General features: G+C 28.4%; 2 protein-coding genes and 1 long non-coding RNA gene across 8 annotated transcripts in view; 2 read left to right on the top strand and 1 right to left on the bottom strand.

The window, feature by feature from the left end:
- Positions 1 to 3,389: 3,389 nt before the first annotated feature.
- Positions 3,390 to 30,965, bottom strand: LOC100162155 (sialin). Of its 6 annotated transcripts, none has more exons than XM_001947103.5 (10): positions 30,576 to 30,965; positions 9,200 to 9,301; positions 8,867 to 9,072; positions 8,378 to 8,614; positions 7,166 to 7,250; positions 5,707 to 5,927; positions 5,476 to 5,625; positions 5,258 to 5,390; positions 4,931 to 5,172; positions 3,390 to 4,840 (listed from the first exon to the last, which is right to left on the bottom strand). In XM_001947103.5, the coding sequence occupies exons 2-10, from the start codon at positions 9,267 to 9,269 to the stop codon at positions 4,631 to 4,633; spliced, it is 1,554 nt and encodes a 517-aa protein (XP_001947138.1). In that variant the 5' UTR covers positions 9,270 to 9,301; positions 30,576 to 30,965; the 3' UTR covers positions 3,390 to 4,630. The 6 variants fall into 6 exon arrangements, with proteins under 6 accessions (XP_001947138.1, XP_016660866.1, XP_008184220.1 ...); XM_016805377.2 differs by lacking the exon at positions 30,576 to 30,965 and adding an exon at positions 13,812 to 14,256; XM_008185998.3 differs by lacking the exon at positions 30,576 to 30,965 and adding an exon at positions 13,567 to 13,975.
- Positions 30,966 to 43,369: 12,404 nt separating this feature from the next.
- LOC107884035 lies at positions 43,370 to 45,094 on the top strand. Its single transcript, XR_001679666.2, has 3 exons — positions 43,370 to 44,307; positions 44,384 to 44,619; positions 44,785 to 45,094. It is a non-coding gene; the product is annotated as an uncharacterized LOC107884035 (long non-coding RNA).
- A 4,716-nt stretch (positions 45,095 to 49,810) lies between these two features.
- LOC100164217 (putative inorganic phosphate cotransporter) overlaps positions 49,811 to 57,484 on the top strand; it is a 10,601-nt gene continuing 2,927 nt past the window's right edge. Inside the window, exons 1-8 of the mRNA XM_001946676.5 lie at positions 49,811 to 49,948; positions 50,033 to 50,241; positions 50,453 to 50,686; positions 50,746 to 50,830; positions 52,907 to 53,133; positions 55,445 to 55,591; positions 55,650 to 55,782; positions 55,858 to 56,013. Of these exons, the coding sequence (XP_001946711.1) occupies positions 49,942 to 49,948; positions 50,033 to 50,241; positions 50,453 to 50,686; positions 50,746 to 50,830; positions 52,907 to 53,133; positions 55,445 to 55,591; positions 55,650 to 55,782; positions 55,858 to 56,013 (1,198 nt within the window). The 5' untranslated portion in view covers positions 49,811 to 49,941. The remainder of the gene's footprint in view (positions 49,949 to 50,032; positions 50,242 to 50,452; positions 50,687 to 50,745; positions 50,831 to 52,906; positions 53,134 to 55,444; positions 55,592 to 55,649; positions 55,783 to 55,857; positions 56,014 to 57,484) is intronic.

Raw genomic sequence — 57,484 nt, 5'->3', positions numbered from 1 at the left:
TCTAGTTTGGTTTTAAACATAATGCTTTGTTTGATGTTGATCGAAATGTTCAGTTTGAGTTCAACGTCACACAGTATTGATCGGTGTAACATATGATTGAAAATTTGGTTGAGTCCATATTTTTGAGTTCGACCCACCTCTACACTGAATTTTCCCCTTCTATATTAGCTCATATTTTCTCAATATCCTTCTCCATACAAACCGTTTTAAAAATCCCTCATTTTTCTAACTATTGATACAACCCCCAAACTACTTAATTTTTTTACCATTAACTTATTTATAAACTAAGCTATTAATATCACCTGTAACAATTTATAACTGCCCACTTTTAAAAATTATAATCAATAACTTGTAAAATATAAATATTAAAATTTAAAATATAAAAATCTATTTCGCATTTTAACGCTAAAATTTCTCAGATAATCCAATCTTTTGCTTCAAATTATGTCGGATTTGGGATTTTACTAATTATGGTTTTGCAATAAAAAGTTCAATCACTTAATGTTGAGCCATTTCAAAAATCTTAACTCCACATAAATAAAGTGTTATACAACGATAAAATGAGATAAAATATAAAATCTTCTATTTCTGTAGTTTTGTTGTAGTCTCATCAAAATGTGGTATTAACAATCTATTCTGTAGTATTAAGTTGCTATATTACTTCAATAAAAAAAAAATAATAGCTGCACAAATTCAATATTAAGGCAATTTAATTTTGTTATATTATGTTCAAACTTGATATAAAAAAAAACTGTGCTTTTTAGCGCTTACTAAAATTAAACATTTCAATGTTACATATTTTTCAACTAAAACTCAATATTTATACTATACATTTTGCTTGCATGATAATGATTTACTAGCAGAGAAACACAAAGACTTTTAAACAATATTTGTATCTAATAATTAAATACAATGAATTATGTAATAGTCAATTAATGTAGGCATAATAACTATTAAGGTTTATAATATGACTATAATAATAAAATTAAAAATATTTTTATAAAGTGTTCAAACGTTTATAATATTTTATTTTATTGGCATAAGATTAATTAAAACCATTTTAATTTTACACCTGAACTCAAATAGTTACTAGGTAATATGATATATTGTTTAAATATGTCAAATAGAATAGTGCTTAATGTCAGGCAAGTAGGTAGGTGGTAACTAGGAAGTGACTACCTAGGTACCAACAAAAAAATTTTATTTTTGTATTATACTTACCAAGTTACCAATCACCAACCAAATATACAGCTATATCAAATACTAAATAAATAATACTATAATAGTAGGGACCTAGTACCTACACATTTGGAATAAGTGCTATATTGTTAAGGAAGAAAAGTAAAAAATTTTATTTTATCTACAGCAATCAACTACCAACACCTAACATTGTACTACTACCACGTCTCTTAATTGTACACTATTATAATATTAAAGTATAAACTGTTGTGTATTTAGGTAATACTTCCTTTTTGATTAAAAATCCAACAGAAAATCTATACAAAGATACATTTTTTTAATGGATAATTAATTACTCTGTGGTGTAATCAACTAGCAACCAGACAATAAAAAGTGTTATATTATGCACCACCGATCATAACTACACACAATATACCTAAAAACATAAAGCAGAGAACATTATTTTCTAATAACACAGTACCCAGTACTGCAATAATGCATGTAATTGCTTCATTGTATATTATTATTAGTTTTTTAATTTGAGAATAAACAATCCAAAAATAACCATAATGAATAGGAGATTTTTACATGGCTTGAAAGACTTGAATAAGAAAATATAGGTACTCACTGAGTCTAAGTAACTAAGTAACACTTGAATAAATAGAGGTAATTTAAATTTTTTGTTTTATTATTGAGGTCTCTTCACCATCTACTAATAAAAGTATTTCGGTTGGGTTTTCAGTTAAGGTATTGGTCGAAAAATTAGAGGATTATGATGGAATGGAAAAAATGAGAGGAATCTTTTATTGAGATTGGTAGCGGTTTTGGTGAACAGTTAAAAATGTTTGCATCGCCCCAGAAATTACATAGGTAGGTAATAGATGTTTGAAACAAGTATGACTTTTTTTATATCTTTTACTGTATGTAGGTAGGTACATTCAAAAAATATATATTTTTTTATCGAGGGCAGTTTACTAAAATAAATTGAATACCTAATATATCTACTTACATTAATAATTTACAGCGATAAGTGATAGCAGCCTCTATTTTTATATGCAGTACCTATCTAAAAAACTGAAAGTGCTCGTGTACTATATACAACATTTATAACATGTTTTTGTATCAATGGTCATTACATAATTAGTAATTACATACCTAAAAAACAAAAGCAATTGATTCATAGTTCAAATCCAGAAACCTAGTTTTAGGATTTAACTAATTCACAATTCACTATAGGTATTCGAGCATACCTTTATCGGTACATAATTAATTATTATTTCATCACGACATCAATCAACATTAATTTATTCTTTTATGAATACTCTATATTGCTATACGTATTTACATTTTGTGCATTCAGAATGCATAATATTATGTAGAGGTATTATATACATACTATAAATAAAAAGTTACTTATAAGTACATTATATTTACAAGTCATTAACTACTATATTTGAATGCTTTCAAAATGTAGATTTATGAATGTATTTGTTCAAAAAGTAAATTAAAGAGTTAAGAAGTCACAGTTAGTAAGGTATTGTGTAAAATAGCTTCTGAAATATAAATAGACTAAGAATCTACAAGAATAGAATTTGTTTGAACCAAAACTAATTAATTTCATATATTAGGGTAAAATAAATATGCTATTAATATGATAACATTAAAATTGTATTAAATTATCAAACTTAGATATAAAAATAAGTAAATACCACAGAGGCTATAAGCATATAACCAATTATTTGGAATAGGTACCTAAAAGGCGCAGTTTATAGAATTTTAAATGTTTTATATTTTTTTCGAACATTTGAACACAATATCAATATTGATACATTTTTTTTTTACAAAAGTAAATCAAGATTGAATTTTAGAACATAACACAACCTGCTCTATTTTACTTTTAGATACATTAATATATATAAAGTAATTTTATAAATTGTTATACCATACTTCAAATATTACATGCAATATTATACGAGTGTTGTTTAGTAGTAATTATATGCTTAACACAATTACAACTAAAATTATTATTCATGTTTATTAATTTTTGATAAATCTATTAAAAAATATATATTCCACTTAATGTAATAAATAAATAAAATCAAGATGTCTTCCAAAAAAATGATTTTGTGTACATATTTACAGTTTAAGTAAGTACATTATTACTGTATTTTGTTTTTAGAACTATAAACACATTATTAAACTAGTCAAAATTAAATAAATAATATAAAACTTTATTATATTTTTTAAGCAGCATTTAGTGTTATATAAATAAAAAATACCCAGATGAATTTCAGTTCAATTTTCACCAATAACAAAATCGATCTGAGATTTTTTTTATCAAAAATGGTTTTTTTTTTTTATTGCTAACTTTTAAAAATGATAAGTTTGATGTATATTATAAATCTCATTTTTTTTTTTTAATAATTTACCTAATTATTATTATTACATTTTATTAAAACTCGTCTATAAATATTTTATAAAAATAAAAAATCTGAAACAAGCATAATATAACTCTAATCTAGGCTATATATTATAATCTACTACATTTGCCCAGTTTAAAAACTCATTAAATACAATGTCTAGACACATATATAAATTCTAAAAAATAAATACATTATATTTAGATAGTGGAGGTAGATTTGTTTTAATACAAATGTTTAAAGGTTAATTGAAAAATTGAAAAAAGAATTAGTCAATTGCATAATTATGTTTAGAACTGTTCATTACATACATGTTCATCTAGTATTATACTAGTAAAGAGAAATATTTTTTTTTTTAAATGGAAATATGCAATAAAATAATGTAACTTAAAATTGGAAAATACCATTGAATTAAATAAACTTTCTAAAATGAATATGGTAAGGCACATTGTTGATCTATAATTCTAGTAATAAATAACATTTTAACTAAAAATATGAGCACAAGATATATAGAAATAACCAGGTAGTAAATTTTAAAATGGCTTTTTATACTTGATGGAAAAAATTATACTAATAAATAGGTGTAACAACTTATTACTGTCCAATCACTTGTTCATTTTTTGTTTTTCCTTTTTTTTTTTTTGAAAACGTTGACACATTTTCACTACAACTTAATTCTAATAAATAAAACACCTATATAAATATACATAGTAATTGATTGATATATCTACTCTACTTAATTCGTATTAGAGGACACAAGGTCACACACTTAAAAATTCTATGATTACAAACATTAAAATTTGTTTTAAATTATAATAAAATATAATATTAAGTTTAGAACACTGTCTTATTTGGAATGATGAGATTTATTGAAGATCCGATTTTATAATCGGCGCTAATTATCTCTTTTGTTGTATAATATTATATTATATATCACAATTAACGTTCGTAAAAATAATTTGATTTAGCCCCTATATGCGGGGGACCTAAGTACGCCATTGTTATTTTCTTGAATATTTTCATTTCAACTTCTATCCATCTCCTCTTTCTGGATCAGTTTTATTATTGACAATAAGCTGATTATTTTCAGGTGAAACACGAACAGAACCTGAATTGTTTTTGCGATTTGGATTGTTCCAGACTTGTTCTTTTGCCGTTCCACCAAACTGATACATTACATAAGTTCCACACGCTACACAAGCAGTCACAGCAAATATTCTACGCCATCTCTCCAAAGTCGGCTAAATGGATAATGGTTAATAAATAATAATATTCATCAAAATATACAAAAAAAATATTAAGAGAAATAAAACTATATTAATATTTCTTACATTGTCTTGGAGCATAATGGCTGCAGCAAGGGGAGACAAAAAACTTGCAGACATATGTATAGTTTGTGCAAATGCTAATATATGTCCGGCAAAGTTTGGCGCAATATCAACTACATTTGCCATTGCTCCAGCATATGAAGCAGTTATTAGTGTAACTGCTACGAACCAAATTACCAAAATCAATGTGATCTGACAACCCAAATAACCTATGGTTAATACTAATAGGCCAGGAATGACTTGAGCTAAAAAAAAAATATTAAAATATGTTCATATTATTATTTAACTATATACAGTTAGTTGTTAGAGAAATTAACACCAATTACTCACATATAGCTGTAAACATTTTACGGACATTAGTCAAGCTCATAAGATTACGAGCTATAATGAAGTCAGCTGCATAACAGAATACAACAGAAGAAAGGTAACTGCACAAAAATGGAGCTCCATTCATAAATCCATTCTATAAGTTTAAATATTGTTTTTAATAATAGATGTTATCTTAATTTTAATATCCAGTGTGTAAAATAAATATGAAACAAACAAACCTTTTGTATACTGAATCCTAATATTGTCTTCATGTAAGATGGACCGTATATTATGAATGTATAATGGACCCATATCCGACCAAATGTTGTTATACCAATAGACCATGCTGGAATGGAAGTCATAATAGAACACCATGGGACTTTTAAATCCTATTAAAAAAAATTATGATTTTAGAATAAATTATATATATATGAAAAAACAAGTTTTGTAATAATATTCTTAATAGGTACTTTTGTGTTTATGATATTTTCTCCGATGTTGGCATTGATATAATTCAGTTCACGTCTAGTTATTCTTGGATGTTTGTGAGGTAGATCAAAAGCTAGTAACCACCATAGCAAGCACCATGCGACACCCAATGAACCGTTCATGTAAAACACCACTCGCCATCCATAGTTGCCAATAATGAAGCCGCATACCATGTACGTCAGTCCAATCCCGAAACTAAACCCTGTCACCCAGGCAACAGCTCAATTACCACCTAACCTAGACGCCAGTTACACATATATCACAAATAGACAGATAGATAAATATACTTGTTTACCCGTTGCGACCTCCCATCTGCACATCACCACCAAACTCATACCTTCATCTTTTTTTTTTTTACTATTTTACTTAAAAACTAACTATACATATATTTAGGTACTTAATTAATATTGAATATTGAATTAGAATTTAGAACTTTGTCTTAGTATTTAAACGATTAAATAATTTTAAATAAAGTGAAAAAAAAATCTAAGTTCACATTGGAAATACAATTTAACCTTATAATTTGTTTGTAATTCTTAATGGTACATAGTAATATAAATTATTATTTATGCATTTGAAATAATTTATACAAAAAAAAAAACAAAAAAAAAATGAAATTTTACTTTACTTAATTTTGAATTAATTCTAAATTGAATTGTATTGTTTATAACAAGTACTAAGTGCATAATAAAATTTTAATTTCTTAGTAATTTGATACTTTCCTAAATTATGTTTATAAGTCATTAAATTAGTTTAAAATGTAAAATAAAATTGAGAAAGAAACAGCTACATCACTGCCTGTGTAGTAACTGGAATTATTGTAGATAGCCTTCACTATAAATAAAAATGTTAAACATATGCCTCCCAAAGTTATTACCTACTTACAATATATAGTATTAAATATTTGTTGTATTAGTACAAATTTTAACTAATATTGTGGTTGGTATATAGTATATACATATCAAATTGATAAAAAATACTTAGATAATAATTAACAGAATACCTACCTACCTATTCTTTATAATAAATATATATGTAATATGTATATATTATATACATATATATTCATATTGAATATACATACATATAAATATATATAATTTATATATTTTTGCACATTATTTTTATAGGAGATATAAAATGTTGAAATAAAATTTGAAGGTATGTAATGCCAATAATGGACAAGGAACATCTCGAAATTCAATACTCAAATTGGCCCATTGCCAGAGAAGTCTTAAACATTCCTATGGTTCGAAAGTTTCTCGATGTATATGGTTTTCTTTTAATTACAAGGGTCACAAATTAAATCCCCCAGTTTAATACATTTCAAAGTGACCTTTAATTTTTTTTCAAACTGGCATATTCTTATACATGTATGGCATGTTCCCCAACCCCGTTACACTATTTAAAGCACTTTTGTGATTCGGATCAAATTCATACCTTGGAATGATGACATGAACCTGGTTCTCTCATTGGATGGTATCCATATACCAACAAGTGCATACATTGCGGGCCAAGTAAGTCCCTGGAAAATTAGAAAACAAATTTAATCAACATTGTGTCAAGACATAACCTCAAGATTAGTGAGTACAGTGTACCACACATAAGTGTACATTGTACAAATTTAAACATTGTGACCTACTACATTAACAATAAAATATTTACATTTCTCTAATCTATTTAATATTTGAATAGCTATTCAGTAGGTGTGTGATGTTTATTATGTTGCATTAGTTTATCATATTATTATAAATTTAAAAGTTGAAAGCAATTAATTACAGCATTCTAATAAACAATGCAAATTTAGTAAATATGCTATATTAAATATTAATTATGTAAACAGTCGCAAAACTAAATAATATCAATTTTAATTATAGGGATCAAAACTTAATAATACATTTTGAATTCTTGTGGTCAATTATGCTATCAATTTTGGAGAAAAAAAAAATTCTAAATTTATAACTGGGTATAGTTTCCCACTATCTAGATACTGTCTTAAACAAATTTCTGATTTAGTTCATAGTATTCACATAATAATCAGGGAATATTTTCATGGGTAATTTATTATCAATACCAGTTTTCTTTTTAACAATTTTTCAAAATTATACTTTCCATATTATGTCAAATTTTTGAAACATGAAATGTTTTTCATGACTTTAATTTTCAATTTAAAGTTTATTGTTGGAGATATAGGAAAAAGTTTCCTAACTAATCAGTCATTTTAGTTTTATTGAATATTGATAAAACTTGTTTTATTTTTTCTTTAATATAATACTATTTTTGGGAATATTTATTGTACCTTTATCTATAATATTATAAAGAAGAAAAATTGCTTGTCTTAAAAATATTTAATGGAAATTAAGGTGGGATAAATTGACGGGCATTAACTATGGGAAATAGTTTATTTCATGAAAGTGAAAAACAATTACTAAATAAGTACTAATAATAATATGAATAGTACTTATGTTGGTTCAATTTTAGGGTATTTTAGGTTCGCTTCACTACTGCTACAAAGTACACACCTATAGGTAAATTAGATACTACATTTATTATATACATTCTTTTTAAAATATAAAGGTAACATCAAATAAAAGTATACAAACACCCATTACCTAAGTTTAATATGTTTTTTTTTTTGTTTTTTATACTTACTGATGCCATTCCTTGAAGTGATCGCAATGCTATGACTGCTGAGAAATGCAATGAAGCTGCCTGAGGTATGAGTAATGAAGCAATTGCTGTTGCTAATTGTGAGAATCCAAAAACCGTTTTTGTTCCAAAACGTTGTGTTAAGACACCGCCGACTACTTGAGATAATATATAACACCAATAAAATGAACCAAGGATTGCAGATTGCACTGTTGAATCCCAATCAAATTCGCCCTCTTCCTGAAAACAAATATTCATTTAAATAAGAATAAAATAATATTGTTACCTCTTTATAATTGTTTTTAATTATGCTTTTATCAGTTTCATAAAAATATAAATACTTTCTACTAAATAGTAAAATCAATAATCATGCCTTTATAAATTATAAAATAATTTGAAAATAGCTTCATTTGTAATTAAGTAATTTAATAATTCAAATTATTATGGTTTGCAAAAGGTAGTTACTCAAGTTAGATAGTTATTATACTTTACCATGGGTTTTTGATCTTCAAATGATTGTGTGCCATTTGTAACCGATGTGTAACAATAAAGTTCGGTTAAATTCGATGAGTTTTCAGACCGTAATCTCATTTTGGCCATTGCTACCATGGCAATATTGATATCAGTGCGCATCATGAAACTGACCAAGAATCCACTGAATGACATTAAATATAATACCGCACGAGCTGGTATCATGTCTATAATAATACAGATTGAAGAAAAAAATTATAAAAAAATAAAACTAATATGTTTGTGGTAATAGTGATGAATGTACATTTGTATTTTGTATCTACTCAAAGTGTTAGTCACCATTTTAACAATTACCTTGAATGCTTCTAAAGCATAGTTTATGTTTTTTCTCCATTCCTAATATTTGATTATCTGGGACGTCCATGATAGTTGCTTATGCTCAACTGCGCAGGTTATCTAAAAACAAAGCAATATCATAAACATTATTCAGCCCTTACTGTTTTGTTTTAATAGAATAAGAATTACATGACATAGGTATACATCAAAAAAGTACCTACACGGCTACACATTTTTCTCTTTTTGTCGCACAAAATGTTATCTGAACCCAAGATTACCTACTTAGTACTAAAGATGGCAATATTCATCCCTATAAGTTCAACACTGGTGTATTTACGGGGGGGAGTCCATGGGGTCCGGACCCTCCAGCCCCCCAATTGGCCCCATAAATACATATCTAAACATCTAATATATAAAAATAAATATTAATATATTCTGTGCAAATATAGTTTGTAAATGTGTTTGGAAAATTAGCTGGACCCTCCCATGAGAAATTCCTAAATACGCCACTGATATAGGTACAATATTATGTCGCGCCATAATGTAGAATATCATGTAACATGTTAAACAATTAATATAATATGGGGATGAACCATTATTTTAAAATGCAATTAACAGTAATAAGTAACATAGGTTATTTTTGTTTCATTCTATACTTCGATACCTAATTTTTTATTTTAGGATTTATTCTATTATGGGTTTGACTAATCAATATCGTGATGGAATTATCGTCGATATAAAACAACTAGTAAGATACCTACCTAAGTATAGATATAAAATATATAACGATTTTGACAATTACTAGTATTTTGTACAAAACTGCACTCGAAAACGAGAAAATACCGAAAAATAATTTTTAAAAACATCGATGCTGCGTTATTTCTAACCGTCGCGGACGACACAGTCTACATTATTGTAGATAGGTCTGGACTCAGGGGCGGCTCCAGAGACATGGTTAGGGGAAGGGGGGGGGGAAGTCACAATTTTCAGAAAATGTTGATCATTTTTTTCTGTAATTTTGTTTTAACAGTATAAAATTGTTTAGAAATACTGCAGCTTGGGTCGGCCCTAGGGGTTCCCCTCCGGAGCCGACCCAGTGATAGACTGAATTCTGGACATCATAATGTTATCTAAAGCAAAATGTAACGCAAACATCCCACCAAAACTATTTTAATTTTTTTTTTCACCACGCGCAAGTTGAAAAAACTGCGGTTCGATCACGTAATCAAATGTGATTTATTATATTTTGATATACTTATCAGTTATCGGTTATTTTATAATAGCCAATAGGTACCGACCGGCTACTTACCTATACCTATACTGAATAATATGTCTGATGCATAATCTAGCTGACGAACTAAAGAAATTATTTGTGTAACTTAGGTACCTATTTAACACTATTTTATAATGAGTATCGAATAAAATATAATATAGGTAGGTACTTAAGATACATACCTAGTGTATTCATCTAAATTTTCCGAATTTTTGACGATAGGTACAAGAATAATAATTGTATTGTCGTGGTTAAATAATATTTTGATTATGATCAGGCAACATAATGTGTGCGAAAATATATTAAGCACGCGCACATTTACCGACGATTTTTAGAATAAAACCAGCCATGTATAAAATATTCATACCAGTATACCACTGTATATAGTAGGTATATCACATTTGTATACCGAATTAATCTCAAGATGTTTAGTAAAACTTATACATTATGCTTTACGCTTTATATTCTAAGTTTCTACTTCAACCTTCTATAAAAATGAAAACTATAAGTATTAATATCGACTTTTGGAATTTTTTAGCACAATGACATATTTTTGAAGTACGTACCTATAGCTCTAGTCTAAGTGTGCAATTTAATAAGTTCCACATTGATATATTATTTTTTATTGATTTTCTACAGTTTTCCAGTTAGTAGTTTTTGAAAAAAATGTTATCATTATTCATTTTTAAATATACTTTTATTTATGCACATAAGACATGAAACCACACAATTTAAATATTTTTTGATAATCTTGAAAACTGTAAGAGATTAAATGCGAGTAGTGCCTACGTAAAGTTTAAATACATATAATTAAGGGTAACTTTTTTTACCATTTTGTGAGATAATACATTGTTTACTACCTAGGTCGAGACGTACGTAGGATCGCACATATCAATGTAGAATAAAGTACGACAGAATAACAAATAAATTAAATAACATTTGCGAGTATGTATTAAGAAATTTTTAAAATAAAAACATATATTAAAAGGTTATTTGTCTTCTAATTAGAACAAACAATTGAACATAATTTTAACAAAAAATGTAAACAATGTACCTATATGTCTAATGTTGAAAACTAAACGATGAACTTAATGAACGTATACACAATTGGTGCACGCATTACACGTCATATTACATAGGTAGGTTTACTAAGTAATAGAGCCATATCTATTATGTTTTATCAGCTATGGCTATATGTCATTGTTTTGCGTAAATGTTAAAATAAAAATAATCGATACCAGTATTATTATTCACAATTTTTTCTTGATTACCTACTTACATTTACAGTTTAAAAACAGAATTATATTTTTTTATTATTCTTGTAAAATTGTTACCTATATTAAACTTTTGGTATAACATATAAAATGTCAAAGCATCTTAATAAAATATCGTCCATTACGCAGTTTGAAATGTTTGAATAACATTATTGGCAAACGTTCAATTTGATTTACAATTTTACATATAGGTATTAAACAATGAATAATAAAATTATAATTCAGCTTATATGAACGCGTGTCTATATAACTATTGACACCTGTTGTATTATTGTATACAAAGCATTTAACATTGTACACTGCATGCATTGCTACTTGCTAGGTAATACTAATATTATTGGTTAATGAAAAAAATTTACAAAAAACGAACACACCAGATATTTCTTAAAATAATGTTTGGACAATGAACTTATCGGCTATCATCCGAACAAAACAAAAAAATTATACCTACATGATGTGTTCGAAATGGACATAAGTGATTTTTTATATTGCTAACCCTATTTTTTTACGAAATATTAAAAAAAAAACATTAACAGTAGGTGGGTACTTCATTTTACACTAGGTATTTCGTTAATGTTTATTAAAAATAATGTCATTCATTTAATACCTTATCTACAGTTTAGGTCTTTATCAATATATATATTTTATACTTTATAAATACACATTAGTAAATAATATATATAGGATGTATAAGTACTAGGTATAATAGCCGTATAGGTTTTACATAATTTATATTTTATAATGTGTAGATGGATAAATTATAGATAAGTAAGTTTAGAAAAGGTATTACTGAAATTTAAATAAGAGTAATAAAACCTTGTGTATACCTATAACCGATACCTACCTTATTATATTCATATAATACGAACTAATTTTATTATTAATAACTTACGGTTAGGTTAGGTTAGGACTCGTAATGTCATAAACTCATAACCATTGATTATATCTAATAATATAATATGTGTAACAAAATATATTTATTCTATATAGGTAGTAATATAGTACATTATACCCACACGTATTATACAGTTATATGTGTATGTTTACTTGGAGTGTAGTTATATACTTATATATTAATAAATATTATATAGATAGATATTTTATAGATACATACAATTATATATCTACAAAAAATCATCTAATTATTTCTGTTTTATTTAGTGTTGGTAAAATTAATAGAACAAACAAATTTTTAAAGAAAAATGATATATTATCAAATGAAATGTACCTACTAAAATACTGAAATTAATAATGAGTATAATTTAATGACATATAATTGCACTGAAAATGATAAATAATTAGGTGTTAAATGATAATTTTTATTGAAATAAAAAAACTAAAAAATAGTAGTTATATCGATACGGACACATGGGTAGGTACTAACTACTAACTGAAAATCTGTTAGAATATTATAAACGAAGCTAAATAAATAAACAAAACATACATTGATACATAGATGTAGCCGATATAGGTGCCCAAGATCCCCGTCTATTTCGAGAAATGACGACGATCCGTCGACCTAGGCGTATCAGTACGATCAGTACACCATGACGTATAATATAGTATGGCATAGGTATCGTTTAGTACGGGAATACCTGCAGAATAAATGCGCAATATTTACATGTAGAGTAATATAGGACCCATGTGTCTGAAATCTGATTCAAAAATAACAACAATAATTGATTATATTGATAATATACCATAATAGTATGTACGTACCTAAAATTATATAATATCATTATTATATCTATAGTACGTATATAAAATTTAGTAATTACCTATATCTAATGTACCTATTAATAAAATATCCAAATTTACATGGGTAAGCGTATACCTACCGTCAACGGGTGTGTAAAGTACCTAAAAAAAAGACGCGCAGACCGGTCGAAAGAACGCGCGGGAAACTCTTCGAATATCAATGGGAAATTAAAAAAAAAAGTGTTAGATAGTAATATTATATTATAATAGTATTACCTACGCGTACCTATAAGTAAATTAAATTTAAACTGTTGTCTACAATACACACATCACTCAATAAAAAAAATTACAAAAATGAAAAAAAATTGTACGAGTGTAAAATTACGTTTTGTAGGACGGACACGATACGCGTGTGTCAGACACGGCGGGACTGGCACTAGTGGCACAGACGGCGAACGTCGCGCACGGACGGACGGCAGCGTGACGGATGACGGACGGGGCGCGACCAACACGCGGCTGGCTGGCTGGCTCGGCACTCGGCGGAATCCCGAATCCCGATTCTGAACTTCAAAATAATAACAATAATATACAATTCCATATCCATTGGAGGAACATGACGTTGCGGCGGCGTATTTTTGTAGTAGGGCACAAATGCACAATACGGCCGTAGCGCAGTCGGCTGCGGTGATGGGTGGAGGCGGCTGCGGCGGGGAGAAAACCAGTATGCGGACGAGTCTCAAAAAAAAAGTAAAACCGACACACTTGGGTTCACTTTAATGCGCTTATGCGCACGACAACGAGGTCCATAATGAAATAATCATTGTATATAATATCATTATCATCATTATTATTATTACTAAACATTTTAAATAGGAGGTACCTATGATATAGGTACCTCTCACGGCTACAACGACGTCATGCACATACCTACGCTGGTAATAATTCAATTAAATCGTCGAGTAGAGAGGTACCTTTGTATATTTACATTATACAGAGTGATTCACAGTGCAGTTCCATTGTTCTAACCGATAACTTTTTTCCCTAACCAAACCTCAATATTATATAGACATCATGAATAATGCATTTTTGAAATACGAAATATATTTTTTTTTAATTTGTCGTTTTTGCGCGTTACTATTGAAAACTACGTGAAAGTCAATAATTAGCAGAGAATATATTATATTAACTATTTTATGTAAATATATTCTACAAATCAGTCGTGTAAGCTTTAAAGTTTGGGCAGAGCCGCAGAGGTGTATTGTGGGCAGTGTCGTTAAAATTTCTTTTATATAAGAATCCGTTCAATTCCTCGTTCCTTTAGTATAAATAGGAATTCATTCAGTTCCTCGTTCATTTAATGTCAAAAAGAACTCGTCCAATTCCTAGTTCCTATGAAAAAAGAACTCATTCTTTTCCTCGTTCCTCGTGGTTCATGAGTTATTAGTTATTATTACTAATCAGAACACAGTCATATGTGAATAAAAAATTGGTAGCTTTGTCTATAATTTTTTTTAATAGATTAATAACATGATAAGTAAACAAAAATACAAAATTTTTCTTCCCAAATGTTTTTTACACTTTTCCGAGAAGAATAAAAGAATTATAATATTTACGTTCCTATTCCTAAAAATAAGGAATTGAATCACATTCCTATTCCTTTAAAAAATAATGGAATTTACTCCTTCATTCGTTCCTCTAAAAAGGAATCAATTCCAGGAATCGTTCCTTTAGGAACGCGTTCCTTAACAACACTGATTGTGGGCTGCAGATATGGTACAAGTATCAACTGCTCGAAGGATACTTTGTATAATATTATGCACCTACTTTTCTCGGTTCTGGGTAAATATATATCTATTGTATAAATTGTATACAATATATTATGCGTGACCGCATAAACGAATCAATATGACCTTTTTCCAAATGGTTTTTTGGTGTTTGACCGTTATATCGATCTGCAGAATTGATTTATTTCAGTAATGACGGGCCACCGGCATGGCGGCATCTTTAAATTCTATATAGAGGGAAATTATGTTCAGTGACAACGGTCGTGTGTTTCTTTTTATTATTATTATTATTTGGTACATTTTTACAATAAAAAGCTACTCCTTGTTCGTATCAAGCTTGTATAGCACGTGCCACGTAAATAGGTGTATTTCAAATGGAAAACTAGGTACAAAAAACAATAAGAGTGCAACAATTAAAGTAAATTAATAGTAGGTAGGTACTAATGAAATGGAACATAACTACCAAATATTATAACCGAGCTGTTCCATAACTACAGTTTTTAATTTCAAATTTGTCATCTATATAGTGACGATATACAAATTAATTCCACAGGCATTCATTTTTTTTCAATAATGCAGTTATTCAAAACTTGATGTTTGGAATTTTTAAATATACTTGAAGATCGGATTTTCAATTTCTTGGGATTTTTTGTACTACTCAAATACTTTTCAAATGAAAACCCTCTTTTCTACTAAAAATTATTTGGAAAATATAGTGTTATTGAATATTTTAACGTATCAAAATTCGAACGAGTAGTTTGATATTTGAATTATTTAACTTTGTGTAAGTACTAAGAAAAATAGGTTCACGATATTGGGTTTGCAAAATACGGGGCTATGGTGAGTTGAGAATATTAGTAGTTACTAATTAATATTAATCTATCAACATTTATATAATTTGCAAAATTTGTCAAAATATAGTAAACACTAGAGTCAATATTACATAATTTTATATTTTTAGTAAAACCATTTTTAAGGACTACAAACCTTAGCATAAACATTTTAATAAGTGATGACTGAAAAAACTAATAGTTGAAATTTTGAATTCTGAAAATCAAATAAATAAATAATATAAAACTTATCTAGATAATAAAATAAAAAAGTAAATATTAGGTATATAATATATAATCAAACATTTACAAAAAAAATATTCACAAAATAATTTACAGGAAAAAATGGGGGGTTCTCATTTAAAAATTATGGTCTTATATTTAAAAATTAAAAAAATCAGAATTTAAATAAACTCATTATTAAAAAAAAAAAAAATGGGAGAGAGCATAATATACTTAGTACACCATATTTTAAAGATTAATTAATAGGAAAATCCAACTTACAAATATATTACCTATTTATACATAATACATTTAAATCTGTGTGTATAACTGAGGGTTTTTGGACATAAGAAGGAAAGTACGTGTTCCGATGTAAACGTCCAGCTAGTTACCGTTGTACACTTGTAGTTTGTACCATAATAATTAATGACCTGCAGTGGAGAACCAAATGTATTGTGTTCCGTATATTATTTTAAATGTAAGTAAAAAACTATTTTAGTAATCTACAAGTTGAATATTGTGTTTAACTCGGTATGATACGAATAGGCGCAAATAGCGTTTTGGATTTGGGGGGGGGGCTAAACCCTTACTTTGATAATATTGAATAAGCTTAAAACAATATTTAGACAAATAGTTTTTATTGGCTTATCATTATCACGCGGTCATATGAGTTTATGACTATATTTCTTTTCTTGAATCTAGGTACCTACCTAATTATTGTACCTTACATTAAAATAATATAATAAATTACATAGTTGTGCAAATCGAAATTGAATAAGTTTATAGAATAAAGAATTATTACGTATATATTCTTACGAGGTCTACCACCCGCTTATAATGTCTCGTAAAATGTTATTCTTAACCTTGTATATAAGAAGTCAGGACACCTTCTAGAATAGGGAATTGGGTAGATTAAATCTTACTATTACTATTACCATATATTTAAAGAAATGTAAAAATAAAGATCTAAAAAACCTAAACTTATGAATTACGATATATAAACCATAAAAATATTATGTTAGTGTAAGAAATATATGTAGGTACACAATATATAAGGTAAAAACCGTAAAACTGGTCGTCTTAAAACTACAGAGACATATAATGCGTATAAAAAGATTGGCAAAGTACCATAATATTATGACGATATTAATTTATAATATTTAATAACAGGTTAATAACCGTTCAATTATAACGTATTTAATAACTATTTTAATATATTATACCTATATTATACAATATACATAATTTATAAGTATGTTCATCATAATAATTTTCAAAACTTAATAAATTAATAAAAATAATTGCATGGCGTCAGAGCAAGTATTATATAATATTAAGGGATTTATATATAACTGTATAAGTATTATATTTAAATTTCAAACTCTAATTTAAAAATTATACTTTACTTTAACAATACAAACATTTTTTTTATTATTATTAAAATATTCCTCGTCATCTGGGCCATTGGCTAACAATTTTTTACTTAAATACCTATTAAAATTTTTTTATTTTAATAAATTACTTTCCTACTATAACATTGTAAAATGTTACTATATGATGATAGAAATTCGATATTCATACATAATACACAATTTAATATACTAGTATTATGCTTTTATTGAAGATAGTCTGAAAATGTTATTAAATTGTTAAAAACAATAGGTATATAAATTTACTTAATTATAAGTAACCACATACCTACCTGCCAGTAGGTAGTATCTGCAGTATTGTTAATAAAACAATATTCTTACTACCTTCCTACATTCGAACGGATAACATTTTATACTATAAATTTATAGCCCATAGGTAAGTATTTAACATATTTATTTTATTTTGCAGTTTTCACTAATTAAATGAAAAGTTCTTATATAATGAATTTGGAGACCTGACTGTGAACATATTTTGCTAATGGTGAATTAAATATGAAACATTATACTTGCGTAATATATGTTCTTTTACACTTACGCCCGGATAATACTTAGTATTTGAAAACAAAAACATTTTGAAATGTTGTCTAACGTTTCTGTACATCGAAACAAATTAACAATATCAAAATATATAAAAAAAATTATAAATTGTGTTTTATTTATTTTATATCATGTGACTATGTGAGTACCTATGAGATCAAAATGTAAAATCAGGCATTTTTCACATAATGGGTGGTCACTATTTTGGTAGATCTGCTTGGGTGGTGATACTGGGTAGAGGTTTGTTATTCAGTTATAGTATTGGGTATTGGGTGTATTTCGGATAGAAAGGTATCGATTCTACCGAAATGACCTTTTTTACATGTAAGAATCACGGTTATCGAGCGAAACTTTTTTAGTAGTTGATTCCGCCAGTTCATATTATAAATTATAATATTATTAATTATTATGCACTTTAACTATCATATTTAGTAGTTGATTCATAACAAAATAATTAATAACGCTGGCACGTTGAACGAACACTTTAACTGTAACATGTAGATTGTAGGTATGTATATATTTATTCCAGCGGAGATCGTGTACCGCGTGTCCGCTTCGGATTCATGTCGTATTATCGTAATTTACATAAATGCCTGTGTACAGTGTGTTCGTTTTATTGAAAAAAGATGTATTACACATTTAAGCGCAGGTACCTACATTGGTAGTATCGGGAATAAAAGTACGAATAATAATCTTTAATTTTCCAATACGTTCTCATATTTAAATACTACTATTATAGATTTATACAAGACATTCAATAATATACCTGTATACTGTAGGCCTGTGCACATTTTATGCCATGCCGTGTAAAAATGAATTAATTTTAAAAGGTAAAAGTCAATTAGTTTTATAATTAAAAGTATTTATAAGGGTATGTAAAATAAGCCTCTTAGTTAGGCTCTTAATAAGTTATGAGTCAATACAAGGAATATGTTAATACAAAATGTACCGCAAAAATGTATGTTGATTGTGACATGGAGATAGTTGTAAAAGTCTTTCACTAAAAGATGTAAGTATAGTGTGGCCAGTGGCGTAATTTTGTACACAATACAACATGTATGTAATAATAATTAATATGAATATATTATGTACCTATATACTGAATATGTCTATTAAAATCTTTATATCCCCTCGTGAAAAATCTTCGATACGCTACTGAAGGTGGTCATAATAACTAACCAGAATCTTTAATACTATGCCATACATGGTGGATTTTATTCTAATGTTTGAAGATCATTAAAAAAATATGTACAATAGGTATTTGGGCTATATTATTTTGCTATACCTAATTATTATATTATATTGTATTATAACAAATTTTACATTGTGTTTAGTATTTAACTATTATTTAATTATATTTTATTACTTTTTAAAATATTTATTGAATAATAATCGTACAATATACAAGAGATAACTTCACTTCAATTTCAAATTTTAAATTAAAATATCAGCATAAGGAAGTGCGATCATTGGATGGTTTCTAGAGTCTTCCCTCACCCTATTCATGTTCTAAATATATTGTAGCAAATATTTTTATTATGCCCTTGTGTATAGATTGTATTCCTGATTGTATATATTCTCTAATAAAAATAAAAATATAAGAATTTAAAAAGTATTTAGGTATACCCACTACATGTGTATAATATATTTTATAATATTGTTTTGATCTACTGATTTATTAGTATCTCTCTCTATATATATATTTATATTGTGTAGGTAGTATATAAATTGTTTGTATTTATTTATTTATTTTTCTCCCTATATGATCGTAGGATGATAGATGTGGGCAGTATAAAGTACTTATTGAATTGATTTGATTCAATTTATTTTTAATTTATTATAATAATTGTCCGTAACTGAATATATAAAATCAATTATTACATTTTGAGTAAATATGAAAATTTTAATTCATAAATTATAACTATTCAAGTATGATGTAGGCACACTCTGATGTGTGCAGAGCAAAATTTAGCCTAAGTAATTATAAAATTAAATAAAATTAAACTAAATAAGTACATACAATTATTATAATAAAAACATATTTTGTATTTCGTTCGTTTAACTTTTATACATTTTTAACGAGCTACGTTAAATTATAACTTATAATAAAAAGTGAAAATCTAATACCGATAATTATGATCATAATAATATCATTAAAATATATTAGCGTTTATTAAATAAATAATATCCAGGTACTCTTAGGTACTCTTAGGTACTCTACTCTTACAAATGTTTATGTCATATTATATAAAAGTCACAATGTTTTAATGGTTTAAATTGTATTAAATAAAATAAATTTAGGTTTAGCTTTTAGCTTCTAAACCTAGAGTACCTATTAGCCATACAGTATATACTATCTATGCAACTCAAAGGTAGGTGGTCCCAGATGGTCAATACATTGAATATTGAATAGGTAGGTGTGGCAGTTAACGTGTTTAAAAGTACCAAATTGTTTAAATTTTACACAAGTTGTGCAATTGGCAAAAAAAACCGAGGTTATGATGTACATTATAGGTAGTTCTCAAAATAAATATTTGTCTTTTGTACATTTCGATATAAGTAAAATAATTTATTTTAGACATAAATAATAATATTTTTAATTTCAATGTATTTATGTACATACAAGGTGATTATTCAACATAATAAAACTATTAAATATTTTTTTATATTTTTAAAACGTAGTGTATATTTACACTCTATAAATTATAAAAAATCATTTAATTTAGCAAGTGACTTAGAGAAGACCTTGCTGTAGTTTTCTCAAAAATAGTTGATACCTTATATTTTATACAGTTTTTTCGATTTTCTAGAAAAATATTGCATTTTTTATATCTATACACCAGCTATCTATTTTATAATTTAATATTTCTATACAGGTATTATAATACATTTTGTATAGTTATTACTTATTAGCTATTTTTATAATATTATATTATTAAGTAGTAGGTAGGAAGGTAGCTATATATTATGCAAAAGTGACCTAATACGTCAAACGGATATTTACGTGTTCAAAGCTATTGTTCAAAATCAATACTTTTTTTCTCCAATTTTTCAAATAATAAATTATTAGTAATTATCAGGAATTTTAGTGTTTAAACAGCTGTACCTAGTAAAATCTTCTATACTGCAGGTGCACTATTCGCGCTTAACGTGCATTGTATTTAAATTACAAATTTCTTATTTATCTAAAAATGGTTATTGCTGATTATAATATAGGTAAGTATTTACTTTTTTTTTTATCAATGTTCACACCACCAGCATATTTTTATATTTTTAAAAATAGGTACGTCAGCAAAAATTCCTGACCGTGACATCCTTGATCCTAGAATACATTAAATAAAATATTAACGACTTCCAAGTTGCATTATATTATATACCCCGTGTAGACAAATTCTAAAGAAATCATTCAAATGACAAAAACGCGATTGTGTGCGTGTTATGCATATGCGTACTATGCTTCTCTGTTTCACATTTTTAACACATAATGGGTTTAAACTTATAAAGACATACTATATTGGCTATTGTATTATACATATACATATATGTAATAATGTCAAGTCATTAAACATAGTGATTAAAATCGATTAAGGATTATATTGCACAATGGTTAACCACTGTTAACGAACTGGACGATTTGATACTTGTTTAGTTACAGACTGTTATGTATTTTTTTTTTAATACCCAACGATCCATATATCCTTTAAAGTGTAAATAGTATAAATAATGTAACTATATAACAAACGGTTTTATTTTTCAACGGCCAAGAAATCATTATCTTCAAGTCACAACTATAAGAACATTTAATTTCGTCACAACAAAAACTATCAACACCATTTCGTTGAAAAATAATATTCTAAAATACATAAAATATGCAGGAAAGAAATTGTATGTTTATAAATAAAAATGATGGCACCTACACAAATTAAATTGTACATTTTAACACTGAGGATGTTCCTGTTTCAGTGACATACTTTATTTGGTGGTTGACACGCTTCATGTTCATGAACACATGTCAAATCATTATATTATATTTGAATACTGGGTATATTGGTATATAATTATACTTTATGAATATATACAAATAAGAATAATATAGTAGCAATGAATCACACTGTTTATCTAACTGTATAAATCATAAATAGTTGCATTGTTGATACATTTTTGCAAAAGTTATGTAAATACAAAATGTTTACTAGTAATAATGATATCATTTTGTTTATTAAATTGCATTGCACTAAGACATTTTTATTTCTTGTTTCTTACTTGTGTCTAATTCAATTACTGTAAGATCAATATTCAAGGTCCACCCTTTACTCGAAATCTCAAAAAATACTATATGGACAATTATTCTTTTCAAATTTCAATACAAATATAAAATGTACATAGTATATAGTACTATAGTATAATACGACAATGCTATAGGGCACTAGAGTTATGAGCTCTCCCCTTCCCAATTTGTTTAAACTCTGAGCGGAGTGAGGAAGCTAGTGGTTTTACAATGGTGTTTATTTTTTTTTTATCTTATGTAAAAAAGTTTTACCAGAAGCCAGAAGGAGTACTTCAATTCCAACATAATACCTTATCTTTTAGAAAATTCAATCAAGATGGTACCTACTTTAGAGAGGTCATTTTTCGATTTTCTCAATAGTTATTTTAATGCCACGGGAAAAACTACCGAAAAATTACGGAAAACCGCTAAAAGGTGATTTTAATTTCTAACGCTTTGTTTATCACCATAGCAACGAATAAAAAACGATAATATTAATTCAACTTACTAACTATAATAATTAATAATAACACTATACAAAATGCAGACTGACAAACCATCTCCACTCAGAATATTTATCTTATACAATTATATTACATCATTGAATTCAAGTTTAATACAATCTATTATACATTGACCCATTTCTAACCTACTGTACAGCAGAGCGACATCCACTTACCGGCTTTTTTTAATTTTAATTTTTGTTTCTGTCATCTGCACAATTTGGGACAGTAAACTGATTAGATTTTTTTCAACAGTATCTTGTTCGATGGAAGAGTGAATCTAGTTGGTGCATTCACGAGGTCAAAATTTGAAATTATCAATAGTTTCCAAAGCGCAGGGAAAAACAAAACAAAAATTAAGGAAAAACGGTAAATTTTATGCAAAATAGGTTTTCCACAAAATCGATTTTGGTTTTTGGTGTAACTCTAAAAAAAATAACCATATATACTTCATATATACATGAAGTCTTCACTAAATGTTTATATTAGCATTTTATATACACGATAAAATTTTCAAAATGTTTTGAGTCATTTACGGACATTTTCAGATTCCAGTATTTTTAGTTTTTTTTTTAATACCTAAATGGCTAAATGTCAATTAAATTTTATTTGTTGGGTCAAAAACCTTGAAAATTGAATACAAGGAACCTGATATATTGTTTTTATAGTAGTTGAAAAATATTAAAAAATACGTATGCACATTTTTTTTATAAGTATTTAAAGTTCAAATTTTCTAAAATGTATCAAATTTAAAATGTTCAACTTTTATAGATAAGGATTGAACATTTAAAACAAGGTTCCACGTAAATAGGTAAAAATAAATTACTTTATTCACAATAATATCATCAAATATACTTATGGTAATATCATAGGGTGACTGACCATCTTTGCTCAGGATCGTTTTGATATGAATTGAATTCAAATTTAACACCATCCATTACAGTGAGTCCTTTTAACCTACTGTACAGCAGAGTGGCACCCACTTGTCCACCTCTTTTTTTATTGAACATTTGAGAGTTTTTTTTATAGAAATAATAGAAACAATAATAATAAATAATAAACACTGTCACGATCATGCAGTTAAAAATGTTTAATAGAGATTATATAATCATTATTAGAATAGGGTTAATTCCACGGGAATTTGTCATGTAACATTTTTAATGTCACTTCGCCTCGTATTAAATGAAAAATTGAACACACATTTTAATAAATACATACCGTTACATATACTTGGTAGTTGCGGTAAGTACCTACTAAATTAGGTATTAAATTCGATTATTTTATGCGGTGACTCCAAGTGCGAAAGTGGTGTTCCAATATTGGTTTTATTTCAATATAGCTCGTATTACTTTATGATATTGGCAGTATAAAATTGTTTCTAAAAATGTATAACTATGACATAATTAAAATAATAATTATGACTATAATCAAGGGTTTTAAAATCAGAGTAGGCCGGGCACATCACCCTATAAGACTTATAATATCTATGCATACCACTGCATAAACAAATTACACTACTGTGGTCCACTTGATACAATGATATTCAAAATGTATTTTAAAAATATTGATTCTAATCAATACAATCACAATAATTAATTACAATTCACTTTACAGTCTGTTATAAAATGAGCTGTTAAACACTCCTTTATGAAGTTTAATTGAAATATCCTTTTGGCATATGGAAAATATATCTTTTATCATATTCTGATTAATTAAAATCACTATAAATAGTTAATAGCCTGTATTGTTAAACCAACTTATATTATGCAATCATCCACTGATGACAAAATTAAGATATTTGACCCGGTAATTAAACTGTAAGTCTGTAAATTGTTAACCTATAGATATAGCCTATAAGTATATAATATATTTATTATGAAACCATATGCACTCTTTTTTTTAAAACTAATAAAATTACATTTATACTTTGTACGAACCCTATATATAACAATTGTTTATGTATCCAAACTCCAAAGCCAATTATGTGTATGATGTGTTTAATTATATAATTTTTTTTGTCGTATACAGTTTGAAAAATTTCGACCAGTAAATACGAATCGCCAAATATTAATGAAAATCATATGAATATTTATGAAAATAAGTCATCTATTTGACACAAACGTAATAATATTATAATTTCCAAATACACCATTTCCATAAATCAATAACATTAAAAGCTGTTAAAGTATAGTCACCTTAGTTTGCTATAATTGCTCTGACCTAGATGTATTTAACATATTGAAGCATTACAGGAACCCACACAGGAAAAAAGTTTTGCGTTATTGAAATTGATACAAATTAATGGGTAGATAAAATTTATGAAAATACACGTGTAAGTACCTACCTACTTTATAGTTATATTTTATAATATGAACGAATCAGTATAAATCATATTATTATGTTATAACTTATAAATAGGTGACTTATAAGTTATTAGATATAATATATTTTAGATTCTGAACGGAGGGAGTGAGCTATCGATTTTACAATTATGCGTGTTTTTTTTTAATAATTAAGCACTGATGGTATAGTATAGGGTATAATATATTTTATAAAGAGGTGGTTTTATGTGTAGTTTCCGAGAAAATAACTGAATGAGAATTGTGGAAGTTATATATTAAATACCTATATCACTCGCTGGTGCTTTTTACAAAACCAAACCATCCTTGATCCTTATCCCTCACGCCTTGACCTCTGTATATTATGATTTATATGGTCGTATATGCAGATAACGTTGGATTATGATTTATAAGTTTATAACTATATACCTAGTACATTAATATCTATAAGAACACAATATTTTTTTAATAAAATGTGCTTATGGGAATACCGAATAACCGATTCTTTGAACCAAAAGAATACAAACGTCATAATGAAACCCCAATTGTAATAATAATCATCATAATAGTTCATAATTAGTATCAAAATCAAAATAATACCTAAGTACCTACTCTAAAACACTGAAAAATAAATAAAATCCTTAATTAGTTTTAAATAGTCTTATAATATTATTTAATAGTATTATATTTAATCACAGTAATTATTGAAATCTAAAAAATTAAAACTGTATTGAAAGCCAATACAAAAAGTTCATATTTCTAAATGCATGTATTCTTCCACATAAAAAATAACCTTTAAGGCCGTGGCACTTGAACAACGTAGTTAATGTTTTTCACAGAGAAAAAGAGATAAACATTCTTAACAATATTTTAACAATGTTTAAACTTCATCATTTGACCGGAAAGTGAGGTTGATTGTTTTTTTGGTTTTGGTTAACAATTTTTGAGCGGTTTTACTTTTTTATTTTACCAATAAATTTTTTTTATAATCCATCTAATTCTATCCTTTACTTCCAATATCCTAGATTATTGTATTGGATTTTAGATGCTAATGAAATCTATTAAGTTATGTGTATATATTGTAAGGTAATAAAAAAAAAAAGCCAAGAAAAAATGCAAAGTAGGTGCTAAAGACAAATTAAAGAAACAAATATATAAAACTTAGTAACTTAACCTCATCTTGGTTAGGTCTATATGTATTATAAATTATAACATATGGTTTGCCAATTATTATTATTTTTATTTTTAAACATCGGCGATGAATTTATATAGGGGGGGCTATAGCTTGTTATATATTTGGTACATAACTTTTATTCTAAAAATGTAACTAAAAAAAATTACGGAATGGCGGTGGGGGGGGGGCTAAACAAAATTCCGGGATGGCTATAGCCTCCTCAGACCTCTCAATTCTACGCCTATGTGACCCAAGAAAAGTTTTAAGTGAACTTCCCTTAATAAAATACCAATAGATGTCATAAACTGAACAAAAGTAACATGGTATTTTGTGGATAAACTACATATTATTTTAAAATAAAGAAATCAATTGATTTATGTCTTACACAGTTACACCAAGATAATATGTATAATGTTAATGCAGTGGCGTACATACGGGGGAGGGGGTCGGGATCAAACCCCCCCCCAGGACCAAAAAAAATTGTGATATTATTGATGAATTTCTTATTATTAATCAATAATCATCCGTGTATACCTACACAAACATACGTCATAATAATATGACTATTGAGTATAACACCATACTTTACCAACAACGAAAAAAGATTTCATAACGAAATTATGGGTGCCGTATATCAATCAAAATATACATTTGATCGTACACAGTCAGTTAGTAGCGTGCGGACATAAATACATCTTGATATTGTCATTTTCTCGACCGACTCGATCGGACAACGGAGAAAACACCGATTACGTTATAATCATTGAATTTCCCGTGAACAACAATATACGGTGAAATAGATTCTATTTTTATAGCAGTATCGTAAATGACCATGTTAAAAATTTTCGTTAAATAATATTATGAAATTTTCGTTCATTCTGTTCTATTCTGTCCAGAGGTGGATAGGCCCATGGGGAAAAAGGGATTTTCCCTGTTGGGCCCCCGTCTATATTTATGTTGGGGGGCCCACTCGGGTATATTAATTATTATTACTGTTATTTTTAATAATATATTAATACCACAAGTCAAGAATTTGCTTACGGATCTTTAACATAGTATTTTAAATTTTTACCGTTAATCTAAGACCGAAATATCCTCGTATGTTTCCCTAACAAAATATTGAGTTTTCGCAATTTTTTTTTGGCCGATATTTAGTACGGAATTTGTACACATTTTTTTTTGAAGATATACAATAATTTGTGTGGGGGGCTATAGAAACGTTTCTCCATCTCCTCCCCTTATTTCCCAAACTACTTATTTATATGAAACTTCTATGCAGATATTTAGTTCGGAATTTGTACGACCTTACGTGAAATTTTTCAAAAATCCCTTACAACCGAAAAAAGCATTTTCCTCATATGCCGTTTCCCCAGCCCCACACCCACACCAAATTAAAATTACGGTTTCACACAAAACATTTTATTTATATATAAATAACTATAGTTAAAGGTGTTAGATTGAATAAGTATTTAAAGTGAGCGAACCGACCAAATTTTTTTTCAGTTTGGGGGCCTCTTCAAATATTTCCCTGTGACATAAATACTACCTATCCACCTCTGATTCTGCCGTTGGAAAATGAATTAATGTTGTAATTAATTTTAATAGGGAAGACTTAATGGTCTAGCTGTGCTCTCGATCAAAAAAAACGATTCAATTACTCCTGATGAAGTGCTGGTTGAGCTATCCAATAAAAAAATGATACTAGAATTTATAAATAATTAATAATATAATATATATAATATTCTGCACATACTATGTGCATATTAAATAGTATTTAACTGCCATGACTTATGTAAATCTTTGTATTTGTTTTGTTATTTTGCCTATTAATATTTATACGTGTAATGTGTTTGATTGTTAGGAAAATGGGTAGTTTTAAAGAGAAGGTTTTAGTGTTGGTTATTTTTTTTGACCCCCCCCCCCCCCCCCCCAGAGCAAATTTGAATGTACGCCACTGTGTTAATGTATATAGGTACTTTGTGCAGCGTGATTATTTTTCAAATGTACAAGTTGCAGTATAAACTACTTATATTATACCTATTATACTAACATTATAAACCTTGTTTTAATTCAATTTTTTTTCCCTGCCACTATTGAAAATTACTATCCAACCATTAATATTCCCACCAGTAAAGTTCCTGAAGTTGAAAATAAGTTGAATGAAGTTTTTTACAAAATAAAGATACAAAAATACACATTGTATAATCAATTCATTACTATAGAATACTTTTGTTACATATATTATAGAATTAATAATATGATGACAAAACTTATTATAATTACTAAAAAAAAATTGGCTTTTTTTCCATAGATTTGTATTGTAGATTAATATTGTTTTAAATCTACACTTACAAAAAGATATGTATAAAGATGTGTTCTTTCTTTAAAAATATTATTCAGAGAAAGGTAGGTTTAATAATAAAGCTAAAAAATGTATACAGCAATATTGTATAAATTAAATATTGAATGTAAACAATATAATATAGTATACAATAAATATATATATATAATATATACACTTGAAAGGAATTGATTTTAAAAGTCCCTTGTTTATTTCGAATACACTGCAGAATATAAGGCAACAGAATATAATATTGTTATTATATAACCTATATATTAAGTAGTTCTGCTTAGAATAGTTTTCATGAACGTGTATCGCCGTTACTAAGATTCTCGTAGAAAAACCCTTGAGAAATACGTTAAGTAACTTGCAAGAAAGTATAATATTAATATGTGTCTAATACAGTAATACATTCGGTATAAATACATAATAATATGAATTATTAGTGAGGTGACTGAAAGGCAAGTCGAAAGAAACTTTTTATGGTTTTTTTTGTACACCCCTCCTCCTCTTCTTTATCTTTTTCGTCCACCAGGTGTTTTCAGAAAGAAACACAACATTGTAAAAGCGATAACGCGCTCTTTTCAGCACAATATAAAGCTTTAAAGTCCACGTGAAGCATGCGTTCAGTACACAACGGTCGGTAATTTATTATTTACATAACACCATAACAGTGGATCTGAGAGCAATATGCCTAAACGCGTAATTAATAATGATATTGCTTAGTCAATATGACACTATATGACAGTGAATAACACGCTGATAATGGTTGTGTCACTCAAGCGCGTAGGAGGTGTACATTATACATTTTTATGGCATACAATTTTCTCGTCTTAACGATTACGGTGTGTTATTTCAATATAACTTTACTTTATTGAACTGCGCAAAACAGTTCACCCTCGAGAGGGTTGTTTCCTTGTCACCCTCTCAAGCTCACCAGATCTCATCAGCAATGCCATCGGTTGTCCTCCTCGATAGTTTTACACGAAAAAAAGGTCTTGTGCGGATGTAGGTCATCGCTCATCGTAATATTCTGAATTTATATTGTAAAATACAACGATGCATTAATTATATTATATTAGGTGCGGATGGGTATGTACCTACCATATGTCATGACGACAATACATTACCGAACAGAAACGGTGGATGACAAGACGAAATTGCGCGATCCGAATTCGGTACCTATGTCACGTCGTCGAAGGGTTATGGCTTACGGGGGTGGACCGACGACAGGCGTATTTTCCACGACACGTGTTTGGGAAACGTATATGTAGGGAACTCGTATAATATACGCGTATATAGTCGGTGGATAATAATATCAAATACATATTGTGTTTAAGATTATAATATTGTGGTTTTAGGTAGACCGTAATATCACTTCATTATTACAATGTTATTACACATTGTTTGTTATAATAATATGCATCATCAAGACTTAGTCGTAGGTAGGTAGGTAATAGCATTAATTAATCAATGGTGGTGTATACCTGACATCTAACGAGTAAATTATTGTAAGCACCTATCACTAATAATAACGAAAGACTTTCTTATGTTTCTAGAACACTTCATGAACAAAATATCATAATAATGATACATTGACCTCCCGTCAATACCAACCACTGCCAGTGTATAATATTATTACAATATAGCCTATAGGGGATACAGGCAGGCAGGCAGCCGCACGTGTAAGCTAGTTACCGTATAGTAAGGAGAGCGTATTACCTGCACGGGTGTGCGTGTGCCGGAGTAGCCGTTCGGCCACTGCCACTGCTACTGCCACTGACGCTGCCACTGCCACCGCCACCGCCGCTGCCGACGCCGCCTCCGCGGTCGTCGTTGCCGTGGCCGCGTGTTCCGGTGCGGTGCGAGTCGCCGGTCGTTTTCACGTCAGACCTCTGCAGCACAGACTGCAGCAGCTGTCGGTCCGTCCGCGCCGGTTGCCGCCGTATGACATGTCTGCGGGCGGCCGGCTGCGGTCGTGTCGGAGGACTACGGGGTAACGGGCGGCAACGCGAAACGCACACTGTGTGTGGTGGTGCAACGGTGTGTGGCCAGGCCGTATTGTGCGGGTGGCGCCGCCGCCAACGTCGCAAAACGCCGCGCGGACGCGCTACCCCGCGCTACCCATCCCCCGCCACCCGGAACCCACCCGCGCGGCACTTCAGCCCCCCGGATCGATGGGGTTCCCCGGTCGTCACGCCAGAGTTCGCGTCGCGCGCTCCCGTCACCACCCCGCACGATCGCTTTAATACGGAGCTCGTTCCACCGCCTGCTGCCGCCGCCGCCGCAGGACGAGAGGTCCAGTGTGGCCAACCACGCGGCCACTCGGCCACACGGTACAAGCCGTGTCTCGGCGATTAAAAATATATTAATATATTATTACTATAACTATATATTATATTTTATTCGTCGCAGTACGTATTATACGCCTCGCGCGCGTTTGCCATTTGGCAAATATCTGTCGACGGCGGCCGGGTCGTTCGCGTACACTCTTGGCAGCCTCTTGACGCAGTGATGCCTGCCGTGTGCCGTGACAATTTTATTTTAATTTCGACGAAACGCACAAACAATACATTTGGATCTGATGACGATCAACCATTTATAATGCAATATTATTATTTTGATATAATATCTAAAACTTGCGACTTTGCGAGATGTCACATCGTTAACTTATTTCTATCGTTCACAGTTGTACAGTGTTGTTGATTAGAATTTAGATAATTATACATTTATACCTATAGCAGAGCTAATACTAGAATAATAGTGAAAATATTATTACACTAAAATACCACGGATTATATAAAACCAGATGGTGCACTTCTGAATTTACTGATAACTAAAACCTACCTCAACGAATAATATGAAAAATAAATTAAATAAATAATTTAATAGATAATACTACCTATGTTATATTTATATAATTATATCATATGATTTTATTTTTTTATTTTTGGTGGGCTGCACGAAGAAGCATTATTAATGCGGCCCACCGAGGGAAAACCGTTATGGATTCAGAGTTGCGGTATTATACGTTTAAAAGCTATGACAATAATATACCTCTTGTATTCGATAAAATAATATATATATATATTCTCGGAAAAACTAGGTATACCCAACTACATTGTACTATCCTATTGAAGTCGTGGTTTTTCAATACAATTTTCCTGCATAAAACATTACCGAGAAAAACGACCTATTTAATATATCACCAGCGTTCGAATTTTCAGCTGCAAATCTCCAATAGACACTCTGCGTGTTTGAGGTTTCCTACCACCCTGAGGTGTATTAACCGGAAAAAGGACAAGCACGCGTTATACTATTATAGTAAAACCAATATAGGTCTTCGCCCGCACCGCGCTCTGCAATACTTAAAAGTTTCCCAGTCGACGATTCGTTGACCTTTCACGCTAAAAGTATGCCACTATCGCTCTGTTTTCATCTCGACAGTGTAAATTATAATAATATCAATATGGTTTATATTATTATTTTAGATTAGAACACGGCAATATAGGTAGTAGAGTATATTATAATATTTGCAGTAGGTACGATAAATGATAATGCATTATGCATCTACAATTACCTAATATATAGGTTATAACATAAGCCCGGGTCAAGTTGTCGCCGCTGTTAATATTTGAACTTGTGTTTCTTATTGATATTTATTTCATAAAGGTTAGTTTAAGTCTTAAGCTCTATACCTATATGCTATAGGTATATTATTAGTATATTACTACTGGCTAAAATTACTGGGAATATTTTATTTTGACCTCTCAGAGGATCCAGTTTCCTTCTCCACTAAAGTTGAAAATTTAACTACAAATTGACACACAAAAAAAAACATACTTCGTTGTAAAATCAATATAAATTAAATAATTAATTATATTAATGATTTATTTTTAGTATTTTATTTTAACGCGTAAGAACCCTATAATCCGTTTTAACTTATAATATTAAGAACATGATATAACTAGTAATAACATAATATGCGTAGGTAAGCAAGGTGGACATAAGAGGTAATTAAAAAAAGATTTTTTGAAATTTATATTGAGCATCTTCTATATTTTTATTTTTTAATATGAGTGTTATTTATTTATTATTGATTTGACGGGCTTGAGCCCTTTGAATATAAGGTATAATACAGTAGACAAATTTAAAGAACGGAAACTTACATATTTTGATTACAATAAACACAAAATGATTACAAAAAAAAAAAAAAGGAAACAATACAAAGTACAAGTACTGACCCAACATCTAGGTTAGATCTAACCAGGGAAAAGTATTTAAGGGTTTTATATTAATTAATAGAATTTAGATTATGAAAAAAACAATAGCATTGTTATTCCGATTTCCTTTATAAAAATGTTACTGAGCCAGACCGGTCATTTGTGTACATTTTATTGAGTATTATGACTGTATTACCAGTGGCGGATCCAGGGCTTAATTTTGGGAGGGGCATGGGAGGGGGGGAAGTACAAAAAGTTCCAAAATTGGCTAAACATAGTGTAAAACAAAGGAAAACTACGGTGATTGGGGGGGGGGGAGGGAGCAAATGCCCCCTTCGCCCTTCCTCTGGATTCGCCACTGTGTATTACCAACTATATAAACTATAATATAGTTACTATATAATATATTATATATTTACCATTGGGGTAGATGTATTAATTAATACATGTAATAATATCGTGTAGGTGTGGTTTACAGTATACACTCGCGTATGTTACAGTTACATTATAAAAACACTTTATAGCCATGCCAAAAATGATCATCTTAAAGTCCAAAATAAGCCATTAATACAAGTCTCTAATATAGCTAACACCACCCGCACCCACCCAACCAAACACTGCGGTGCGGCTGAAACACGCCAACACTAATTGGACATATAGGGTTCGGCGTCATTGCTTGCGTTCAGTAATTTTTTATTTATATAATTAATATAAGTAAGTAAAATATATTATGCATGTATACCGTATACGGTATACATAATTTGGTATGTTAGCAAACCATTGCACAATATTTTGCAGCTGATGTCATGTGCCAAGTCTCATAAGAAATGTATTGACATTATTATCAGTTGCGCATGATAAACACAGATAACAAGTTTATGCTGACAAATAAGTTAGTCATTTTTATCATATGGTTACGAGTATGTCTTACTACTAAGCATTTTTTTTTGAATGAAGAAATTCCTCCGACGACTTTTATTTATATATCTACGTAGGTATTATATAAAGACATGGCATTATCTTATATTAATTATTTGTAAGTAATAAAAAGTACTAATAATCATTATATGTTGTGGTTTTATTTATCAGCTATCGCCCACAAAAAAATGTCTTCTAAATTTTTTTTTTATCATATTTGGAGGCTATTATTGGAGGATTAATGAAATTAGCAATGTCAAAATAAATAGTTAAAATTGATAAAAAAAAAAAATGACGGTGGATCACTACTTTTTGTAGGCCACGAGTCCTAACTCCTAATTAAATAGGTATGTGTGTAATATTAATCTACACAACAATCAAAATTCTTCAGAAAAGACATAAGTGAGACGACAAAGCAACCACGTAAATCAGAATTTGTGTACATATTATCGAAATTGAAAATCAGTGTCTTCTTCTGGGAGAAAAATTGATTTAAAATAAGTTGAATATTGTGTACAGTGTACGAGATTTCGTGGTGTAAATGCTACAGGATAGAAAGTATATAGGTAATAGGTATTAAATATTAAATTGACCACGTCGTGTACCTTAAAATTGGGGTAAAAGTACGTAATATGTTTATACTGTCAACATTAACTCTTAAGATAAATTAAGGTTTATGGTATCGGTATGGTTTTTCAGTTCTTTAGGCGGGTAGGTAATATACGATTTTCAAACTTATTACCTAAATAACTACAAAAGACAAAACCATAGACCTTAATTTATCTTTATAAACTTTTTATGCTAAACACAATTATTGAATACAGTTTAAATAGTTTATATCTGCAGTCTGCAGATACAGGCTATAATACAATACATTTAGCACGAATATTTTATCATAAAATGAATTAAATCATATACTATACTCAGTGGTGGTAAAACGGTGGGGAAAAGATCCCCATGACCTTATTTTTCAAAATGTATGATTAATGACCATTATAAATCAATTATACCTTTAAATAATAAAAAATGTCATGTTAAAAAAGTCACCCAATTTATATTAATTAGTAATAATTACCGACTGAATATCATATATTTAAATTTTATATTTATTTATTTATTTATAATAATAACAGGCGTTAGCCCAAATAACAAGTGAATGCTTAATATTTAATAATAATAGTAATAATAGATTTCTAAAAATAGAAATAATAAAATAACAATAATGACAAATGATAATACAAAATATATAGGTGTCAACTGTGTTGATAATAAGATATTTATGAAAAAAGAAAAGTGTAGGATTATAAAATAAAATAATACAATATATAAAATTAACTAGATGACAGGTAATAGCTAGAATTACAGAAATAAAATATTGTTATTTAAGGTATTTCCGGCAGATAATAATATATTAATTGGTGAATGTGACATGTAATTTTTTGAATAATGTGGATTAAAAAAAAGATCTTTGTTTCGAGTATTATGATTGTTAATTTTAAATATTGCTTACTTATTTACATTGAGAACACAGGAAGTAATCTAGCATGTTCGACATTGGTTGTCCGTGAAATAACATAATGGGAATAATAATGTAAATTACTCAAAAAATATGTATAGATAACAATTGTTCTTTGAAAGTTTGAATTGTAAAATGCATTCTGCATTAATTGATAAATGAGAAGTATTGGGTATTCCTATAGCGTTCAGTCTGTTCAATGTTTTAAATTTCTAAATCACTCCAATAATATATCTTGGACCAAAGCCAATTTTAATGCGTCGCGTTGTCGTATTGAGGAAAACGACCGTTTTACATCAACATAGTTAAATTTATTGGAAATATTATTTAAATTTGTATAAGTCAAGACCGGATCATCATACCCATAGAATTAAAAACTAATAAGCATACAAATTAAAAATATATAACTTGACATTTAATGGTTTAATTAAATTGTTAAGTTATTAAATATTATTCAATTAATATGTATGTATAGTTGAATATATTGACATATTGTACCTATACTATTATTTTCTATGTACATTGCACATACTTATACTATAATTCTGTATGTTTTATTAGGCCCACGCATGTCTATAGGCGTATAGTTATTAAAATAAAATAAAAAGGTAGGGTACCTATACATATACGGTATACTGATATACTATATATTGTATTATGATGTATATATGTAATAGCAATATAGCATTTATAATACTATTTAGTATTTATTGTCAATGTAAATCAAATATTGTGAATATTAGTTTTTATATTTTGCATATTGTACAACAAAATATAACCTGAAATATATAATCTGAATAAAAATATAGTAGGTATATTTGTATATGTAATGTGTATGCATTATACTCTTTAATATATACGTAAGAAAAAAAAACAAAATATAGATTTACCTATAAAATATGCATGTATAGAAAAAAAAAAATGATTAATACTTTTATTTTTACTAAGTATTATAAATTATAATTTTCCAGTTTTGTACAGCACTGGATGACTTGCTAGTTATAGTAATATTATTATGGTAAATTCTAAATTTTACATCACTCACGAACATCCTTGTCTTGAAGTATTTCAGCAATTTATTTAAAATTTTTCAATTGTAGGTACCTATATGTTATATTTGAAATAGAGTAAGACGGTTATATACTTATATAGTTATATTATATTATATAAGTTTATACTTGATTTGTTCTTAAAACCAACCATTTTGTACATTTCGTTCTTGAGAAATATAATGAAAACCTAACTAACCAAGCACAGTTCCTAATTTAATAATAATTTGAAAATGTTTAGTTGTCTTAATGTACTTATTTAAAGTGCGAACTGCTAAGCTTCACATTGCATCTCACTCATTTACATTATAAGTACGAGGTAGGTAGGTTGTAGATAAATATTATACATATTTATACTTATGTAGTCAATATTGCTGATAGCCTTGAACAAAGTTTTATGCAATTTGATTTTTTTGAAACGTAATAGGTACATTTACTGCAAATCTGAAACTGTTGTGAAACTGTAGGCCATAATATTATTAGCATAATCATTATAGTAGTACCTACTCATTTGATTAGGCATTTAGACGTGAGCTATACCTAAGTATTATACATTGTAGATCCTATATATTATTATGAAACACAAAATTACTATGAATAATATTTAAAGAATATTATTTATAATTTTTTTTCTTTTAGTACAACATATAATGTAATAAATAGCAAACTACTCATTTACTCAAAATAAATGATAGTTATACACTTATACATACTATATGCACATACATATACATAATACTTCTTATTGGGGTGACATTACACAATAATTTAGTACTCAAGATATATTTTTAATATGTAATTACCAAAAAATTAAGTTTATCCGGTCGTAATTATCATAAAGAATTATTTCTCCGATGACAAAATGGTTGTCAAGTGCACTTGTCTGACATTTCGACGCGCCACCAAACCCAGTTAGCCTATCCCTCAGCTACGACTATGTCCTATGTGGACATGTGGTATACCGCTCAACCACTACTTTCAAATTTGTTACCATAATACATAACATGGTATAAAATAGCAACTCGTTGGTGTCCTCATGGATTCATAGTTGTCTATGCGTTAGTTGTTTTATTTTAATACATTTTTATATTTGACTGACTTATAGGCTATACAGACACATATGACATAATATGATCATTTGCTCTAAACTTTAAAGCTTATATCTTATATTACGCAGGTTGTAGATATATTATTTAATAATATCCTACTGAAATATTATTTAGGTTACATTTAAAAAGTCAGTATAATTTATACTACTTATTATTTAAGCGATGCTCTCTGCTCATTTGTATATACGCAGTATACACGCTACACCTAAATCTAGTATAGATTATAAATGAGCAACGGTTTATATGAAATTAACGAATTCAATGATAAAATCAAATATGGGCCTATAATTTGTCATAAATATATTAAGTACTACGTTATTAAATTTAAAATTGCCTCTAGCTTTTTCAAAAATGTTTAGTACATTATAAATTATGAGGCTGCCGCGGCAAGTTAGTTTTAAAAATTCTACATATAGCAAACCCGTATGCAACTAAGTAGTTCTTAGGGACTAGGATTCTAAATATAAAATTGTATGTTGCATATTCTTGCATATCTTGAATATTTTAGACTTTGGTGTTTTTTTTTTTTATTAATTAGCGTTTCAAATAAAATATAATAGAATTTATAAATAATAAAGTAGTAAGAAGTTAGGCCCGTAGAAAAAAAATTTAACAGATAACAAAATTACCCGTACTTAGGTACCTATTTGTTTTTCAGACCATTATGAATAGCTAGTATTGCTTTGAGATAAAAGCATTTCAAGATCATTAATTAATTTATTATTTATTTGTACAAATGTAAATCTTAAATTGAATATAAAGTATTAAAAGTAATTAACAATATAAGAAAAACATTTTTGTGGCTATTATCCATATTTTAGGGTATAGTGCCCTAACCTAACTTAAGATTATTATTGGGTCATATTATAGTTTTTTAGTGCTTTAAAGTTAGAGTCCTGCCAAAAAACCATTACTATTTATTATTTTGTATGAGCCCGTAATACTTGAAGAAATTAGTGATAACAAATTGGGAGGAAAAAGTAAACAATCGTGAAGGAGGTGGCGGAAAATACTCTTGAAGAGTTGTGATGCCAGGAAGAAGAAGAAGAAGATAAGACCACAATATAGAAATATTAACTACCTTTTAAATTGTTTATGTTCTTTTAGTTCTAATGAAAGAACATTGTATATAGAAACCACCATGGCACAATTACCTAGTACAAATATGATATTATTTAATATTTAATATTAGGTACCTACCTAAGTTATTTTTAATCTGTATAATATATCCTATTAATCAAAAAATTAAGAATAGATAATTGCATATAATAATATGTACAATATACCTTATTTTTTATTACAATATTTGGCAGTATAAAATACAACTAATATTATTTCAAATAGTTATGCATGTATAATATTTTTACGTGGGTATTTTATGCTTATTTTTATATAAAAATACAATAGGGGTCTGGAGAAGGTTTTGAGTGTTACGAGTTTTCGACCATAGAAATTTACAATTAAAACCAAAGAATTTTCTAGTCTCGAGTCTATTTACTTCGAAACTATTATATTCGTATTTTTTCAAATGTTATCAAAATATAGATACAGAAATATCAAATATCTCTTTTATGTTTAGGTATTTACCTACTTCAATTTAATGATAGTATTTTTAAGAATTTGTAACGACTAACAATATATTATAACGTGTATATCTTAATATTCATCATAAATCTAGGATTTGTATAATGTTTCTGCAGAATGGTTGAGTTGTATGATATAAGTACTTAAGCAAAAAAATACATTTTAATAAGTGTATATGTTAGAAATCAGAATAAACTACAAAATTAATATTTGTTTATTTAGTTTTATTTTAACGGTTTTCAATGTTATAGTGGACCCGGTTATTGACGCACAATTATTTAACAAAAATTGCGAACAATATAAAATTATAGTTTTAGATTCCGAGCGGAGCGTATGTAATATGTACCTATTGAATTTATTTATATTGAAGTGGTTTTTTTTCGATTCTGATGATACTTTTTGAAGTAGAAAAAATACTTAAAATTTAAACTTTGATATTATCTTGATTTCTGATACTAAATTGGATATTATTCTAAAATGTCAAATTCTAGGAACTTTTCGTAATAATCATAGTATAGGTATAGGCAGTATAGGTACCTAGGTAACTGAAAATAATTTTTTGTTATCACTTATCTGGGTGAAATTCAAAAACTATATCTCCTAGAAATGTTCATAAAATATTTGTATTAGTATTTTCTAGACATAACATTTTGAAAATACTTTGGTTATTTTTAGCTATTTGTAGATATTTTTAACTGTCCACGTTTTTTCTTTATAACTGTTGATACAAATAGTCATACACATCCAAAAATCTTTACAATTTAATACTAATTGAAGGACTTTATATTGTTGTGTATTATGTTGTTTTAATTTAAATTTAAAAAACCCGTTGAGCTTAAATCAACATTTTTTTAAGAGCGTTTAATAAGTTTGAATTTTTACTTAAGTCGTTAAAATCGCGTCTTCTTTTCAATTTTTAGTTAAAAGTTCATAAGAATTCTTACTATAGATATTCACAGATTGTTTTATTCATTTAAAAAAAAAATAATATATAATTATAATTCAACTAACTATGCACAAATTAACAATTATAATTAGTTCATGTTATTTGTATTTTAATCTAATGTATAATTAATAACTGTTGTATTTGTTTCTAATTAGTATTGTTAGTCATATGGATGTATCATGAAGCAATTATATTCATAATATGACCATGAACAGTTAAACATGGTTATTTATTATACTATATAAGTACATAGTGTATATAAATTACAAATACAATCAAAATTACTTATTTATTTTAAGGTAATTATTATGAATATTTTATGTTCTATAATATGATTTATTATTTTATATTTGTTTTTCAAAAACATGTCATACAATATTATAAATTATCATATTAAAATTTACATTATGGTTCTTTGTAACCTACGTACTCTTTCACAATATCCTTAAAGGTTTTAATACTGATATTTGGACCTATCTATGTCAGGGCCTCAAATATATACAATGTTTAAGTAAACTGTACAGTAACTTACACTCTTCCATTGTCCTTATACAATTATTGTAGCCAAATATTACTGGTTGGCGACAGTTGGTAGTCACGTCTGAACCAACAAATAATTAATAGTAATTTAATTCCGGTTCAAATATAATGATATGTAGGTACATTTAAATAAAATAATAATATATTGTTAGCGATTTTTCACTTTGAATACGAAATTATTTTTAGGTTGAAATAATATCTAAAAAGGAGGGCAAGTGGGTATCGCTTTACTGTAGAGTAGGTACAGAGGTGTCAAGTAGCATTGACCATACTTGAAAAAAAAAATCAGAAATTTCTCATGCCTATAAATAGCTCAAAAAGAAACAAAATATTTAAAAAATTTTATCTTGTATGGAAAATATTTATATATACATTTGGTGAAAATTTAAAGTATCTACGGTCATTTTCTATCAGAACCACCGCCAAAGTAACACACATCATTGTAAAATCAATACATTCATTGCTCCGCTTTGAATCTAAAATTGAATTAATTGGGTACGCATTGGTTTAAATGTATAATAAACACATACATACCTATCTACAGATACACAGTACACGCAATAAAGTTAGGTAAATTAAGCTGCACACTTTTTTATTCAAGATAAGCCAGTCCACAATCAGTCAGAGTCTTACACAATTAAATACCTAGTTTGTAACAAAATATGTCAAACATTATTATACTATAGTATATACTACACAATGTCTGCACTAAGTGTTTAGAGTATCTATACAAAAATTATGTTAGGAGTTTATAGCAGACAATATTATATATATTCATATATTATCGCATACTCGCATAATACAATTTTAGGACTTTAGGTCAGTGGCGTAATTAGGAATTTGGTTTATGGAGGGGTGATGTTTTTAGCAAACATGAATGGTCATTATCAATACTTTGATCAAAATGTTAGCAGTAAAGTTTTTTTTTTTTGGGGGGGGGGGAGTCTATCCCCCTCTAGTAAAGCTATACCATATTTTAACCTTACATTTTTAATTTTGAAGCGATAAGAATACCTTTAATGATTAATAATATACATTGTACGGGTACCAGGTGTTAGGTATATTTTTTTAAATAAACTTTTCAACATGACAACATGGTTGTGTATACTGTATACAATCCTAATTTTAGACTCGATCCTGTATGATATAGGTAGTCTTTAACTAAAGACTAAAGTATTGAAGCCACAGGGTGTTACCACTGGGTATCTTCCCTAATCTTATTATTCACATCACTCTTACTTCACCTATCAAACCTACTTATTATACTAAGAAATGTATAGATTGTAGATTACTTCAAATAAATAAAAAAAAAAAAAAAAAAAAAAGTATTGAAGCCCACACTCCAGAGTGAAAATTAGAAAGAATAAAATATGAATAAAATATGGTGTGGATTATGTAGTATATTCTATGTATATTATTACTACCTATCCTTTGTTAACTGTTTTTACGTAATAGGTTTATTTTGTACATTTGCTTTAATTTTTATACCTAGTGAATACCAAAAAACGACTGTAAAATGCAAATACATAGGAACTCGAAATAATTGTTAATCTATAAAACGATGTAACTACCAATGTTTTTTTAATTTTACACAATTATATATAGCTGATAATATTTAGGGTGTTACATCTTATCTATAATTACTTATTAATCAAATAAAATGAATAAATCACATGTATTTATATTTTTCAAAAATAAACTGTGAAATATTTATTATTTTATTTTTATGAAAGTAATAATTATTAAGTCATACAGTTTTAAAATTATAAACCCACCACAGACGTTATTTTATGAATTAAACATTTTACATATACCTAAACATTAATATTTAGTTCTATTGATACTATCAAATATCAAAGTTAATGATTCACAGCTTTTTGCTATTTATATCATTTTCTGTTAATAAATTAATATACCTACAACCCACTCTGATGTGCGTGTATCGTAGATGTCTATTACATTGGTAGCTATATTAAATATTGCGAAATAGTTAAATACCTACTTATAATACCTAACAATAAACATAATATATCACATATACAATATTACAATACGAAATTAAAATAAAAGTCGTATAAATGTATAATATCTTTTCATATTTTTGTGTTAAAGTATTTAATATAATGCTGTGTTATTATAAAATGTAGGTATCGTGTTTATGGTGGAACTATGGAAGTGATTTCAATAATTGTACGTAGGAAGGCCACAAAAATAAATATATCCTACGTTTTATTTTTTATTTGTACATTAAAATAATCTAAATTATTATAACATTTACACATATTATGATAAATTATTGTAACATTAATTTAAAAATTATTTATTTTTATTATTTAAAAAAAATGTGTACCTATATATTTTTTTGATTTATTGGTTCCAGTATGAAATACTTATGAGAAAGTTTGCATTAAATTTTAAGCCTTAGCTATAACTAGGTAATTACATTTTCATAATTTTGACGAATTTTATAAAATGTTGACTTCAGATTCTTATGAACAAATTTTAATACATATTTATAAATAGCTATAATAACAACTTATAAGAAACCTTACACTGAATTTTCTAAATTTCTTATAGAAAATAATAACATTTTATGAACATTTAGAATAAGTATGTAAGGTTATTAGTCCTTAAATTATAAGAAAATAAGAAAATCAATTTTGTCAAAAACTAAACATTTTCGTTTTCTGTCGATTGATGTGATCTCGAAGACTTCAACACATTTCCAAACACATTGTTTGGATTTCTTAAGTTCCTTTTTTTTGCTTTTAATATTTGAATATTTTAAATCAAACTCATTTGCAGACTTTCTCAACTTCAGACTTGTCAATGATGGCAAAGATAGAGAACGATAGAAAAAAACACGTCCACGTAATAAGTGCGATCTATGCGATATCTATGCGATGTCTATGGGATGTTATTCTTGAATAATACGTGACACGGCGACCAGGATCCCATGTGCGGTGTCTGTTTATTCTCCGGAGGTTCGACTACGGTAATAATAATAATTGATATTATTCCAACATGGAAAACTGCGTGTAAAGTTATCGGTACCGATGACGGTCGGCGTCACAACCGCGGTAGTTCATACGGCCCTGGTGTGCACTGGCGTTTCGGCGTATCCAACGCGTCGGCGTACAGCGAACGTGTCGGCAGCACGGCATTTATTTGCAGCGCCCGTCACCAGGACCGCATGCACTCATCGTCAGTTCCTGAGGAGTGTTTTCCAGAGGCGCCAGGGCAACCGAGTCCGAGTCGACCGCCGAGATGGTAGAAATTATACGGTATATAAAATTATTGTCACTGTAATTTTGTTTTAGAAATTTTTTTAGAAATACGGGCTTGGGAGGGCCACTTGGGCCCCTGAAGCAGCCCCTGCGAGATGTAGCGTAGTGTATACTTATAACTACTTATAAGAAATAGTATTAATAATTGAATGACACTATTATGATAATATAGTTGAGCATTAAGTAAGAGACGTTTTGCGCAAACTTAACCAAAGCTGGACTATTTCAATTATACCATGTTGATTGTATCATGCGTTTGTAGAATTATATAGGTGGTACATGGTAAGCTGTTCATAATGTGTTGCTATTATAACGTTTAAAAATCTTATGAGACTAAAGCCAAATTGAATTCCTGCAGTATAGTGGCGTGACAATGACGATAACTTCACCGAAACTATAAATGGAGACTAGTCAGTATATTATAATTGTGGTCACTAGTCACCCACTCAATTTATTTGCTGAGATAATTTTGGAATTTGATGACGCAAGATGATGAGAGCAATATTACGGTTGAACTCCAAGAACGTAATATAAAAAAACGTCGTTTTTCAGAAATCATTGATGTCGCAATTAGCGAAAGTGCATTATAAGTATGTAGGTACAATTTATGGCATACATTGTTTACGATTATTCAAATGTTATGATTTTTTATCATACCTTTTAAATTGTATTAGGTACTGAACCATTCAACCATCAGAGTTAATATGAATGATTATTAGGAATTGCAGAATGCTTATCGATGTTGAATTTATTTTATAGATATAATATTTTCACTGGTGCACCCTGGTTCATGTCAAACGAGACCCTAAACTCCGACCTCAAATTACTCTCCATCAACAATACAGCTGCTATCTATTACAAACGCTTCCACGCCAAACTTCAAACCAACTAATCAATGAGTTAGCTTCGCTAACACTTCCAGGTAACCCAATCAGACGCCTCAAGAGGAAATGGTGCCGTGATTTGGTGACTTAAGTTAAAACTTATACATTTAAGAGGTGTCACAAATGTGTGTTTTCCTCCTCATGTAAATATTCGTTGTTAACTGCTTGTAAATTATTAATATTACTTATTGTACATACTGTATAGATTGTAATTCTTCAAATAAAGTAATTATTTAAAAAAAAAAAAAAAAGATATAACATTATATAGTATTTATAATCTATGCATGAATTAGTCTGCATTCAATCTTTTTACTAAATAATAATATATTTTGTCCACTTAGTACAGATAACAGAAGGCGTTGAACTTCTGCAACCAAACATTCGTCCAGCAAACAGTGTGGTATAGTTGGTATTATAATATTACAATTGTATTACAACTATAATTGATTGCAAGGGCTTTCAAAATATTAAATAAATGATAATTTTTGATTAAATACATGCGGCATAATATTATCTTAAGTGTAATTTGATAGTGGTGGTGATTAGCACCCCAGCTTTGAAATTAGCATTGTCCTAATAATTTATACCATGGCAAATGCATTTGTGGACTAGATGAAAAAATAAGGGGCTTCAGCACCCCCGGGTTTTTTATTGAAATTACACAACTGTTGTATTATTATATTATTTACTTAATTCCTCAAATTGCGCTAAATTTCTAAATATTATAAACATAAAACCCGTTAATAAAATTATGACGTACAACCCGTTACCTCAAGAAATAAAAAGTTCTTTACTAAATATATTTATTATGTGGTAATTAAATATTGTTACTTTATTATATTATAATATTATAGTTTATATATTATATGTGGCTTGGCGTGGTGCATTGGCTTATCCCAGTCGCGCAATACAGAGTATATAACGAACGCAGCTACTAGTTCCCGGATGGTTGACCATCGTGGTTCGTAGTACTTAGAAACTTGCCACATAAACACGTTTTGCTTACCTACCGTAACAAAACCTTACCGTACCAACCTTATCAACCACAGTGCATTAATTTTTAAGTGAGTTATGAGAATTTTGAAACATTTATATTTTACATACTGATAACTCACTTGAAAATTAAAATATCGTAAAAAACCAACGAGAGGGCACAGATAATTTTGTTACCTAAAAGTTTGATAATAGATCATTTCACTCTAAAATCAAAAATAACAGCACCCTATTGAAACTAGCGAACGAAAATTTGCTATGTCGTACATTTGTAAGACGGAGACAACACATGCGGGTGTAGCGTCCTCTTACAAATATAAAATATAGTAAAAACTGTTTTGCGCGGGAAAGAATCATTCAAGCTGTAATCTAAGCTAAGCAACCAAATTTTCACACAATAATTAATAGGAGAATATTAATAGAGTGCAACGTTTTAATATTTTTCAGATATCAGAACTAAAAAAAAGTTATTCAAGTTTGAAAAACACAAAAATAATGAATTTTTAAACAATAAGAATATTTTTTGTATTTGTGATTTCGAAAAATTAAAAACAACATTAAACTGTAAATATTCTCCATTTTATAGTGTGAAAATTTGATTGCTTAGCTTGGATTACAGTTTGAGTGGCTCTGTCTCGCGCAAAACAGTTTTTGCAATGTTTCACATTTGTAAGACGAAGACAAAACATGTGCTGTAGCGTCCTCTTAGTAATTACTAATTAGTGTAGTAATTTATTATACTATTATTAATACGATGTAAACTATAAATAGGTCATACCTAGCATAACATTTATCTAAATGTTTTAAAATCGTAATTTTTACATAAAAACTTAAATCGTTATTCTTCGTTTATTCTTGTATCATATTATATTATGTTATTATTTATTAATAATTTAAATTTTATGTCAAAAAAATATTATTGTTATTCAATATTGAATTTCAAATGTCTATATGAAAAATAACAAGTTTATATTAGAATTTTAGAATTTTTGGTTCCAGTATGAACTTCTTGTGTTGAATCTTTTATTCTACTTTCAAACCTTCGCTTAAAAAAATTGAACACAATAAGATGTTTACTACAAAATAATTTGCAAATTTATTAAACTTTAAATGTTTAACCTTTAATATTTTTTATAGACACAATTGCAACTTATGGGGAACCTTGTATTTAATTTTCTAATTTTTTAATCATGAGAAAATTGTTTTATCAATATTTATTATTTATAGAAAACAATTTAAAGTATCAAATGTCCATAAATAGATAGCTCAAAAAGAGTCAAAATATTTAAAACTTATACCATGTGTAGAAATATAAGCAAAACGTTGTAAAAAATATAAACATTTGGCGGAAACTGAAAATCCAGAGTATCTCGACGGTCATTCGTTTTTTAATTACAACAAAATAAGAAAATAGTTTTGTGAGAAATCGATAATTTAGTTTGTGTTTCCTATTTAGACAACATTTTAAACTATAATTTATGAAAGTAAACTCATTTTTTTTTTAAATTCAGTTATGAGAAACCTTGTATACATTTTCAAAATGTTGGTATGATTATTAAAAAATGTAAAAGTTTTTTACTACAAAATAATGTTGAACATTTTTCACGATTTTGACGAATATAAACAAATTTGTTGCATATGAATAACTTATGACGATCCTTATATTTAAGTTTCCATTTTTTCGATTGTTAGAACATTTTTTATTGATATTTATAAAAAAAAAACTAAAATATCAAAATGTCATAACATAATATTGTTTACATTATTAAAAAGCTCAAAAAGCTATCAACAAAATATTTTTAAAATTGTATCATGTATGTATCTATAGAAAACAAAACTTATTATTTTTTCCGAAAAATACTGGTAATGTTCTATTTTTACCCCTAAAAAGTACCAACTAGATCAATTTAGTATTTACCATCAAAAAAGATCCCTCAAAATGTTAATGATCAAATCATATTTTCTTAAATAATATATCGTGTATCGATGCGAGACAAATAAAAATACATCATTGTAAAATCAATAAACTCATCGCTTCGTTCAGAATCTAAAAGGTCAAAAGGGATCGGTATTTTGGTATTTTACTAGACACCCTTATAAAATTTATTTTTTATTTTTTATAGTTATAGGTGCACTGAAATGGATAGTGAAGTTAGAATTTGTCAGTTGGACTTCAGTAACGGCAATCGCATCAAGTCGGTGCGCGTAGAGCGTGCAAATAAGTGAAAACAGGATCAATAGTTCATTGATGGTTCACAAATCACAACTACGTTGTTGTCAGAAGTTATGTGGTGTGCTTTTTATCGTAATAATTCGTAAGACCTCTAGTGCGATTATTCGTGTTACTATTTATCTAGCAATGTTACTAGAAGTCCGTAGCCCGTAGGACCTCAAGTTTTGCGATCGGAGTCTGCAAGCGTATGGTCAGTGACTACTTATTATACGTAACTGGTAAGGTCTACCCAAAGGTTAGGTATTCACTTATTAGGTTACCTGTTCCTCTCAAATGTCATGGTATTTATTTTACTGGCCCCGTAGAGATCGCTTCCTCCCTTCATGTGGACTAATTCCACCACGGGGTTTTGGGGGCCGAGCCGCCTTTATTCAACTCTAAGTCCAACCTTGAGTTTGGCCACCGAAGTCGGCTAGCGTAGGGATTGAGTGCGATTATTCATGTTACTTTAACTGGGAATGTTACAAGAGGTCCATATAACTTCGAGTTTTGCGATAGGAGGTGGTGCCGTAATCAGTGACTAGACACTTCAGCACTTGTCATACTTCACTGGCAATGGTGCACGTTAAAATAGGTATCTTCATCACTGTTAAAAATTACTTAAAATACATAGCAAACGATGCATAGCTGTGCAAGGTTTATATAGATATTACTGTATTAAGATATACTATATCCATACATTATATAGGTACTTATAAATTCTATTTTATTATCTATAATTTATAAAACTTGGTAGCTGTAAAAAGAGCAGACTCATACAGTTATATTAATACTAATTATACATAATATTAGCTTACTAATACTTCGCTGCCCGGAAACCAATAATAATTATTCTAATAGCTTCAAAAGCCATTGCAACCATTAATAAACAAAATTTTCGATCGGAAATCTCAAAAAATATATAAATGGTTGCCATGGTAATATGGACATACCGACACACAGACAGATATAAATACATTCATTTTTATATATTATAAATATTACCTTTGTTATAAATAATTTTAGTATCGTATAGTTATTATTAGCTATTACTCTATGACCCGGCATCACACTAATAATATTATAGTATCCAACGTGTTATTACTTATTCTTATTCTAGCACTGTGCCACTGTGACTGTAGACATGATTATCGTGACAAATAATAAACTTTCAAGGAGTAAGGACCACAACTTCAAAATCATGTGCTACTCCGCCAAATCCTTACTTCACCATCATCTTTAGTATATCTAAATACATTAGTTAAAAAAAAATCCATAAATGGGGTGTTCGGTAAAGTAACAATGTTCCTTTTAAAACATTTATCTTCGAAAATTAATACATTTAAAAAAAGAATACCAATCAATCAATACACTTACAGTTTTTTTTAAATAATTAATTATAGATGCATTGTATTTGTTGTGTGTGAATAATATTTTAATTTTTAACTGAATAGGGGGCAACATATTATAAGAACATATAATATTTTTAAACACATTGAAAGTTATTATTTAACAAAATAATGTCCATGGCATTGTAGAAATTTTCAAAAGTTAATTAATCTTTTATAATTAGTATTATTGCGGTTCTCTATGAAATTAATCTTAAACATTGTACTTGTAAAGGTAAAGTAAACATTTTACTAATAGGTCGTTGATAATGATATTTTAGTATGTTTTATATGTCATTGTGAAGTAGGTACGCATCATGTGATATGTCTGATTAAGTACTTACCTGTTTGTATTATCATCATGTTTGTTCATTATAGAGAATACTGTAATACAAGGTAGGTATGCGATTGAGATTTTTCTTCAACACAAACAATAATTATGGAGAGTAAGTAACTTTTTGTTTTTTCTTTTTCATATATAAATATATTAACTAAACTGCATACCTACTTAATATAAAATTATATTGCAGAACGGACAGTCTTATGGTACATGGCTTTCTGGGGGTTTGCTATTAATTACATGTTTCGAATGAATATTAATATAGCAATCGTGTCAATGATTAAACATTCAATACCGAAAACCAATGTAACTATTATACAACATGAGTGTCCCAGGAACACTGAACAGTTGACGTCAAACAATACTTTAGCACCAAATATATTTACGGTGGACCTAAATGTAAATTTTATAATAATAATAATAATAATAATAATGATAATTTTATCATGATCTATCTGTAGCGTTTCGTGATTAAAATGTCGACGAATCGTCATATATAAAGCTTATAATATGTAAAGACATTATTTTAGTCATCAATCGTAGTACCTACTACTAACCTAACATTACTAACCTACTTCGTATATTGTTTTAATATGCTTAAATTATCAAGGACAATAAATTCGAATGGAATGAACATCAGCAAAATTTAATACTTGGTGCATTTTTCACAATTAACTGGATGATGCAGTTACCAGGTGGAGTCTTGGCACAACGATATGGTACGAAAACTGTATTTGGTATCAGCAACGGTGTGGCGGCGATGTTGTCATTTGCAGTACCTGCAACGGCAAAATTCAACTATAAAGCACTCGTGCTTCTTAGAGTAGTTCAAGGACTCATATCCGTAAGGCTTTTTATTTTTTAAACTGACGTTTTATATTTTTATTTAATTATTTTAATTAGGGTCCATCTTGGCCTTCAATGCACACAATGACCGCTAATTGGATACCCGCACACGAGAGAAGTCGATTTGTTTCAGCGTATTTAGGTAATTCAATACTTTCGCCAAAGCTAAATATGGTATTTACAATAATATTATGATATTAATATCGGAAGACAAAAAGATATTCAAATGATTTCAAAAAAATATTTTAGAAATTGATTTACAAGTTCTTCGATGTATTTCTTATGATGACCGAGAGCTAAATCAAACAATTAATAATAATATTATTTTTCACGATGGTATAAAAATAAAAGGAAACTGGAAACTACTGAACTTGATATTGTATAGTACCTAGGTTTTGAACGTATCTTGTCATTGTAATGACGGTGATAGATATTTTGTGATTGCATACTAAAAACGATTCTAAGCAGACACGGCGTGTCAGCTTATATGTCTATGAATATTTTATAATTTATTTATATTAATATTTTTCTATTAGGAAAACATATCGTTGAACTAATTTTTGCAAAACATATTGAATATATAATATTATTAATGATTCTTCTGCTCCTTGAGTCTGGTTTTAAATGCCATTAAATAATAATACAAGTTAATATTACTATAGTAGGATGAACAGACCAGTGATTGACAATTAAGAATTTTTTTTGGTATCAAAATGTGTTCATAAATTGGTTTTCAGCATTATAGTTACACAGTTTAGATTTTAATATTGGGACAGCTGTTTATTATTAAACTAACCTTTTTTTTTTTATCTAAAGGCAATATCGTCTTGTCGCTTCAACCAATCCTCTCTATTCTCCGCTAGTCTCTTCATTTCTATATAGCTCCCTAGCGATAATAACTTCTTTATATTTCCAAGATTTGTTTCTCTCGGCCGTCCTCTTCCTCTTTTCCCATTTATCTTCCCTTCCGTAATATTTGTAAATAACGTGTTATGTCTCATAATGTGACCGAAAAACTTGGCTTTTCTTATTTTCCATCATTTTGATAATTTGTCTTGGTTCTTCTATCATATTTAACACTTCTATGTTCGATTTCCTTTCTCTCCAGCTAATCTTCATAATTTTCCTCCATGCCCACATCTCTAATACTTCCATTCTTCTTTTGTTTAGAGTGCTTAAGGTCAATGTCTCACTACCATATAACGCTACACTCCAAATATACATTTTAATAAAAATATTTCTAATTTTTATTAATAAGTGTCTGCTTGTTTAAAGATTTTGTTTTTTAGTAAAAGCTTGCTTAGCCAAAGCTATTCTTCTCTTTATTTCTGTCATGTATTTATTATCCTGCGTTATATAGTTACCTAAGTAGCAAAATTATTTGACTTCTTCAATAGGTGTGCGGTGTAAATTGATGGTTCTCTGCATTATTTTCCATGTTTGTCTACTATTAGAATTTTTGTTTTTTTGCCATTTATTTTTAATTGAACTTGTTCTAGTGCTATTGATAAATTTGTCAACATGTTACTCAAATTGCGTTTGTTTTCAGCTACTAAGGCTATATCGTCTGCGAATCGTATGCTGTGTATTTGTTTTCCATTTATTTTCACACCTTTACTGACATTAAACTAACATTAAGAAAACTATAAAAAACCAAACTACCATTAAACATATTAGTTTATTTAAAAAAAAAATAATAATAAAAAAATACTAAATAAAAAATGTAACATGACTACTATAACAAATCAAAAATAGTCAAAAATTGTAACATTTACCGATGGAAAATATTATCATATTAACATCCTGTGAAAATTTAAAACATTTACGGTCATTAGTATTTGAGTTACACTAAAATAAAATCGATTTTGTTAAAAATTGGTTTTGCATAACCAATTTTTAATAATAAATAAAAAAATTATTTATTTTTGTCTGAATTTTCTTTTTATGTGTTGCACGACGCGTTTAAAACTACTTTTCAATTTTGACCTTTTGAATACTCCACCTAAATTCGCTTTCTAATCAGAAAACATGCTGAAATCGAAAATCTAAGAAAAATCAAGTATTGTATTATCAAATAGTATTATTATCAAAATTTGATTAACCTAATTGGTGTAATATTACAAATTTAATGTTTTGTATTTATCAAAATAACCATATTATACAGAAATATAGATATGTATTCTGAAGCTCATATTTTTTCTTTTTGTTATATACGAAGGAAGTTCGATCGGCACAGCAGTAACATATATCATGTGTGGATATCTCATCGCCACGTTTGGTTGGGAGAGTGTATTTTATGTTAGCGGAGGACTTGGCCTATTATGGTCTATTTTTTGGATTTTACTGGTCTATGATACTCCTGCCAAACATCCTACTATCAGTATTAGAGAAAGAACATACATAGAAAATTGCAATATAAAAACCATCCAATTTAGAGCAAAACCGGTAAGAAAAATCATAGTTAAAATAATAGTAGGTAATATAATATAGGTGCAGTTATTTAAAATGCATGTTAATATGTTATTACTATTTAGTTTATAATATTGTGGTAGGTATACCCTGAAATTTTATCGAATCCCCGTATTTCTGAATGTACATTTTTCTGAAAGATAATTTTACGAAAACCAAAATATAGTATCCATTTTTCGAAAAACTATTTCATAAGAACAAAAATTCCAAATTTATTTTCTATATTTAAAAATTTTGTTGTTAGGGTTAGGATTGTATATGTAGACTGTAGTGCGTATGAAATATTGATGTTCCCTAATTTATTTTTATTTATTTTTCCATTGTTTTTGTTAAATGTTAAAAATGAATTATTAAAATTTTTGAAATTATAGTGATAAATACTGATAATAATATTATGTTGAGTGTTATTGTTTGCAAAAAATATAGACGATCGCCCATCAAGAGTTATAGACTATAATTATAGTTATTACTCAAATCCTCACCCTTATGGCCTTATATACCTTTTATCTACTTAAAAATGTATAACTATGACTTAAATTTAAAATTGTATATTACATGGTATAAGTTGGTAAGACATTTGAGATTACTAAATTAGGTAATATAAACAGCTATTACACGATTAAGCATAAATCAATGTACGGAACGATTGAACAATTTTGTCAAAGTATCAAAGGAAATATTATGTAGAAATACAAAACAAAACCTTCTCGATTGAGCATGAAAAGTTTTGCGATGTTGCAACTTGTCGTTTGCCATGTTAATCAATTCCTATAACTATATTATTTGGTTACGGATTTCGTTCTGTGGTATAACATACAAAATTTTCTTCGCTCAGTGTAAATTAATTATTATCGATCATTATGTTTAAAATATTCTTAATTTTCTAAATTATGTAATTAATAAATTGCTTCATTCAGAGATATGTTGGTAATTTAAAGCGATGAATTTAGAAGATCAGTCTGAATAATTTCGATTGACTTTGTGGACATTGATTCTTCTACTTTTATTTAGCAATTTTTTCTCAGAAATTGTGTATAATATATTTTAGATTCTGAGCGGAGCGATGAATGTATTGATTTTACAATGATGTGTGTTTTTTTTCTATAAATATCAATAACATTTTATTTGCCGGGTAAAAAAGGGTGAAAATGTAATATAAGGCTCCTGTATTGTTACAATAGCAGTTAAAAAATATTAAAAATACATAGGCACAATTTTTTTTTATAAGCATTTAAATTTTGAATTTCGACAAAATGTATCAAATTTAAAATTTAATAATTATTTTGTAGTTAAAAATTTATAAAATGTAAAATTATTACTTTTATAGCTAAGAATTGAAAATTTAAAACATGGTTCCACGTAAATAGGTTATAGTATATAAATTACATTATTCACAATAATATCATCAAATATACTTAGTGATATCATAGGCTGGCTGACCGTTTTCGCTCAGAATCGTTTTTCTTATACAATGATATTAATATATTATATCATAATTTAATCAAAATTTAACACCATCCATTACAGTGACCCACTTGTAACCTACTATACAGCAGAGCAACACCCACTTACCCACCTTTTTTCAGTTTAATTTTATGTCATTCAGAAATTTCAATCATATTGCGTATTTCCGTTTGTTTAAAGCTAGGTAAGATAATTATTGCCAAATATTTATTAATAGTACAACTCTATCTCAAAAGATCGTCTTATTTTTTGTTCGCCAATTAATTTATAGTAGTACAAATTTACTATAGCCAATTTTTTGACCATCTAGGTCAAATCATTTCACATAGTGAGACTCTGATTTATTCGTGAACTGAGGCATATTAAAACTAAGATACATATTATATTATAGTGCTGTATTTTATATTTGTATTTTTTTTCCTGGTCATTGGTTACAGATAATAAATGTATACTTACATAAAAATGGATATTGGTTTATCCGAAGTTAATAGACTCATGACTAGAAAGTTTTCCTAAAAGTTATATCAATAGATTCCTTGAGACTTGGATGGTGTTTATAGCTTATTTTGTATTTTTATCAACCTCTATAGGTAACTAAAGGTTACGAATGGGTGAACACACATACATTTTTTTTGAAACGAATAAGTTTCAAAAACATATTGATATATATTTTGTAAAATTTCTTTATAAATGATTTACAATACCTATAAATACTATAAGATAATGTAATAATTTATTAATATAATTGTATTAAAACAAATGTTATTATTGATATTTCTGTTATTTTGTGTTATTGTATACTATTATTTGAATACTGTTGCAGTCGCCAATACCTTGGAAATCATTACTTTTATCTAAAGCAGTGTTGATTAATTTAGTGACTCAAACTGGAGGTCTCTGGGGCTTATTCACACTTGCAGCTCAAGCTCCATCATATTTTAACTTTATTTTAGGCTTAAATATAAAACAGGTAGGTACCTATAACATGAAAATTAATAATCACAACTGTAAAAACAATCGTTTCTCAGACAGGTTTATGGTCTGGAATGCCTCATTTTCTTCGATGGGCGTTTTCTTTTGGACTCAGTATGATATGCGATCGTTTGGTGAAAACTAAAAGAATGTCTATGACCAATGTACGCAAAATGGCCACATTATTTTGTAAGAGACTGTTAGCTTTATAATATTTAAAGTGTTACAGCTAATTTGTTGTTTTATAATATTTTTTGTGTGTAGGTAATGTTTTACAAGGGTTATTTATTTTGGGTTTTTGTTATTCTGGATGTGATTCAGTGGCCGCAGTAATCATGCTTTTCAGCGCAACTGCTGTAAACGGCGCAATATCTTCTGGAGCACTCGCTGCAGTGGTGGATATTGCTCCAAATTATGCGGGTAAATTTTTAAAATACATTTAAATCGTGCATCTAATATTTACTATATGGAAACGGTGCAATGATATTTTAAAGACCTTTGAATTCAATGATAAATCATTGTATAAACAAACATTAATCTGAGTGCCTCTATTTCTAAACCTTAAATCATAATATACAATGGATAGAGCCATAGCCTATCTCGTCTATGTAAACAATTTGAAGCATATATTAGCGACGAATCGCTGATTGAGATACGTTATCATGCGCAAATATACTCGTTACATATATGTATATCACTCTTTATCATTTGTATCACAATTCACAAGCTATCACTCATGAATTCCCAGAGACTTAATCACCATAGACCTATAAACTAATGGACAGCGCATTCCACTCCACCCTGCCCTCAATGTACGGGAATCATATAAGAGAAAGAAAGAACAAAGAACAAAGAGAGAAAAGAGAGAAAGAACAAAAGCGGGTAATCATAGACGTATGAATCTAATACTATATTTCCCCCACATTCTATTTTCTCTTTTACTCTATATCGTACTCCTGACCTCTCTATATAAGCGCTGTCCATTAGCTTATAGGTCTATGGAGAATACAGTTATTAGCATAAATATGCGACAAGCGTATACACGCATGCGCAAATAGCACATCTCAACCAGTGACTCATCAATTTTATGTGCTTCAATTATTGGGACATAGGTTAGTATATGATCCGAGTTCCAAGCATATATTATAATAAATATATATTACTATTAATAATACCAAATATTATAGTCAATAAAAAACGGTTGGCTTAACTAATTTTTGTCAGACACTCCACGTATACCTACTATATACTATAATAAATAATAATAGGTATCATAAAATATTATATTGATGTTATGAGCTTGTAACTTGTAAGTCAATACCGTTCGGATGTACCGTAGAACTGTATAATAGTACCAAAACGACAGGAACAGGATCGTTTTACCTATAAATAAATAGCTTGAAATTAGTCTAAATATTAAAAAAATTAATTTGTATATTTAAAACTATAACATACGTAATGGTGAAAAGTCTCTAAGATTAATATTTTTGAAATTTCAAAAAAAAAAGGTGGGTAAGTGGCATTGGCGCAACTAGACATTTGAAGTAAGGGGTGCTTAAGCTCCACCTTTTTTTTGTGACTCGATGGGACCTATCCGACCTAACATCACTATTTGCCTATATGTTTGCTTTTATTAACCACTAAGACAAAACAAAAACCATAGTTCTGAATTTCTGGGTCTACAGTACAAATTGTTTTTAAAAACAGAAACAAAAAAAAAGTCATAGGTACTTGATGTGGACCCAGAGTCCCAGAACAAAAGTCACTTAAAATTAATTTTTTTTATTTAATTTTTAATTTTTTTGTTATAATAATATATTATATTTATTTATATGTTTTAAACATTATTTTTTTAGTTGAATGTTTTCATCATCATCATTATATCCATCGT

Source organism: Acyrthosiphon pisum, chromosome A2 (genome assembly GCF_005508785.2).
Source record: "Acyrthosiphon pisum isolate AL4f chromosome A2, pea_aphid_22Mar2018_4r6ur, whole genome shotgun sequence".
NCBI lineage: Eukaryota > Metazoa > Arthropoda > Insecta > Hemiptera > Aphididae > Acyrthosiphon > Acyrthosiphon pisum.
The sequence above is the reverse complement of the archived record's forward strand: the minus strand, read 5'-3'. Positions and strand labels throughout refer to the sequence as shown.

What these genes read in the sequence shown, in the direction of transcription:
- LOC100162155 (XM_001947103.5), bottom strand. Translation starts at nt 9,269, where the DNA reads ATGGACGTCCCAGATAATCAAATATTAGGAATGGAGAAAAAACATAAA. An exon ending in CACTTCAAGGAATGGCATCA is followed by an intron (nt 7,251 to 8,377) that starts GTAAGTATAAAA and finishes CTAATTTTCCAG; the next exon opens with GGACTTACTTGGCCCGCAAT. An exon ending in GTTCATGTCATCATTCCAAG is followed by an intron (nt 5,928 to 7,165) that starts GTATGAATTTGA and finishes CCTGGGTGACAG; the next exon opens with GGTTTAGTTTCGGGATTGGA.